This window comes from Hibiscus syriacus, unplaced genomic scaffold (assembly GCF_006381635.1).
Source record: "Hibiscus syriacus cultivar Baekdansim isolate YM2019G1 unplaced genomic scaffold, ASM638163v2 tig00110187_pilon, whole genome shotgun sequence".
NCBI classification, from domain to species: Eukaryota; Viridiplantae; Streptophyta; class Magnoliopsida; order Malvales; family Malvaceae; genus Hibiscus; species Hibiscus syriacus.
In genome coordinates, this window is record NW_024062618.1 from 92,312 (window position 1) to 150,413 (window position 58,102).

Below are 58,102 nucleotides of genomic sequence, written 5' to 3' on the forward strand. Positions count from 1 at the left end.
TAAAACATTATCGTTTGGATTTTAATGTTGTTAAATCTTTTGGAAATAAAAATAACGGAACTAAATTTAAAATTTTTGAAGATTACAGGGACTGAAGGATAATTAAATCGTTACTTTTTACTTTAAAAAACTAGAAAAAAAATATCATTGTAAAACTTTAAGAAAAGGGAGAAAAATATAATTAAACAGTTATTTTGTACCAAGAAAACAGAGGATAAAAAGATAATATCCAAACGCTAGAAGGAGGGCTTGAACCTCCGACCTTGTGGTTAACAGCCACACGCTCTAACCAACTGAGCTACTCCAGCTTGTTGATTAAGTGTTAACCAACAATAGAATTGATACTAACAAAGTAAATTATAGACTTAAAGCTGAATAATTTACATTTCGAATCATTAAACTTAATTTCGCACTAACCAAACAAATTCATTAGTTAAGAGATCGTTATTATCTCTTGAGGTCTTATATTCGAATATGAAGTTTACAGAAGTGTATGAATATTCATTATCAAATGTTTGAAAATCTTTCAAAATATATCACACTATATTTACCCTATACCAATAAAAAATAACACTTAAAGTGGTAACGTTTGTAATGTTAGACACTTGGACGACCCAAAAAAAATTTACACACTACTTTAAGAAAAAGTACATAGTTTAAACACTTATTTTTATATTAAATCTAAAAAAATTAATTTCAACTCTCATTTAAATTACTAAACCTTTAATTTATATTTTAGATGACTAAAGTCAACTTCAACCTTCATTTATAAACTCGGGTTGGGGATGTTGCTCGTTTCCTACTAGCTTCAGACATGTTATACAGCTGTTGGATTGCAGTTGGTATGCTATATATATTAATTTATTAATTTTTCGTGTTTAATCTTCCTCAATCAATCTATGTATTCTCTGTCAATTTTCTGCTAATAAGATGGTGACATGTCACATCTTATTAGTGTCTATTAATTTATCAATAAAAATGACATATAGAAACATTATATCAGTTGTCGTTAAAACCTCTACTGTCCACTAATTTAAATGATAATTTTTCTTAACCTTATTTTTTAATAAAAGCTTTTTTCGATTTTAATGATTAAAGTGAAAGCATTCTAAAAATTTAGTTACCACTAATATAATTTACCCTAAATTATAATATGATATTTATTTTCTTCCATAAAAATTACATGATATACATTATTATATTAATTGAAAAAATGGATCAAATTTGATTCGAAACTTAAGTATTAAAGTCGAGACCCAATTTTTTTTTCAACGTTTTGCTCAAATTCATGCTTTAAGCGCATTACATTTATCAGAATCTAATCAAATATCAAACAAAATTTTTAAATTCATCAACTACCAAATGATTTAATAAGATATTAAGATTAGATGTTGATGATGTTATGATGGAAAAAATTAAGTTGAAATAATCATTTATATTATAAACCTCTATGATATAAATCTAAATTAATCAATAAATAGATTAAATATAAGTAAATATGAATTTTTTTACTATTTATTTGAAAAAAAACAGGAATATTCCATATTAATAGGTATTAATTGAATAAAAAATAAATTTTAATTTGTTCAACATTAGGCTACAAACATGATTTTCTTAAGGGGTAGATGATATATTATATTTATATAATGGTATAATAACCAAAATACTCTTATTGTTTAACTAAATAATTACTGCGATTCCTTTTTTTATGAGAATTTTGATCCTAATGTTTTATTTTGGGGCAAACATGTCCATTTATAGATGTAAACTGTTAGTTAACAAACAATCAATATTCTAAAATACATATCTTTTCCTCTATAAAGAAATATTAGGGGGCAAAATGATCTAAAAAAATAATAAGGGTTAAAGTGACTATTTAGTCAAATGCTAGAGATTTTTTTAGTCTAAAATAAAAAGCTAAGAGGCCAAAATACTCTAAAAAAAGAATTGAGACCAAAATAATTATTTTTTAATAGAAGTCGTTGGTCTTATTAAAAAAAATGAAAATATATAAAATTACAATAAGAGTTTACGATTATCGTCGTAAACTAAATACATAATTTAAACATTTCTTATAACATTGAAACTAGTCACTTTAGTTTATATAAAGATAAAACATGGAAAAAAGGTTAAAAAAGCCAACTAAAAGACTCGAACAAAAAATAGATACGAACAAATCTGACTACATCGATAAACGAATCACAAAAGAGTTAAACTATTGAAAGACCACTGAGAACCGCAAATCATAGCTGAGCGTCATGAGAAACTATTCACGAATATAAAATCATGTATCCAAATTCAATCTGCTGGTTCATAGCAAGGAATATCAATGGGATTACAAATAAGCGTCATCTTAATCAATCGTGTCATCGTTAAATCCAACACTGAGAAAACATTAAAAAAAAAAGAATTGCCAAACAACCGAGAAAGAAGACAAAAAACGTGTCATAAAGACAAAAAAACGTGTCACAAAGGCAAAGAAAAACATGTCAAAATGGTAAAATTATTCTTATTAAAAAAACTAAAAAAAGAAACAAATAGAGAAGAAAACTGACGGTCGGTAATTAACATCAAAATCGATGTCGTCGCCGGCTAAACAAAATCAAAGAATAAAAAATTGATCTAATATATAGAAAACGATACAAATTCTAAAGAAAAAGAGGGGTGGAAGAATAACGACTAAGGTTTTCTCATTACTCAAGATTAGGTTTTCTCACGGATACTAAAATAACTATTTAATCAAATATTAAGAGTATTTTTGACATTATACCTTATATAATCATATGAATAGATATAACAATTCTTTAATAGGAAAACATTAGAGTTTGTTCAGAAATCGAACACCTAAGACTTATTGTGACCTAAAATCTTATTCGAACGAATTTTTTTACTATAACACTAATTATCTTAAAGTAATATAAAATAAAATTATTTAATTCCAATCAAATCGAATACAAATTTGATATTAGACCAAGTGGTATGCTTTGTGTGTGGCCTATAATAATTCCAATACATGCAAAAAGGAGAGGCGACCCAAATATCACATTCTAGAAGCCTTTTGACCCTTCCACTAAGGAATATATAATGTGAACTTGGTGAGGCTCTACTATTTTTTTTAATTAATTTTTGGTTCGAAATTATTTATTATTAAAATTATTATTTTATATATTAAAAATAGGAAATATTTTATAAATAAAATTATAAAATTATTGTTATCCATTAATTACATTTAACACATAAAAATAGTGAATATTAATAAGAAATTTTGTAGATATTAATTATAAATATGATACCAATAACTAATTAGCCTAGTGTGATGAAACATTAGATTCTTTAAGTAAAATTAAAGATTTAAACTCTAGCATTTATAAATGGAACAAAGTGAGTTAAGAGGATCGCTCTGACATATTTTATTTATTGAAATAAAATAATGAGAGGAACGTTTTAAAGAATTTATTATTATTAGCACTTTTTTCTTTCATGGCTTTTTCCTGTTATTTTCTCTATTAGCCGCAGGAAGCCGCCCACGGACCTTTCCTTGTCACATTAGTAGTTCTCACTGTCTCTCGTTTTGGCAATTTTTCCAATAAATCACTGATGATCGATATATTTATTGATCTAACACCGGTTAGATTATATTTTTTTGATCTAACACCCGTAGCAGTAAAGCACGCCCCTTGAACCGCGTTATACGTTGATTTGGCATCACGTGGGTATAGTGCGCCCCCTGCCCCGCGACATACGGTGATTTGACGCCACGTGGGTATAGCGCGTCCCCTGATTCGCATTATACCTGCGTATCTGACACGTGAGGTATAGCGCGGTGCAGGGGGCGCGCTATACCCCTAAATACCCGACCCCTCACATTTCAATCCTCTCTATAAATACCCCCATCGTGTCAAATGGAAACTGCACAGATGGTTGCGTCGATGACATCTCCATATGGTCAAAGAAATTTACAGATGAATGCCTTCCCCTTAAACTGGACGCGGTGTTGCCATATGGATTGTTCGTAGACCCACCTCGGTACATATCGTAAGGAGTTGCGAATGAATGTCTCCTCATTATGGCATTAAAATCATTACACATTATTGTAGTCGGACTGTCAACTTGATCAACTTGTTCAGCCAGCCCATAGTGTGAGCTTAAAGATTGACCTCGAACAACACGCACTTGAACAAAATGTGCATACATCTCAATAGCGGCGTCTGAATAATTACTTTGAGCTTCAACCATCATTTGAACATCATCATTGTTCGAAAGTTCGAACGCTGTATAAGTTAATGGCAACAATGATGTTGGAAATCTGTACTGCAACGACGATATTCTTCTATTACTTCCAACATGAACATTTCTCGAAATCTTCGTTATCAGCTCGTCAAGAGTTATGTTTCTCTTGAATGATATTTTAACACGTTCATTTGATATGAAAACAACGACGGTTTCATCTTCTCGAATTTCACTATCATAATAAACAATAGCTGAAAGTCGCGCCATTCTTTGAGTTTAAAAGTGCGGCAATATTATATCTGCAAAAAAAATAACTTAAACAAACCTGATTAAATAAATTATATATAAACAAAAATTTAACACAATTTTTTTTTACATATCAACGTAAATAATTTAAATAATATAATTTTATATTATTACCTGTATCGCAAAACTATTTCGACGTATTCTCCCGCTTTTCAATTTTACAAACATAAAAATTAATTGAAAATAATTAGTATAATATTTTTTCAAATAATAATGATAATAAACAATAAGTATAATTGAAAAATTATAACAAAATTACCTTATAACGAAAAATCGCACGAACTTCTAAATTAAATATGAGAAGATTGCCAGAATTATTACTCGTTGACATAATTATTGTATTAATTTATAAGAGATGAGAGATGCAAGAGATGTGAGGAGAGATGCGGTATTTATAAACATATAAGGCGAGGTACCAGCACCGCGTAATATGTAATTATTATATAGCGCGAATCAGGGACCGCGTTAAATATAATTTTGGTACGGCGTAAGCGTGACCCCTGATCCGCGCTATACCCCTACGTGGCGTATAGCGCGGAGCAGGGGGCGCGCTATACCCCACGTGTAACCCAGTTAGCGTATAGCGCGGTACAGAGGGCGCGCTATACTCCACGTGACGTCAAATCAACATATAACGTGGTTCAGAGGGCGCGCTTTACTACTACGAGTGTTAGATCAAGAAATATAATCTGACCGGTGTTAAATCGATAAATATACCAATCACCGGTGATTTTTGAAGAAAATCGCCTCTCGTTTTCCTTGTCTATTTGCCGCTTTCTTTCATTTTTATTTTTTCCATCCAACCCACAAATTAAATTAAAAGGTTTATTGATTCAATTCAATTCGATCGAATTCGATTTGATTTGATTTAAATAAAATATTAATATTTTTTAAAAGAATAAAATTTTATGTAATTTCAATCCAATGTATCGATGATTTTCTTTATTCTTCCAAGAGAAGTCTACACATGTACAATGTTATGTGTTACTCGTGGAGCGTAATTATTGAAGTTTGACAAATTAAATTTTGTCCATCTAATTTTGAAATTGGACAAATTAAATTTTGATCTATTATTAGATTTAAATATTTTTAAAACTCCTTTTAATTTTAATTTTAAAATTAAATCTTAACCTCCCCTTCTTAACCTCTTTTTTTTTAATTTTAAATTGATGGTTTAATATAATTAGACATCAATCATCATTTTATTCTTATTTATATATTAAACTTGAAAAAAAAATCCTGAAGGCTACAAAATGTTGTTTTCCAAGTAACCGATCACAAATCTCTTAATAGTTTTAGTATTGTATTCTAGAGGTATCTATGTTTGGTTTATGTCTTAAAATTTTATCTTTCGTACATTCTGAGTGTGTAAGAAAATTTTTGTATCTTTTCATATCTTACAATAATAAATATGTCTTTTAAAGAAAAAGAATTCGAGTTAAATTTGAGTTTAATGTAAATATATTCACCAAAGTTGGATTCAATACTTAGTAACGTTTATTGATACTTCTAAGAAAAGAAGAATAAAAGGTTGTTGGTCTATATATTATAGTTTATACATATAACGTTTGTTGATGAAAACTTCTCCTAAGGGCATGTTTGATTTAAGTAATCTAGGATTACCAGGAGAATGGAATGTCATTCCCCCGTTTGTTTGGCAAACATTCTCAGTCTCCCGTTTGGTTGGCAAACATTCTCAGTCCCCTGTAATATTTTATTTCCAACAGTGGTTTTCTTGGAGTATATTGCCAGTAATGTGATTACCCTTATTTCCTTAGGTATTGTTAGACTACCGACGTTTTGGACTAATATGCCCTTAATTTTTTTTTCAAATTTACCCTTCTTCTGTCGTTGAATAATTTTTTTACGAAGGTTAAATTACAAATTCCTTAAACTATTTTAGATTTACAAAATAATCCATAATTAAAATTTTATATGAAGTGCAAGGGTTAAAATAAAATTTTACCATTTCATTAAACCTATTTATCTTTTCAATTTGTAAAAAAAATTATATAAATTTTATAAATTTAAAATTTTTAAAGAAAATATATAAATTCATTATAGTAGAATTCAACTTGTTAAAAAACAAATATATAATAAGGATAATTTGGTAAAATATACATTCTAATAATCTTTTATTCCTTTAACCAAACATTGTAATCTTACATTCATACTAAAAAAATTAAACATAAAATATAATATTCTCAGTAATTTTATTCCTACTGGTAATCTTATTCCTACTGATAATTTTATATTTTGTGAACTATACGCAAAAGTTTTACATCCACCTAATTTCCTTTACCTATATTACACGTTTCAGTCATAAGAACGTAACCTCTCAAAGTATGGAAAGGTCAAAAAGTAAGTCAACTGTATATAGAGAGGTATATATTGAAGGGTTAGATTTTAGATTGGAAAATGTGTTTTAAAAATTATATTAAAATTATAAAGGTTCAGAGGTTTATTAATTAATTGAGTGGTCAAGAATATTATATAATTTTAGATTTATTAAATATCGTGGAAATTTATTGTTTCCATCTATATAAAGGGCACCCAAGTTCATCCTTGACTCAACACTTCCGAGTCTTTAACTCAGTTTCTTAAACAACAACCCCAACCCAAGAACCATGGTTCAAGAAAAGAAGCTAGTCGATGAAGTATCCGGTTGGCTAAGAGTTTATGATGTTGGCTCCGTCGACCGGACCTGGACAGGTCCCCCTTCCACCCCATGAACAATTCATCGATGGTGTAGCCACTCGAGATGTGACCATTGACCCCAGCTCAAAACTCAGGGTTCGAATCTACTTGCCGGAGGAAAATCAAAATCCCACACCGGAAACCAAGTTGCCTGTCATACTTCACTTCCACGGCGGTGGCTTTTGCATCAGCCAACCTGATTGGTTGATGTATTACGAGGTGTACACCAGGCTGGTCAAATCTGCTCGAGCCATCGCCATCTCGGTCTACCTAAGACTCGCACTGGAGAACAAGCTCCCGGCTGCTTGCGACGATGGCTACGCCACCCTCCTCTGGCTTAAATCATTGGCTAAAGGTGAATCAAACGAACCCTGGCTCAACAATCATGGTGATTTCACCCGAGTCTTCCTCATTGGTGATAGCTCCGGAGGGAACATAGTGCATCAAGCCCGTTGAGCCTATCCGGTGCAATCCCGATCCACCCGGGGTTCGTTCGGGCTCAAAGGAGCAAGTCGGAGTTAGAGCAACCGGAGTCACCATTCTTGACCTTGAACATGGCCGACAAGTCCTTAGCCCTAGCATTGCCCGATGGGTGCACCAAGGACCATCCCATAAGTTGCCCCATGGGGTCAGCTGCCCCACCCATTGAGACCCTAAATTTGCCATTGATACTGTTTTGTGTGGCCGAGAAAGACCTGATGCTAGACACCGAGATGGAGTATTATGAATGTTTGAAAAAAGCTAACAAAGATGTGGAGTTGTTTATTAGCCCTGAAATGGGTCATAGTTTCTACCTCAACAAGATTGCTGTTGATAACGATCCGGTCACCGGTGCAAGAACTAGTGAGCTTATCGAACGGATCAAAGAGTTCATCAACAAGCATTGAGATAAAAAAAAACACTAGTTTATCCTATGCGTACTATTAAATTATGGTTACGATGCTTGTTGACGGTGCATGTTTAATTCAGGGTAAACAAGTTTTGACTATAAAATCTAAATTTACTTTGAGATTTTATTTATGCCCTATATAGACAATTTACAAACAAAATCTAACTAAAGATGCCTATAAGTCTATCCAACTTCAAAAATATTTGTGGATCCGTCATTGAACCAATGACGAATGCATATTTAGATTATAATAAGTAATTTATAATATAAGTATTAAAGATGAATTACATTGATATCATGTAATTAATTGATAAGCTTCAAACATCAAAAGTAATTTCAATAACATTATATTTTTTTCAGAATTTATTTTTTCTTTTGCCCCAAGAGTTTTCAAGTTTGCAAGAAGATCATCTACCAAAATAGGAACAAAAATTGATTACCATAATATTCTTACGTTGATCTAAATTTCATGGGTGCCCTGTTGCTTTTATGATAATTCCAACTTTCAATTATTTACAAATTTGTCCCTAGACAATTAGTACACCCTTTTTGCTTTCATGATATGGAAAAAATCTATGGGGTGCAGAGATACTCAGCCATATAATGTTTGATATAGTGAATTTTTTAGGGTTTGCTCAAGTGATGATGTTCAATTTTATAATTCTCTTTTACAATTTTTGATATAATAATCTCTCTCTTTTGTACGTGACTTTTGTCGTCTAAAATTTCATATAAAATATTTGCGTTTATTTAAGTTTTATTTATGATTTATTGTCATTATATCGTCGAATTTTGTAATAGATATAATATTTAATTCATGTTATATAACTTTGTATGTGTTTATTTACTTGTGTTTGTATATTTTTTCGTATCATATCATATTTTAATTATTTTTATATATGTAACTAAATAATAAAGTATATAATTATATAATATAATATAAAAATAAAATTATAAAAATTAAATATTTTATTATTTATAACATTAAATCAAGCTTCGTACAAAATTTGTAAACTGTTCATGTCAGGACAGCATTCTCGGTCAAATATTTGCAAGTGGCTTACAGATAAAGACAAGCAAGCCGACCACAAAATGAATATCTTTGTTTGGTATTGGGAGTTATAAAAGGGATTGTCTAATTACGATAGAATTAATATACGATAAAGATAAGTATTATCGGAAATATTAATATTTTTTTAATATTTTTGTTGAAATATTATTTAAAATATTAATTTTTTCTACCGAAAATGTTAATATTAGACACTATCTAAAATATTTAACATTTTCGATAAAATAGTATCTGAAATATTATTTTTTTTCTATTAAAAATGTTAATATTGGGTGTTACTTAAAATTTTTTATCAAAAATTAAGTAGCGAAATTAATATATTCGGTAAAATATTTTAGGTAACATTTTATCAAAAATATTAAAAAATATTAATATTTTATATAAGATATTTCTTTAGTAATATATTAAGGTTATCGTATAAAAAACTATCCGTTATAAAATGTGGCCAGGAATTGATCGTATTTACATTTTCTACCAACAATAAGAATAATTAGACTTGTTAAATGATTATATTTTTAATATAAAAGTAATGAAGCGTAACTAGAGATGTTAATGGGGGCGGAATCCAATAAATGTATTAAGCGACAAAATAGAATATTAATTTTTATAAAACTTAAATTTGAATAATTATGTTTGTAATAAGTGTGTTTTGTTAATATATAATTTTTTTGAATAAATGTTATTAAAAAAAGATGGGACCAGATATAATGATTTTTTAAATCTTTATGTCTAAAGATTTTTAATAATTTATCATTAAACGCTCTTACCTTTATTTACATGGTGTTTGAATCCAAAACCTTAATAAATAATAATAATTTCTTAACTATTGAAGTATATTGATACATATAATTTATTACGATCTTAAACCTTAAATATATTATATAAAATAAAATAATATTTTATAATTTTAATAGATATAATAGGGTGATACTAGGCATGTTTAACTTGGATTTGATTTTGAAATTTTAATAAAAAAATATTGATGTTAATTTAGAAATAATAATTTTAATGAAATTGAATCAAGTGAAAATATGTTGAGATTAAAGAAAATATGGAACACCGAACTTATGGTGACATGTTATTGGACCCACGTCCACTCAAGTAACACATGCGTTGCCAAAAGTTACAATCTTTTTTTAATTGGGTAAACTACACCATTCATCATTGAACTTTACTCACTCTCCTATTTATTTATTTATTTATTATACTTTTACTTTTTTTCACTTTACTCACTAACCTTTCAAATTACTTTTACTTTGGTCATTTTGTTTATTATTATTATTATTATTATTATTATTATTATTCTATGATGTATATTTTTTATTATTTAATATAAAAATAATTGATAATATAAAACTATACGGTGGTTATCCACTGTTCGTCGTCATTAGATGTCACTATCGACGATCGTAGATGGTGACCCTTCGATCCCAAAATTTATCGACTGCTTTGTCTCGACCCCTAGGTCCAAATTTGATCTCTACTTTTTCGGAACATACTTCAAATCCAATCAAAAGTGAGGAACCAGAAACACCAACCACCGTAGATGGTGGTCGTTCGGCCCCAGACTTCGTGGGGAGCTTCACCTAGACCCCTGAGATCGACTCCAACCTTATTTTATCGAAACATGCTTTGTAGTCCACAAATATGAGATTGAAAGTGAGGAAACACAAATATTTTAATCGAGATTCATGAGTCTTGAGACATTTTCCTATGTAACAACCATTAGATTCGGGTAAAATGTGTCAAAGTGAGTCTCTCGGTATAATTTGAGACCAAATGACTATTGGTTTCAAAGGTCGACGGTGATGAGAAGGGGTATAAGGGGTGGTGATTATTTTAAATCTTTTTAAATTTAATAATAAAAAATATTATTTTATTATTTATTTTAAATTATTTTACATTTTAATAATGATAAAAAATGTACATCATAGAATAATAATAATAAAATAATTTCGAGTGACCAAATAAGAGTAATTCAAAAATTCAATCAATAAATTAAAAGAATTGAAAGTATAACGAGTGAAATAGAAAAAAATATAAAATTTAGTGATGAACGGAACGTGTAGTTTACGCTTTTTTATTTTCTTTACATGAACTGAAAGCACACATTCCAGCCGATTCCTTTCAGCACAAAATCCCATCAGAGAATCCAAACTTTTCGGGGTTTTTACATAACTGACATCGTTTGATTTTAATTTTACTTTTCTGACACCGTTTGATCAATATTTCCAGAACTAGCACCCTTTCTGCTGAGTTGACAAAGGCGCGTCTCCGGGGGCGCGCTTTACCCGTATTTTTCGCTGAGTTGGATGCCACGTGTGAAAGGCGCGTCCCCGGGGACGCGCCTTTGCCAACTCAGCAGACACATATTTTGTTTTATAATAAATAGTTTATTTTTATTATTATTATAAATTAATAATATATTATGTAAAATGTTTCTATTATAATGTAAGAATTATCAAGTTTCGAGTATTTTTTATTTTGATTATCGATCTATTAATTTTATCAGTTAATTATTTAAATGTTATCAATCTAGTCAATATTTAACGAAAATATTGATGCATAAGTTAATAAATTAGTATGATTACATATTTAATCATCAAGACTTACATATTTTATAAAATTAGTCTTATTGAAAATTTAATTTAATAAATTTAAAAGTTATAACGAAAAAATTATAACTAATAAGGGGAATACGTATGGTTCATTCACGATCGGGCATAAGAAAGGCATGCGGAACCACGCCCATGATTGTAGAAGCAGAAGACATCCACCGATAGCAGTTTTCTTATAATTCGTCGCCCAACACATTTCTCTAAAGAGAAATGCCAAAACTGCAGCACCCCAACTATATCTTCCAGTTTCATCAAAATCGATCAAATGCCGCAACCACATACAATGCACCTGGTTGCGAGATTTGTCGGGCATCAATATTCCTCCAATTATTCGTAGAATATATGCCTGAGCACATGCCTTTGCTTGATCCTCTGAAGCATTTTCATTTAAAACCTCAAAATTAGCTTTCAACCAAGATAAAGCTATTCTACCTCCATTAAACTCTGGCGGAGCAACTCCAAGATAATCAATGCACATTGATTGCCAATCACCATCCGCCATACCACACATCATATTTCCGTCGACGGGAAGCCCTAGATGCATAGACACATCCTCCAATGTAATTGTTGCCTCTCCACATGGAAGGTGAAAAGTGTGTGTCTCGGGCCTCCACCTCTCAATCAGTGCAGAAATTAGGACAGGTTCGAGTTTGCAACCGCCTATAATTGTTGCAATATACCCGAACCCAGCAGAAGCCAAATATGGCAAAATACGTTCCGGTGTCGGTATACGTGGATTTTTAATAAAAGTTTCTAAAATACGATCAGCATCCTAAATAATATATATTATAAAAAGTAAAAATTAATATAAATTCATAATAACTTTAAAATAAAAATAAATTTAAATATTAACATTAATTATAAAAAATATTACCATATCGCTAAAATGTCTGGAGATATGATCAATATCCAATCGCAACAGCATTTCGTTTTCTATTATAACTGTAGACAAAACAATATAATTAGCAAAAAAATTAATAATTCTAAATAAATAATAATTATATAAATATTATTTTAATAAAAAAATAATATTTACATAAATATATTAATATAAAAAATAATAACTATTTAAAAAAATAAACATAAAAATAAATTTCTTACCACTAATAACAAATTTAAAACTCAAATAGTTGGAGAATTTGAGTTATATAAGAGAGGAGAAGATGATTTTGGTGTGAAGAATGAGTGAGGGTTGAGGGGGTTTATATAGGGGAGGAGGAGGGGTAGTTAGGAAAAACGGATGGGGGTATTTATGACATTTAATGGAAGGCGCGTCCCCGGGGATGCGCCTTCCACACGTGTCTGCTGATATGGCAAAGGCGCGTCCCCGGGGACGCGCCTTTCACACGTGGCATCCAACTCAGCGAAAACACGGGTAAAGCGCGTCCCCGGGAACGCGCCTTTGCCAACTCAGCAGAAAGGATGCTAGTTTTGGAAATATTGGTCGAACGGTGTTAGAAAAGTAAAATTAAAAACAAAAAGTGTCAGTTATGTAATTTAGCCAAACTTTTCCCCTACTTATGAAACAGTGTAAAGAAGAATGAATAAGCAGAAGAAAAATGAACCCTCTTCTTTGTTTTGTTTTACAAGCGTGGAATCTTCCGGGTTCCTGTGAATTTTCCCGGAACACTTCTCGTTTTCTCAGAGACTATGCTGTTTGGGAAATCAACGCTTTTCTTTGGATTTCTCTTATATCCATCACTTATTTTCTTACTCACAGGTCGTTTAAGCTCTTTAAGTTATGGGATCAGGGTTCCAAAATTCCAGGCCCTCCTTCTCCTTCCTTTTATGGCCATTTCAGTACTCTCTCCAAACAAAATCTCACAGGTATTAAAACTACATTCTTTTCTTGTTCATGATTTTTAATGTAAAAGATGAATCTCTGTGCCTTTTGGATTCTGGGTTGTTCTTGTATTTTCCAGAATCAGTGTTTTGACTTTTCAACCATGTACTCTAACCAGTAAAGCTTCATCTTTTGTATGAAGAAGAATGATCAGTACCTAAATTTTGAATTTTTAGAATCTGGATTTACTTTGTTTGTTTAAATCTGTTATTTTTCTTGGTATTTATGTATGTATCTATATATTTGTGCAGAGGTATTGTCAGATTCACATGGTGAATATGGTTCAATAGTGAAGCTATGGTTGGTTCCAAATCAGCTTTTGGTTTCAATAAAAGAACCAGAAGTCATCAAAAAGATGTTTTGGAAGGCTAAGGATAAACTGCCATTGACCGGAAAGGCTTTTCATTTGACCTTTGGATCATCCACCCTCTTTGCTTCCTCTTTTGATAAGCTACTTCAGAGCTACAAATTCTTTTAGCTGCTATTGCTTTTGTTAAACTTGTGGAGAAGATGGTTGCTGGTTATCCGAGTCGATAGATAGGGACGTAATCGAACAGAGTGGAGCTCAATATGTTAGAAGTTTAAGCTCGAGCTCCCCCTTGAAGTCTGAGGATCACAGTTCAATTTGAGCTCTAGTGGTATTGGTTGCCTGCTCAAATCCAATCAAATCTCTCAAAATTTAGGGTTTAAATGAAAATAAAATTAGGTAATAATAATATGGTTTAAGGGCCAACTTGACTTAGGTTTTAATTTGGCCTTTTGAGTCTTTGTAATTAGACATGAACTATTAGCTGAAACTTTTGATGATTTTGGCGTTGCGGTCACCATATGGATAATATGTTGTGTTTGATCTTCAAATTGTTCCAACAGAATGTTTTCTTGCATATTCAATTTTACTTCAATGGCATGATCGAACAACCTTCTGATAATCTACGGATTTTTTTTCCATTTATCATCTGAAGGTAGAAAAGAGAAGAGAGTCATTGGCATCTGAATTGAATGTAAAGTTGCTTGATAGAGCAAATTTAATCCCGACCACGGCTGTCAATCTTATCATGCCTGAATTTCACCAGAATAAGGCCAAAGGACTTGTCGATTGTAAAATGACTTCTCAGCATATGGCTTTCACTCTGCTCGGCGCTACAATCTTTGGTGACAGTTACTATTTACGAGGAGCTCTTGATGATGGTTGCTAAAGATACATGCTTTTGGGCCTCGTATAGTGTTACTCCCTTCTAGGAACGAGGATTCTGGAGGTATCGACGATTATGTACAAGGTTGAAATGCCTAACTAGAGACCTTGTTCGGGAGTGCGGTAAAAATTACAAGTTTAATGGCCATCTTAATGTAAGAGATGAACCTTATGGCAATATTATGGGCATGCTGTTTCATGGATGCTTAACGACAGGAGGTTTGATTAGTAACATGTTGATGAGGCTTGTTACACATCCCGAAATACAGCATAAGGTAGATTTCATCTCTTCCGAGTCATCAATTACTTTGCTAGTCTTGGGAAGTACTTGGAGACTTCTTCTGAACTTAAATGATCCTTCATCACTCGGCATATGTGTGTGTTTTTACATTTGAGTTTGGAGTTGATGGTCCCAGATTGCAGTTGATTTATGTCTTCGGAATTGAACTTCTGCAGATCAGCTCAGAGATAATCATGGCATGGAAAGGTTCAGAGGACAAAGATCAACCTATTGTAGAGAAGATAACTTTATTGTTGGCAGCTATCTATGAGCCTGCTCGTGTTATGCCAGCTGGACCGTTGCTACTGAGGTGTTCCCTCAACATGGTGAGCAATTTTTTAAGATTGAAATTGGAAAATTTTGACATTAGATATACTTTTTAATGTCTTCCTTGATCATTAAACGAGAATTACATTGAATATGGACATCGAACTTGCAAAAAAAACTTTTCAGCACTTTGTCAAAACCTCGAATTTCTATACATTTTGGACCATTCAGAGTCCGCTAACCACCTTACTTTTCGGACATTTTATTACCTAATTTATGCTTTAAAAATGAATTTCTTTTTTTGTAAAACCGAGAGGTTTTATTTCTCATTTGAAATCATATTATCCTTTTGAGATTTAGAACCCGTGATGGTTGCGGTTTCATAAGTTATAACACTAATTGTATGGTCACTGATACAAATGTTTTCAATCTGTGTTTTGAAGATTTGAGGGTTAAGTCTGGCGTAATTGTACCGGCTGGAGCAATAGTTGTTGTACTTGTGCAGTTGGTGCAGACGAATGATTCCAGTTGGGGAAATGATGCTGGTAAATTTAGTCCGTATCATTTTCTGTGTAAGACGGAAAAATTATCCGCTTTCACTGAATATGGATACATCCGTTGCAGGTTTCACTCTACTTTCCAATTTAGCACAAAGCTATGATACTTCTCGATTTCGTTTTTCCCTTTCATATTCAGTGTCATGTTTTGAATTATGATCGTTAGTTCATTAATACTCAACGTGTCATGATCATGTCGGTCCTTCCGGATATGGGGCTTAACCTTCTTTTGGATTTAGTTTGCATTCAGTGTCACAGTGTGATAATATAGATAATTATCCAATTGCTTTTCTTCACTTCAGGACAAGCTGAAGAACTGAACGATCAAATGAAGGATTCTTTTGTTTTGAATGATCTGAATGAGAACGCAGCTTTTCTTCCCTTCGGTGCTGGTTACCAGAAATTTTTCATTCAAGGAAAAGCAACATTGTTTGCTTCCTTGCTCGAACAGTACGAGGTTTGTCCTACTAACCAGTAATTTGTACAATTTTAGTTTCAACTCAGTTGTTACAAGCAAGCAGTCTGGCATATTTTGAGCATTCAATCGCGAAATAAAACCGTTTCCAACACACATCCGAGTCAAAGTAACATAACTACTACGTACTAGATGTTTGAGAGATTGATTTCTCTTCATGAAATTCTTATTTCTGATGCACTGAAAGTTTGACATATGATTTGGTTTTTGAATCGATACGACAGGTGATGCTTAATCCATGATCGAAGATAAATTCAAAACCATCGTCAACCGTATTAGTTTTCGTGAGGACTAATGAAAGTCATAACATATGCTTACATACATACTATCATCCTTAGACCTTAGTTATGTTTCCGGTTATGTTTTTCATCATACATCTTTTTGATGGAGAAGACATCCTGATTCTCGTCTTCTTTTTCACTGCTTCGGGAACCCGAGGATGAATCTCACATGAGCATTTTTCAAAACTCATGTTTTTTTTCGCTTTTTTTAAGAAAAATAAAATCCTCCATGGTTTCAAAGTATCTCAAACGTGCAGTGTCTGATTCCAAGCAGTTTAGTATTTGTTTTTGGAGCAGTTTGAGATGCTATTTGCAGTGAAAAGACTGTACCTTTTGTCTTCCCCATCTCTTGAACTTTTATCATTTTCTGTGTTTTCCCTCCGCAATGGAGCTCGTGCTGTACCGAATGTTGTAATAATGATTTGGAAACTTGTGATGATATATATATATGTGTGTGTGTGTTAAATAAATGGAACTTTTTAGCTATGGTTATAATAAAATCATGTTGATGAATAATGGGAGAGATGGTGGTTAAAGGTGGTCGGACATGTCAAAGATGGTAGCGGGTCTGTTCCTTTAGATTTGGAAGTCATTGATTTGGTCGGTTTAATTTTTATATATCAATAATTGAATAAATTTTGTAATCATCAGAACCGAATTAACATGGTCATTTTTTGTCAAAATCAAAATAACCAAAGTAATATTTTCTTATTTTTAGGATTTATTTATAAAATAAAATAAAAACATTTGTTAAACTAAACATATATGTGCAATAAATTAAATAATCAGATTCCTTTTTATTTTTAATTTCATGACTTGGTCGTATGGGGGAGACGAGAAATTCAAGGTGGGGTGCACTACAAGTGCCAAGGAAATTTCAATCTGAACAGCATGGAACTTTCAATTACTCTTGAAGCTAATGTTAGATCCTTGTTGTCATAATTCACGCGCATGAAAAGAGAGCTTGCAATTCATCCATACATCTTTCACTAAAACTTTCTTGGTTTCCGGCAATGGGGAGGGACCGGAATCAATCCGTTCTGCAACTCAGCAGGCAAACATGTTCTTTGCAGTGCAGAACTTGGTTAATGCAATTGAAGAAATGGACGAGTAATGAATTTGACAATCATGAAAGTAAAGTTAATGAGCTAAGTCGAAATGGAGAGCATGCAATAAGATCATAGTTACACAAGGAGCCACAAATTTCTCAATGCATAACGAGCAGGTTCCCGAACTAGTGTCTTTCAGTTGTGAGAATCTACCATTTTTAAAGTTATGTTAGTGAATGCTATAACAGAAAGTAAACGATGATGGGTAAACAAAGACAGAAGAGACATGAATTTGAGCCATTGAGACCTGCATAGGATAGTTTACCATACTCCAACGAGATCATCTTGACTATTTTCGCATTTTCTCAATCTTATCCACTAGGGGTGCTAAACTGATCTTGACCACTAACGTTTCCTAGGAGTCCAACTTCGTAGCTACTCACCCTTCCTCGTCATAGTCTTCTTCATCCTCGTCTAACCTTCCGCCAAGCTGAGCAAGTTGAAGAGGATCGATAGCCATCTTGTCCATATCCGAAAGAGACCAGCCAGGGTATTCTTCGTGTTTAGCCTCTGTTGTAGGCCCTGGCAAAGAAGGCTGAGTTGCTGCCACTGCTGCAGTGGCCGCTGGTGCAGCAGCACTAGCAGCACTGGCAGAGGCTGCAGGTGCAGCAACTTTAGCAGCAGCTGCTAAGGCCTTTGCATCCACATTCTCATCTACCTCAGCATTCAGATCGAAATTCCGGACGGATTGATTGACATCTTCACCGGTAGTGTTCTCTTTCACTGTTTCCTTCAACCCGGAATCATCATCTATTGCCATTCCTGTGGTTGAATGACTTTTGTTGTTTTGCTGATGTGTTGAGCAATGTTCTGGTTCTATTTCACGATGAGCATCTCTTTCCACATGTCGAGCTCCTCTTCCACGACCCCTGCCTCGTCCCCGGCCTCTCCCTCGGCCACTGGTCCCAGTGTGACCCACATCGTGCTGCTGAATACATGTAAGAAGGAAGTAATTCAGTGAAAGTACCTAAATTCATATAAATGGCATGCTCCGAATAGTGACATTCGAGTGAAAACTTAAACAAAAAATGCAGTTGAGTTTACAATTCATGTAAAATAACATGCACTGCAGTGAACAAGCCCAGTAATTCTTATACTGAAGTTTTTGAAATAGTACACCAAAATTCAGAAATTAACTTTAAACCAGATACTTTTTCATCGCCGAAGAAAAAAGTAAAGCATCATTCATTCCTATAGAGTTGTGCACACACTCATACCATGTTTTATATGTTTATAGCAGGCGCGTGTATATATATGTGTGTGTGTACAGACAGACACGAGTTGAATCAAAAACCATCTTACCATTCTGCTTCTCTTAGATTCTTCATCACTGTCATTGGCATCATCTCCGGCAGCTTTTCTGGCAGAATGATACGGGAAAATATCACCAAATAAGTGTCTCGTTCACAAATTCAAAAGTAAGAAACAAGGGGGAAGCCTGGGTTTCTCTAACCTTCTGCGGGAAATAGTTCGATCATCAGTAGCAGCAGCCTCAGAATGGCCATGACCATAGTCGGGAACCCGGCTAACAATGTCCCTCAGAAAGTCAAATACATTGTAGCTCTGTACACAATGCTTTCTGCAATTTAGTTAGGTGCTTTTGTTAGAAAAATGGTCAATACATAGAAAATACACAACACTATGGGTAACAAAGAACGAGATCCAAAGACACATAATACGATACCATGATGATCACAAGGCTTGTTAATCTAAAAATGTAGCATGATCGAGAAAGGTTGAAGAAATAGATTCCTTTCTCCCCAAATAGTGATTCACCATTTCTGGTAATCTTCGTAGTGAATCTATAATACTTTTGGACCCAACAGGAGGAATTCCGGACCAAGTCCGACATAAAATTAAAGTCTTCCCTGTCCTTACAGGTCAACACATGATTTAGGACAATCTTCTGTGTCCATCTGTCTATCTATCTATCTACACTATCTTTTCCCCTTCTCACCTTTTCTTCTTTATATTTTTTATTTCCGTTTTTACGCCAAATCTATTAAAGAGGAACCTTTTATTAAAGCCAAATAAGTTAAAAGAAATCGAGAAAAGTTTAAAAAAGAAAAAAACTATGGTACTCAACTACTACCAAACCTTTAAAGTAAACTCCAAAAAACTACGGTAGTAAACTACTACCAAACCTTTAAAGTAAACTCCGAAACCTTCTAAGGCATTTAACGTGCGAGACATATTTATATTGTAGCTATCTACATTATTAATGCACATGCATGTGATCAAACATTTATATGTATGAAAACGTGTATAAATGCAGAAAATAACGTCAAATCCTAAAGCAGACGACAGATATCGCATGCTACAAAAAGATTAATGCTAATTCTTCACTTACAAATGCAATGAATTCATTGTCTTTGCTCCTTTCTGAAGAGTAATCTCATATGTACGATCACAAAGATCTTGTAGAAACAATTCCAATGCTTTCGCTGAAAAGTAATACAAAGTAGCATGAGCATGTACCATACACGCATGGAGGAATTATTTTGGTAAATCATGAAAGTTATAGCCACTCACAAACTAAAACAGGCACTGCTAATGCAATCTTCCCGACATCTTCATCTGCTTGCATAATCTTTTTAATGCGAGCCTGAAAAACGAATATGCTCTAAAGTTTCAGCATTAATCATAGCTAAGATTGGTAAAAATCATATGAAAACCATTGTCAAGGGAATATCATTCCAAGAAGATGACTCATAACCAAGGATGACAATGCAACCCACGGTCCTAAAGCATATGCAAAAAATCAAGAAAAAATTTGCATATTCTCCAGGCAGAAAATGGCTTGAAAGATACAACATTAAATGAAGTTGTGGAACCACAAACATGTATATCTTAATTATAAGAGATTAACATTACCTATTAATATCGGGATACCCTGATATAAACAGCAACCCCCAAAATCAGTAACAAACAAGACACAGATTGTTAACTACATACAGAATATCAGGACAAGAAGATGGGATCTTCAATGCATAGATGTCCCTATAGTTCCATCAAGTCAGAGCATCATCAAACAGGCGTCCTTGTAAGTTGCTGGTTTATTACCGTCAACTGAGCAACATAACAAAAGTTCTAAGTGTGGTGTGAGAAGATAGGACATGGCTAAGCTATGTTACTCAAAACTTAGGTGTGAGTGTCGGATAGGGGCAGTGTTTGACATAGGTATGTTCAACTTTTTCCCATGTCTAAGGTCGGAGTAAGGGTACTTCCAAAAAAATGAGTCAGAGTAACGCAAATGCCAATGATGTCAAGACCGAATTAGGACATGATAATTAACAAGAAACTAAAGTTGTAGAAGTCAGTAAGCTAAACATTCTGCAGACGAAGAACCATCAAACAATACTTGGGAAATTGAACATCCATATATTTCTAATGTTCGACTGACTTCAAAGAAACAATCAAAAACATTATCAAACCAACATGAAATTTTCATAGAACGTCGAAAAACAAAGAATCCTCACTAAACTAACTTTGAAAAACACAAATACAACAGCACAGTCCATGAAATTCCATATTATTGAAACAATCATAAACTGAATATCCAAAAACCCTAAACATTGAACACAGAGTCAGTCAACTAATATATGGAAAATTAATGATGACCCAGGTCACGAAAAATATCGTATAAATCAGAATCGCAGCAACAAAAATAATCACAGAATCAAAAACTAAAAAAGAAAAAACATATTTCATTTTCCATCAAATCAACCAAAAATCAAACACTCAAATCAAACTAGCATCTGATTAAAGAGGGGAAAAAACAAATTCAGAGAAACGCAAAAGGGAAATAAGAAAAGGATAGAAGCTTACAGCTGGGAAACGGGTATCGAGCTTCTTTTTCATGATTTGGGTGTCAGATTTGGATCATTGAATTATTAAAAAAAAACAAAACGAAATCGGAATATATATATGTAATTTAATAAAATCTAAACCCAAAAAGAAAACATTTTCAGTTCCTAAGATTGCCTCTGTATCTTCTTCAGTTCTAAAAGAACCAAAACATAAACAAATAAGTCTTTGTTTCAAAACCCAACATACGTTTCGAGTTGGACAAAAATTAAAACTCAAGAAGAAGAAGAAACAAAAACAATAATAAAGTAGATATTGGTTGATAAATTCACAGCTAGGTAAGTTTTGATGGTTGACTTTATTAGTTGATTTGAGGGACAGAACTATTTGTGACACGCGTAATTATTTAATTTGGTTGTTTTGTTGTTTCCATAACCGACAAAGAGTTTTTCAGATATTCCTTTTATTTTTTGCTTTTATTAAGAATTTTATAATATTTTATATTTGATTCGACAAGTACGGTTTATTTTTAATTAAATAATATTTAAAAAAAAGATAAATAAGAAAGTGATTTTATTTTATATATAGGTAAATTATAAAATTCATTACTCAACTTTAATTTCATTTTATTTTTGGTCATTAAACTTTACTAATTTTGAATTTGATCACTGGATTATTGAATTATTCTTGTTTTGATTTATAAAGTTATAATTGGACATTCCACCTTTTAAAAATTATGATATGGTCCCAAAACCTTTTTTCTTTTGAAAAAATTATTTTAAATTCTCTTTGATTTTGAAACAATGTAGTATCTTTTTTCAATATCCGAATAGTGGAGAGGTAGAAAAGAAAGAGACGAGCTATATACTATGATCCATGCTAATCGAATAATGGAGATTGTAGATTGAAGTGGTTGGAGTTTTGTGAGTTTAAGGTTTAGGATTGAATTTTAAAGAGATTTTAGAAAAATATAAATTGATAGAGTGATAGGGGATGATGAGATTGAAAATAAAAACACATGTCACTCTATTATATTTGATTTAATACTTTAGCAATCGAAAATGGAGTAATTAGAAAATTTGATGATAAAATTGTAAGTTTTTAAAGTTTATATCCAAAATAGGAGTAAAATTAAAGTCGAGGGATGAAACACATAGTTTATAAATTCACTCAAACTTTGATCATCCATAAAGAATAAAATTTCTTTTAACCATTGAGACCTCTGCAATTGTTCTAATTCAAATATATTTATATTATTTATTTATTTTGTAAATTTGTAATGGTTGATTTTATTTATTGTATGTGATAATTACTAATTATAAAGATATGTTGATTGTATTTATATTTCGAGTAAATTATACTTATGATCACATAACTACGAGAGGAATTTAATTTGATAGTTGTTGTTTTTATTTTACCAATCAATTCGCTTAATTATTTAAATGATATTAATCAAGATATATGTTGAAGACACTAGTTTTTGGTTTCATTTTATTATTATTACTATTATATTATTATTTATTTTTATTATTATTATTATTATTATTACAAACAGACCCATTTACAATTACAAATCCCGGAGCCCAATTACCATCAGAGGCCCAGACCCCGATCCAGTCTAGAACCAGCCCAACAAACAACCCAAACCCTCTAGGGTTTGTATCATGTCCGTTGGGGTTTCTTACCCTAGCACCGTCGTCGCTCCAAGCTTCCAGACGTTTCAACCTTTGCTGCCAAGTGCTCCAACCGCCACTGCCGACGATGCCACTGCCAGGTGCCACAACCAGCTTCTGCCACCCTCTTCGAAGTCTCCAGAAGACCCAGATGGCCACCCATGTTGAAGCTCTATGGTGAGTCAATGCCATAGCTTGGTGACTCACCGAAGACCGCTCCATTATCCGGTCCGAAGAGAATACATGGTGGCCTATAAATATGGCCACCGAACCTGCATAAAAGGATGGGCATAAACAAACGGAGAGCAACCCAAAAACACAAAGACAAAGAGCATACAACAACCACGACAGCAACCCAAGAGAAAAACAGAAAGTAAAAGAAAGAGAGAGAGACTTACCGAGGAGATTATTGTCATCAGAGCCGTCCTACGCCGTTAAAAAACCAAAATACCGAAGGTAACAAGCTTAGATCTAGGTCGGGTTAAGGATTTTTAGGCTAAACGGTCCTCGATTTTGGCTTTAGGGTATTTAGGGCTTCGTTTTGGTATATTTTAGAATTTTCCAGCCACCGTTAACGGTGGCCGACGGCGGTGGTCAACGTTGGAGCGCGACTGCCGGCCAGAGCTCATTTTCCTCCGATGAGGGAATTATAGAGAGATGAAAGAGAGAGAGCTTCATCTATCTTTAATAGAGAGAGAAGAAATGAGAAATGAAGGAAGCATGGCCCAAGAAGGCCGGTTAAAGGGTTTATATACCCTCTCCCAAACGACACCGTTTTGGGGAGGGCATTTCTGTAATTTCTATTATGGGCAAACCCTTTCTGCCATACCTGTAGTTTTGTAATTTTATGAGTTGGTCACTGAAATTGAATTATGAACCTGTTAATTTGGTCTTATAATTTTTATTTTATTTTATTTTAGTCACTGTTAATATTTATTATATATTTATCGTAAATACTTTATTTAGTCCCTCGTAATTTTAATAAATTTTATTTTTAACCCTTAAATAATTAATTAAGGCTAAATTCGAATTAGGTCCTTGAATTTTAATATTTTACATTTAAATTATATTGTTTTAGTTATGTTTATTTTAGTCACTAAATTAATAATAGGGTAAAATGGCATGTTTAGCCCCTATAATTTTAAATGATTAATTACTAATTAGGGTATCTAAGTATTTTAATATTTATTTATTTTTTAATATTAAGAAATAGCAGTCTTAAAGCAACTGGATGTTCATTTTTTGTTATTTTTAAATAAATAAATATTTTATTTTTGTAAATTATAATTATTTTTAGATAAATGTTTTATTAATATTTATTTATTTTTAATATTAAGAAAGGACAGTCTTAAAGCAACTGAATGTCCATTTTTCTGATATTTTTAAATAAATAAATATTTTACATTTGTAAATTATATCTATTTTTAAATAAATGTTTTAATATTTATTTACTTTTTAATATTAAGAAAATAGCTATTTTAAAGCACCTAGAAGTCATTTTATGATATTTTTAAATAAATAAATATCTTATTTATATATATAAATTAATAAAGTTTCCTAAAATTATAATTTGAAATAAACAGGATTATGAATAAAATATATTTTGAATATTTAAATTTCTAATAATAGAGACAATTTATAATTAATGAGTACTAATTTTGGGTGTTGTGGGGTGCTAATCATTCCTCAAACGTAATCGATCATGAATCCTTTTTTATTATTAAAAAGAACGAATTTTTGGTTAAAACGCAGACCAATTTATCTTTTAACTGATGTCTTCTTAAAAACTCTTTTTAAAGATAATTTTTAGATATTCGACCTACCTGACCCAAAAGGCCGATGGCGATTCCCAAAATATTTTAAAAACCATTTATTCATATTATTTTTCCCACCAAGTAAAAAAAATTTTGTAGCCGGGCGAAAATCGGTTACGAGACATGTAGTCAACATTTAATGGAGGAACTGACACGACATTAACAAAATTAATATAATTATACTTTAATCTTTATTACTTATAAATTTTATCAATTCAATTATAATTTTAGTTTAAGTAAAAAATAAATTTATTAAAATATTTTCTCATGATAACATGAATATTCTCCTAATTTGACTCAATAGCTCATCGACAAATTAAAAAAAAAAAGATATAAAAGAAAACAAAAAATAAGTTGGGAAGTTATTCTTATTTTTATGGTCATAAAATTAATGCGAGGAAAATGATGAAAAACAGGTTAAATTTTCAAGATATTGAATTAGGAGTCACTGTGGTAGTCAACACTGCTTTATTAATGATATGATATAAGTTTATTAACTTGACAATTTCTATCATCTTACATTGTCATATTGTCACGTGATTATATATATTAATTTCATCAAAAAAATTAAAGGTTTAATCGTCGTTCTATTAAAATTATATCGATTCGATCGAAAGGAAAACATCGAAGGTTAGGTTTAGTTAAACAAAATATAGTTCCTATGGATATTTAATGAGATAAATGGTTTTATGAACTTCAAGTTTATAGAGTTACCAATTTTAAAGTCATGCATAGGTGGCTAAATTTGTATTTTTACCATAATAAGTAAATATCCAGAATATATATGTAACCATTAATATAATTACAGTTGATGCATGGATTTGCACCATATACTCTTTTATTTACCTATGGTAAAAAGATGTAAATTGACAACTAGGAAATGAAATACCTTGCCATAATTGAAGCAACGTTACTAACTCACTCGTATAAATTAAAAAACATCCCTGATAGTTTGTACACCAAAAACCTTAGTCAGTGAAGCTGCCAAAGCATCTGAAAATGGAGCCGATCACTGGTGTTTTGTCTGGTTTGGAGCTCTCCAACAACGACAATCCGGGATCCGAATCGAGGGTGGACCTCGATCTTGTCACCCTTACGAGCCCTATGACTCCTTTGTCCTTGATTTTGATTTGCAGCTACTGCAGGAAAGTGTTCCCTAGCCCTCAAGCCTTAGGGGGGCACCAAAATGCACATAGACAAGAACGTGCGTCGATCAAGAGGGCTCAAGGGACCGGACGGAATGGTATTCTCCGTCCAATCTTGTTCGACCTTTTATTTGAACCCTATTTGTGGATGTTTGAATAGATCTCCCTTTGGGGTTAGACCAGGATCCATGATCCACAAACCTTTGTATCCATGGATGCCATACAGTTCGGCGGACATCGTTTCGCTCAAGGTTATCCTACGCAAGCCATGATGAACCATCCCCAGCCAAGTTCCAATGGGAGATCCGGCATCAACGATGGCGGATTTGCGGTCTCGGGGCCTTCTAACTCTTGGAGAATCAATGGAATCGGTTCACCGGCGAGGTTTGCTAATACTTCTCAAGCAAATTTTGCAGTGAATAGGTCTGTTGCAGGAAGTGATGAACACAAAGAAATTAAGATAAAATTTAAATAATGGTTTTGAATGGGGAAGGAGATTCATTGATAGTTGATAAAAAATGGGTTTTCTTCAAATGTCTTTGCAATGACTGTTGTTAATTTATAAGCGAAATATAGAGAAATTGAGGAAGCTTATAAGATGTTTGATGGATTGCCTCACAGAGATTTGGTTTCGTGGAATACCATCGGTTCTGGCTTTGCGTAGAATGGTTTAGCTAAGCTTGCATTTAGGTCAAGTTGTTATGATGGAAAGATGAAGGGCAAGCGGATAATTTTCTTCTATTATTTCTACTATCCTTGTTTCTTCCAACTTATAAAAATTGTAGGGCAAAATATACAAATGATCCCTTTATTATAGGACACTTCTTTATTGAGTCTTCTAATTATTAAAAATTATAAAATAATCCCTAACTATAGGGTTTTATTTTGTTGAGTCCTACTGATATAAAAAGTTACACAATAGTCATCAAACTATTCATATGTTCCAAACTCATTCCTCTCCGTTAAGCTGGATGTTAATATGTTGATTGAATATAATAAAATAATATTTTAATGATGTTTACTGACGCACTCGTTAATTTGAAGCGCGAGCTCGACGGCAAAATATTACAGCACTAGCTTGACGACATAATATAAATGAAGAGTCAATCCACAAAATACAGTTCAAACGGTTCTAGGATAAGGTTTTATCATATATCAGTCAACGAGTTAACTTTTAATTCAGACAATCATCAATCTTTTCAACGGAAAATAACGAGTTTGGAATATATGAATAGTCGGATGTTCATTTTGTAACTTTTAATAATTGAGGTACTCGATAAAGTAATGTCCTATATTCAGGGATCATCAGTGTACTTTGCCTAAAATTTTAAAAGTGAAAATAAATTATTTAATAAAAATTATAAAAATATTTAAATTTATATGACAACTTATTTCAATTTTTTTTGTTATTGATATGAGATTGGTTAAGAGTTGGAAGTCGGTTCATAGTCACTACGGATCTATGACTTGTTTAGGATAAGTATGTGTGCATTCTAAAATTTAAATATTCTTGTATTAGTTCTCTATTTTATTAGTTATGCTTACTTTAAAATTTTATTTATATTTATTTTATAATAAAATTTTATATTTATTAATATATATATATATATTCATTCTTAAAGGTACTTTTGGATCCATAATTGTTTATAGTTATGTCTTCGAAGCTGGATTGTGAATACCACATTGGTTGATATATATTCAAAATGTGGGTATACTGAAATTGGGAGGTTGATGAATATAGAATGAATGTTATAGATTGATGATGAATTTGAAATATTTAAAAGTTTAAAGATTAATATACAATGAGTTGTTTGTTTTATATATAAAAATTTAAGAATTAATTTAAAATGATAGTATAATTTGAGGATGTATAATATAATTAACTCAACCGTTTTTTTAATTACATGCATAATTATTTAATTTTCACCTCTCGAAGAATTAAGAAATGTAATTGAAATATTCAACGCAACAAGAACTATTAATTATGACGGTTACCCAAATATATCACGCACTTAAAATTATAAGTAATTACACTTTAAACTCAATGGGGGTTGTGATTGACCAAACACATTATAAGTCTGTGTTTAAAAAAGTCATTCCATAATTGGATTCGAGTATGACCGTATATAAGCACGACCCAATGAACTCGCTGGTAAAAGAATTATTGTTATTAGATATCGGGTTCGAGTACTAATAATTTCAAAGGTACGAACATTCAATGTTAAATAATTGAAAGTTATTTTTAAACATATATTATTTTATACTTATTCCATATTAATAAATATATAATTACACATTTGATTTTTTTATCAATCATTATACTTTATAAGTTCCGTTGAATTGAATGAAATATGGAAACTCTAATTATATTCTTGAATTCTTAAGGAGGACAAGAATTAGAGTTACTTGTACCATATGTCCTCAAACTATAATCTTAATTTTAAATTGGTCATTAAATTATTTAATATTATAATTCCATCCTCAAATTATAAATATTATTCTATATTAATCCTTAAACTTTTGAAATTTCAACCCTAAACTATGACCCTCTTTCTATATTAGTCCCCAAACTTTTGAATATTCCAATTTTATCCTCAAATTCATCCAAATATATAATTAGTTTGAACTATAGTTTAACCTAATTTTTTTTAAAACATATAATAATATAACTTGGCCTAATGAATTTATTTACAAGGAATTTGATTAGTGTGTACATATAGTTTGTGATGAAATTGGAATATTTAAAAAATTTAGAAACCAATTTAGAATAAAAGTAATAGTCTAGGATGAAATTGAAATATTCAAAAGTTTAATGACTAATTTAGAATGAGAGTCTTATTTTATAGATGAAATTAAAATATTTAAAAGTTTAGACACCAATTTAAAATGAAATACATACTTGAAGACATGTGATGTAATTAACTCAAAGAATTAATGTAATTTGTGAGTTATGTTGAATTGATTGTAATATTTTATTTATGTATAATCAACTATATCCGATCCTATATCCGATTTATTAATAAACTAATTTGGATCGGATATATCAGAGGCAAGAGCGACTCTCTCAACCTAATTTACTCAATTCATAGAGTTCAAAATTCAAACATTGATCTTACTTAAAGAATTTATTACCTCATCTCACTATATCAACAGTTTATTTGTAATTGATTATAATTTATCAGTATGAATTTATGAGTTATTTTATTATTTTTATTAGATAAATATTTAAAATATATAATTTCATATAAAATTAATGAATTAAATAACATTATATTATCGAGAATAATTTTAAATAAATTATCTATAAAAATACAAGTGATTCATCCTTGAGAAAGAAGAAAAAGATTTCCCCATCGCTAAGCTAATAGCAAATCTCAAAATACAATATCTCCTCCTCCACCGCCCAACTCTACCAATGGTTCCTCCGTCGTCTACTCCGCCGCCAAACCCTCAACAAACTCAACAATTCCTGTCCTCCGTCCTCTCTCAACGCGGCCCTTCCCCCCTCCCTTACACCGAAGACACCAAATGGCTTATTCGTCAACACCTCCTTTCTCTCGTCTCCAATTATCCTTCCCTTGAACCCAAAACCGCTACTTTCACTCACAACGACGGCCGTTCCGTCAACCTCCTTCAAGCGGACGGCACCATCCCCATGCCTTTCCAAGGCGTCACTTACAACATCCCCATCATCATCTGGCTCATGGAATCTTACCCACGTTACGCTCCCGCCGTCTATGTCAATCCCACGCGCGACATGATCATCAAACGACCCCACCCCCACGTTTCTCCTTCTGGGTTAGTTTCGATCCCTTATTTGCATAATTGGATTTACCCAAGTTCCAATCTTGTCGATTTGGTCGTTAATTTGAGCTCCGCGTTTTCGCGTGATCCGCCTCTTTATTCGCAACGACGTCCCCATCCTAGTCCTAGTCCTAGTCCAAGCCCTTCTATTAATTCCTCCATGTCGTCTAGTTACGGGCACCATACGCAGCCGCCAGGGCCTAGGGTGGCTCACTCGGCGGCTGGAGTGTATCCTCCATCTCCGTATGGGAGGGTACAACCTCCACAACACTCACAACCTCGTCCTACTTCGACGGATGCTGCTGCCGAGGTTTATAAGAGGAATGCGACAAATAAACTGGTGGAATTTGTTCATAGTGATCTAATTAGGATGCGAAAAGCTAGGGAAGTTGAAATGGAAGGGTTGTTTTCGGCTCAAGCGGTGTTGAGAAGAAGAGAGGAGGAGATTAATAAAGGGTTGAGAGAGATGCAAGATGAAAAGGAAGCTTTAGAGCGGCAATTACAGGTTGTTTTGATGAATACAGATGTTTTGGATAGTTGGATTAGAGATAACGAAGGGAAAACAAAGGACTTAGAGAAGAATAATGTGAATGTTGACGAGGCGATTCATTGCGTCGATGTTCTCTCTAAACAAATGTTGGACTGCACAGCTACTGATTTAGCTATCGAGGATGTGGTTTATTCGTTGGATAAGGCAGTGCAAGACGGGGCTGTATCATTCGATCAGTATCTGAGGAATGTGAGGTTGTTGTCAAGGGAGCAGTTCTTTCATAGGGCTACTGCTGCAAAAATTAAGGAAGCTCAAATGCAGGCTCAGGTGGCAAATGTGGCTACTAGACTATCACATTTTGTCTCGTGACTGGTTATTGTTTTGTATCGGATTTGTCCATATAATGGACCATGTTATTCGAGGTTAGATTCTTGTCAAGATTTGATATAATAATATGATATAGCAGCATTACATTTAGTGTTATCCATATGCATTATTCATATATTTAATTTATATGTTGACACTCATTTTTGGGTTTTCTCTTGTTATGATGAACCCGGGTTCGCATCTGTGAGAACCTGAAATAGAGCTAGCTATTGTAACTGTTGATATTGTTTTATCTGTTTCATTTGTGTTCGTAGTATCGAATATAAATGCCTGTCAATGCTTTCTGCTGGAATGCCCTGCAAGGCTTTGCTCTTGATAGATGGCCCCGTGCTTTTAGCATTTATCTGTTTTTTTCTTATGCTTTCTCATGCTTTGACATGATTGTTTTCTGTTGTAATATCTTGTCTCTAGCTTGCTTGTGATGGCAGCGTTTGAAAAATGTACAAAAGAAATAGAAATTCCACATAGCTCTCAAACTAATAAACCCTCGAAAATTCCCTTTAGCTCTTAAGATGGAGAGGATGATTCTTACTTTTGTCCATCTTGGGTGAACGGTTAACTCTACAATTAAGAACAATGAACTCCCTCTCAAATATTTATCCCTAATTTAAACAAAGTTCCGAATCATTCATGCAGCGTTTCCTTGGTTGATACCATAAGATTAAACTTGGAACGTACTTGGGAGATGATCTTTCGACCAGTCAGGAGAGGCGCGAACTGCATGGAGGGACCCTTTTTGTTGAAGCTCCGTCTGCGGTGTTGAACCTTATTACTCAAGAGACTATGCCAAATCTCCAAGTATTATTTATGTTCTATATTAGCCAAAAAAAAAAATCAAATAAATGAAATGTAACCATCATTTTAAAACATGACCAAATAGCACATTCTTTCTCTTTATTTCTCAATTCTAAAAGCACTTTTTATATCTAATTGGGTTTAATTTTAAATGTCCTAATTAACTAATTCCTCAGTTTGGATCAATGTTCAAATATTGACTTAACAATTTAAATCATTACAAAGAAGATATATGTTTGATATATTATAGGAATCAGAAAATTAGATGTTAAACTATGTAGTATTCTAATGTCTCTCAATATACAATTAACTATAGAAAGTGAATTATTTGTATAGCTTGAAAGTTAATCATTAGAAGACACTAAAACAAATGTTGTATTATTATTTTTTAAAAAAGGTCATACTGGGATTGAATATTTTTAGATTGAGAATGGAAATGATTTTAGGAAGACAAGATATTTACTTTAAGATAGTGTTTTTTGTCGGAGAAATTTTGATTTCAAGAGATATAACAAGGTCTTGCCGATTAGTACAAAAGTCGAATACAAAGCTATGATTAAGTCAATGTGTAAAATCATACGAGTATATTAACTCCTTAATGAAATAGAAATTAAGGTTTCAATACTTGAGAAGCTATGATGTGATTTGTGCTTCACAATACTTGTAATCGAATCCTTCACAAATGAAAGAAATATATTGAAGTTGATTGTTATTTTATTTGTGAAATGATTCAATAATGTTTGATTACTATCGACTATGAGAAATCTAGATCAACTAAGAGATATTTTCATATAAGTTTTTAAAGAGTTTAAATTGATTATCTATGTAATAAATTGGATATAATTAATATATGTACTCTAATTTGAGGAGAGGTTTTGTCACATATTTATAGACCAAGTATTATAATCGGTATATATTGTATTAATGTGTGATTTTATAATTAATGAAAAATATTATTTTGTATATTATATGACCTTTATACTTACATATATACACATAATGTTATTAAGGTTATGAGAAAATATTTTATCTTGCCAACAATCTCTAAAGCGTATGGTTAAAAATTCTTAATTACGCTTCTCTTATTCCTTAGATTGTAAGTTCAACATTAATTAGGAGTAAAATTCTCCTTCTCCTCTCCCAAAATAAAAATGGTTAAAAATATTTTAATTTAAAATTCTACGATTATAATTATATATATATTTTAAATAGAGAAGTAAGACATGATTTATAAATTAATAAATAAATTAACAATTACCACCCAAGTCTCAATGTGATTGGTATCTTGAAATCTATGTATAAAGAAACTTAAAATTTTATCTTTAATTAAAGTGGCAATACTTCATCAAGTTAAATTTGCTTATGAAATGTTGAAAAATGCTCGAGGGAAATGGAATATTTTATTTTAAAATTCTACGATTATAATTATATATATATTTTAAATAGAGAAGTAAGACATGATTTATAAATTAATAAATAAATTAACAATTACCACCCAAGTCTCAATGTGATTGGTATCTTTGAAATCTATGTATAAAGAAACTTAAAATATTTTATCTTTAATTAAAGTGGCAATACTTCATCAAGTTAAATTTGCTTATGAAATGTTGGAAAAATGCTCGAGGGAAATGGAACAACCGCGTACCAGCAGTGTACAAGTCGATGATTTCGGGGAGGTTTCCTGCATTTTCTCATTGTATATTTAACCAAAAGCGTTAACTTTCAAGCTAAAAAGCCAGAGTGATTTTCTTAAAGGGAATCTTAGCTTCAATCATTGGATTATATGAGCTTCAATGGCTGACCAAACTCCCAACCCAATGATTCCCGGCCGCCGCATAAAGCTCAACGTTGGCGGCAGGTTCTTCGAAACCACCGTTTCCACCCTCCACTCCGCCGGTCCTGATTCCCTCCTCGCTGCTCTCTCCAACCGTCCTTTTCTTCCCCGTTCTAACCCTATCTTCATCGACCGCGACCCAGAAATCTTCTCTGTTCTTCTCTCCCTCCTCCGCTCTAACCGCCTCCCTTCCACCTCTCTCCGCCGGTTTTCTATCCAGGAACTCGCCGAGGAGGCTCTCTATTACGGTGTTGAGTCTCGCCTCCGCTCTGCCTCTTTGCCATCGTCGCTTCGGGGCATAGACGCTTCCATCGTCGATACTATACGTCCGGCTTCAGACGCTGTTCCTTCCACTTTCTCCGCCGGAGAAGATGGTTCACTCTGGATCGCTCACGGTGGTCAGATTTCAATATACGATCCCTACTTATCTTACACCGCCGCCGTGCGCACGCATCTCGATGATATCACCTCGATTTGCCGGGTATGGCCCGAGATAGCTGCTATCGGATCCGAATCCACATCGGGTCTCCATATCTACGACCTCTTCAGCGGGCACTATACCGGTTCAGTCCATTGGACCGACCAGGACGATCCACGGATATACAAGGCTCGAGTCAGCGCCATCGCTAACTCACCTGACTCGATCTTCGTATCATTCGATTGTCCCCATAGAGAAAACAGCGTCCTCGTGATTGATAAATTAACGCTCCGGGTTACATCAGAGTTGACTCGCCAATCGGGAAGCGCCGCCAAGAACACAGTCCCCGGGAAGTTGTCATGGCTTCCGGAAACTGGTTTGATTATCGGGAGTGCCGTCACTTGTGGGGCATTTGGTTACTCCGGTTACATTAGGATATGGGACCCGAGAAGCAAGGAGGTGGTTTGGGAAACGAACGAGCCGGGTTCAGGCAGGAGCAGTAGGTTTGGAGACTCGTTCGCCGACATCGATGTTGACACCGATGATTCGATCCTCTTCAAGATATGTTCAAAATCTGGAGACTTGGCAATGGCAGATGTTCGAAAATTAGGGGATGATCCCTGGGTGTATATGGAAGATACAAATCCTAGCATGAGAGAAACCAGCTATAGTGGAAATGACGTCCATTTGCATTGCTATAAGAGGCAGGTTTTCGTGGGGAAGGATGGAGGACTCGAGGTTTGGTCGAGACAGAATGGATCGTATGAAACTATTATGCCTCTGGAAATATCGGATACCGAAAACCGAAGACCTGAGGTGTGCTTCAAGAGGAATTATGTGGATAAGGCAGAGGATGCTGAGAGAGGGATGATAAAGAGAATTGAAGGAGGTGGAGAGAGATTGTTTGTAAGCAGAGAAAATGTAGAAGGGATTGAGGTTTGGGAGAGTTCCAATCATTCTGGAATCATTCCTGTGTCTCCCTGAACACAAAAATCGAGATCGATCGACATCAATCAAACCAGTCTATCTTGTGGATATGCTTCGAGTCCGCTTGTAATCGGGTCTCTGAAGAGAGGCATTGTTCTTTCAATACATTAGATTTTGGTTATCCTCTTGTGCTTGCAATGAGCTTAGTTCGTAAATCATGTTCAGCAATAATATCCCAAGTTCAAGTTTTACCAGTTAAGATGTTATAACAATGTTCTCGGCACAGATGCAGATGTGAGTACGATCTCGGCATACACAGATTTGATCGAGTGTTTGTGAGTTTCAAATACGAGTATCTGTAAACATAATTGATAAATAGATTGCGGTTGCCAAAACTTCTGTTGCAAATATAATCGATACAATCATAGTCCAATTGAATCATAAAATTATGATCGTAACAAACACGGATAGAATCAAAAATTATAAAACCGAGATCATTCTTGTAACAGAAATGTACTCCAAACACGGTTTTAATAGTACAACAGTAACACGAAAATAGAAAATATAACATCGGTAAAATAAGGGACATTTGACCTGAGCCAGACAACTCTCAGAAACCAAAGAACAACATGATTAGGTTGTAAGCTCCATTATAGCAGAAACAATGTCACCATCAGCAGCCTTGAGTGCCTTGACAGCCCTTGACCTGGAAACTTCTGCTTGTGTCATGACCAATTCGATGTCCTTGGGCTCGACACCGGTCTCATCCACTTCTTCGTCATCCTGGACATTGGTCGATGTCTCGGGCTTTGATATCACATTGCTTAGATCCGGAGCCTTGAATTGCTCAGCAGCTTGAGTCTGTAGTTGTGAGCTTAGGTCCTCAATCTTGGCCTCTCCGAATATGACGTACGTATCTGATGCTGGGCTCTTGAACACATCTGGTTTTGAGATGACGAATAAGATCTGAATTCATCACGGAAAATTAGTTATCAAATTTAAAACAAAAACAAAATATAATCCAGACATCAGTTTTGTTCAAATTTAGAATCAGAATCTCAATGACTAAGGTCCCTTTTACATCAAAAGAATTCCGACTGTGTTGCATGTATCGTGATTGCAGATATAATGGATGCCACTATTATGGTTAGACTAGACAGTGGAAAGAATCAAAATCGCAAAACATGAACCTAATGCCAAACAAGGATCGCCGATTAAAAACTGTATGAAAAGAGGACTTACATTCTTGCTCTTCTTGACAGTGACCCGGCTAACACCAGGAATAGGTTTCATCCCAAGCTTCAACATAGCTTTGCGACTCTTCTTCTCACTTCTGCTTTGCTTTGACCTACCAGCTCCATCACCTTCTCCATCATGATGTCCTAGGACATAACATAATAAAAAATTATTCGTTTGCGGATAACTCATCAACGTGTTATTTTCCCTGAATGTGAAATTCTAAACACAGTGATCCATAGACACAGTTCAATAACTAAGGTGCGCTTTTTGCAAGGCGCAGGTAAAAAAGAAAACTCATATGATTGCAGTTTACCTAAAACTTCATGCAAGGCAATATCAAACATTCAGACCTTTCAGTATTTTGAGAATTCAATGGAAAGCGTTAAACAATACGAAAAGGGCGAATGTTGGTCATATATAAAAATTTACACACAAATATACGTCTCAGTATTCGAGTAAATATTAGGTTCACGTGCTACTTAGGTCAAGGATTAAGATATTCAAGCTCGAGCCAACAATATTGAGCAATTTTGAGCCTGAATGGCTTGGTTACACACAAGTACTATAAAACACAGCTCAAAAGTAAGACATTTCTGGAACGATCAAAATTGCCAGGGTATCTCGGGAGTAGGGACTAAGAGTCCAACATTCTACCAACAAATCAAATGGCTGTTAAAGTAATACCATGTAGGAGCAAAATCGAGTAGATCCAAGTCAAAAGAGTACAAAGTTTGCTTTCTTAAGTTGTTCAACAAGCTCAAATCGACGTGTATTCGGCTAGATCGACTGGTTTAACAATTTGCGCTCGACTTACTTGGTGTGTCAAGTTGGAGATTAGAATATTTAGAAATCAAACTCAGAAACAAATGAATCCTAATAGACGATTTAAGCATATTTCCTAATATAAATCGAAGATCAAATAAAAATCCACGCACTATATTATCAGCATCGTTCATAATATTTTAACCCAAGTTTTTGAAAAAGTTCAAAAAAATGATTTAGAGAATCATAGAAAATGGATATTCACCTTCGGCATCATCTTCATCGTCGTCTTCTTCGTCCTCTTCCTCATCGTCATCTTCAACAACAAGTTGTTCAGGTTGCTCCGACTGTAAATCAGAAGAAAATAATAAAAATAGAAAAAAAATAGAAAAAGAACAAATATTAATTTTAGGAATATATACATCGATTTTTTGTTGGTCGAGATGAGCAGCGAGGACCTCCTCGATCTCTTTGTCGGCTTGAGCAGTCATTTTTGGTTGAGAGAAAGAAGCACAAGCACAAACCTAAAACACCAAAAATAAAGCGGCGGCATATGTTAATTAAGCTTTTGAGCTGCCATTGGACCGACTCCATTTCACCTATAAGGCTATAAGCCCAAAACATTAATATATTATATGGTTGATTTCAACAAACATGCCCAAACTATAGAGCCTTAAAATATAGCCCTAAACTTTAATTCAATAATACGAACACATTGAGTGGTTTTAGTAGTTAAATGAAATGTTTCTCTCCTTTGAAGTTTTAAGTTCGAGTATCTGTGTCTACAGGATATATGTGCGAGACAATAGCTAAAAGAAATTATAAACAAATACTATCTTGCAATCATCTCATATTATAAAAAAAACTCGATACTATTATGAGTAATATTAAAAGATTTTTTTATTAAAATGATATTCAAACAATATTATTTACTAATAAAATATTTTATTAATTAAATATATCACATCAAATGAATTTTATTAAGAAATTATATAATTTAAGTATATAATGTGTTTTATTTCTTTTTAATAAACTTCATATATTTTTTTTTAAAAAATATTATTCTCATTTCTTTTAATTTAATTTTAGGTGTTAGTGTGAGAAAAAATATTAAAAAAACGTAACATTTTATATGTAAACAAGATATTATTTAAGAATTAATTTTAGATAGATGTTGAATAAATGAATCTGATTAGAGGGTTCGTTTCCTTCCGATGTTAAACATCTTCCAAATTGATTGGATTAAAAATTTATTAAATTAAATTAGAAAAAATTCTTTAATCAAGCGGGGACATGTTTCACAATTTGATTGAAGAATTAAATTTATTGAAATAAATTAAAATTAAGATCAAATTGAGATAATGTATAAGTATTAATGATCAAATGTATAAATATATTAATTTTGTTAACTGCCACATCTATACTTCCGTTAAATATTAACGACATTTGGATTTGATTGAAACCACTGGAATAGTTATATGGTCATATTGTCAAAATTAAAAGTATGATGGTCATATCAACACCAATCTCATAGTTAAGTGATCATTTGTGTAATTTTCCCTTTTAAAAAATATTTCAGGAATCTTAACTTTTGGAAAAAATGTTTCCTTAAAAGTATAATATTCAAATAATTATATAGTTTCGGAGTTCATTAGAGCCTTCAAATACATCATTCAAGTTTCATCGGCAGATTCAGTCTAGAATATTGTTGAATTTCTTGAAAATTCTACATATATATTGTCAATAGTTAAAAGATATTCTAAATAGATTATAATCATTCTATACTATTTAAAAAAAAAATTAGACGTTGAGTTCAATTATTACTCATAATTTATGAGTTTAAGGACGTGAGTGCACATGGTAACTTTAAAGTAAACTAGTGTGTATTTGTGTTGCATGTGCAACAATGGCAGCCAAGAATAGCAAGTATTAACCAAGCTCATGGTGTTTGATATCCCTCAAGCCGAAGAAATCAAGATCTACGGCGAAGGTTACCAACTGGGATGATTGTTCCATGGCCACTAAAGTGAAAAAACAGCACATCTCCGGCTTCAGCTTCGTTTACCATCTTCTTGAGGGCAGCCTTAATGTTTACATGAGTAGGCAATTCCTCAGGCGATGCGCTTGGTTCATCAGTCAGGACTGTAATATTCTTTGCATCAAACCCAAAGCTGGTCCGAATCAGATTTTCCATTAGAAGCACATCATTGATGCATCCATGCAACCTGTATTGGGTGTTGGGGTAATTGCATCCCACCAGAACAGCTCTCTTTTTGCCCTCCGCTGCCATCTTGCTTGTCTTGTGCTTCCCATGTTGCACCAAATATATATACTAATTTACTGCATACTCACCGACCATAAATTCGCACTTGGCAACCGGACTTGTAACACCCCAATTTAGGGGTTAAATTTAAGAAATTATATAGTGGTGAATTTAATTGGAATTTTGGAAGAAAATTGAGGATTAAATTAAAAAATTCAAAGTTGACAGACTGTTTTATAAAGTGTAAGAAATTCAGTGACTAAACTCAGGATTTGAACTTTTTCTTTTGGGATGAATTATAACACCTATTTCTGCAGATTAATTTCTTAGTTTCCCTCCCCCTTCAACCCTCTTTTCAACTCTGATCTACTCGTCGTCCGACTTCCGATCGACGAACCGAAAACACCATCGTGTTCGTTGTCGACCGAGGAACAAAACCCCTCAAACCTTTCGTCATGAATCGTCACCGTTCGTCATTAATTTTAGTCGGAAGTATTGTCGGTAATAACTCGATTTCAATTGGTTTTTCGTCGATTCACGACGATCCGGTCATCCGTTTACGACACCTCCCACACCATCGTGTTCCTTGCATCGTTCCGAGTCCACCGGTGTTCTCTGTTTCTCCGTCGTCACTGGCGCATGGAGGTGTGAGACCGTCAAAGTTTTCGACGTTTCGGAATCGAGCTCTCCGCCGTTTAAAATTGTGAACCGAGCTTTGTAAGTGCCTCAAAATCGCTTAAAATAATTTTCAGGAATTTTTGCGACGTCATATCACTGTTCATGCGCTTCACGCGCCACTCCCGAGAGTGGGCATCGTCTGGTTGTAATTAATTTTAGTTTAGGTGCTATTTGTGTAAAATTCGGGTGTTAGTTTTATAAATATTTACAGAAAGTGGCTAATTTTGTAATTAATATATGTTAGGGTGATATTTGTGTAAAATAGTCGAATGTTGATTGTTGACCAGAGTTGACTAGAACTTTGACCGACTTTGACCGGGAATTAAACGACCTTTGACTTTGACCGAGTATATCTATCCTGACGTTTTTCGATGTTCTGAATCCGATTCCACAGTTCGTTTTTCAAAATTCGGACCCGAAGATCTCGAAATTGCCAATCAAACCCGTTGACTTTGATTTTAACCGAAAATTCCAAATTTTTGAAAAGTCATATTTTATGCTTTCGACGTCCTTAATCCGTATTCGAAGTCCGTTTCGCAAGATTCGAACCCGGTAAGCTATTTTTCACTGATTTATCATCTGATTCGATCCGTTTTTCAGAATTAAGCTCCGTTTTTATGTAATTTCTGTTGATATGGATCAGAGGAAATATTAGAAGTTGAATTAAAGATCAAAGGCATTCGAATGGAATTTATATGGTCGATTAGTATGGCACAGAAATCGAGGTAATACTTTATTACCTCTTTATGCTTTATGGAACATGTTAATATTAGTAAATGCATTAATAAGATAATGTTGATCACTTTTGTGGACTTGAATAATTTATACACTCGATATGAATGTGGTAGAAACTCTGTAACTGAATACGGATCGAATGACTAATATAAGAGATTGATGAATTGTTAGAATTAAATTATAAGTTTGTGATTGGTGATAAAGAAATCAGCCATAGATTTGTAACTTATATTTTATATCATCAAAGGTTAAATGTTAAAGGTACTTGGATGGAAAATTATGAGAATACTCCTGTAGGGTAAAATTATGAAAATACCCTTATATTGTATGATGACAAGAATTGTCCCTGAAGTTGGTTAATAATTCTGAAAAGATATATTGATCCGATATAATTACAGATGTGCATAAGAAATGCTAGTTTTGCTTGGAAAATTTGGATAACTGATTTTTAATGCCAAAAAGGGTTTGCGCAAGATGCTATAAGTTTGTTAAGGAATAATTTCAAGATCAAAGAATGTTCGGCAAAGCAACTGACCATATGATCTTTAAATTATAATTATTTTCGTTAAGAGCTAATATCGAAATTATCTAGTTAGAAAATTACGAAAATGGCCCTGAGAGGTAAAATAGTCTGAGTTGACCCTGAATGAGAAAGTACTTTTAGGATTTGTACTTAACTCAATTAAGTACGAATTTGATTGTTAAGATCCTGACTTAGTGCAGAAAATTCTTGATATTCCGTTGGTAAAAATCTAAGAAGGCACTGAAAATATCTGAGTTACGAGTAAATACCTGAAGAACAATTTATTGGGGTGTTCTTTTATCATAATTGTTCGAATGGACTGAAATAAACGATAAATTGGAATTAAATAATAAGACATGATGAAAGAAAATGATTGAAATACATTGGATCTGTAGAATGACCAGAATACCCATGTAATAGAAATGACCCAAGAATATCACCAAACTTAGGAATAATTGGATATCATCGAGCTCTGAAATGAATGGAATAAAACTGAACACCAAAATTACCAAAATTACCTTATGGCCTAAACTAAGTAAATGTCTTGGATTAATTAAGGAATCCAAATAAGCATTGGTGTTGGACTACCTTTAAAAGTAATGGAACACAATTTAAGTGAGTAGATCAACCCTAAAGCTATGTCAATTCCTGGATGACATAGATATTACTTGAATGCGTGTTCGTCTTCTCAACTTTGGCTCGATGATAAATTTTGGAAGTATTCAGCTCAGCTCAACTCTAGATCGCATTCAGTACTAAGAATTGGGCGTTTGTTCGACAAATCAACCACGAAGACCAAATTGAATGGAACGAAAGTGCATGTATCTAAAATTCAGGAACGTTTGAATTACTCTGGAAAATCCCGAAGTAACTGGAATGGACATAATTGCTAAATGAACTAGGTAACCTCAATGACTAAGGATTTAGTAAGTGATTTGGATAAGTCTGGAAACTCTGATGAGTTTACATAGTGTACAATTACAATGGGTTATGAACAAAATAATCAAATACGCCAACATTACATGATATTGTGGAAGCGTGGAAATGAAATAAAGACATTGGAAGATCTATTTAGCGATGATTAAAAAAAAAATGATATTTGGACAAGAATTTGTGGTATTAAAGAGTAAATACCCTGGAAGAACAATGAATTGACCAATCGACAAGCATTAGTTCTGGGAACTATTCATCTAAGAGTTGTCCGATAATCCGATCAATCGACATAGAATGTAAATGTCCTGAACCTTCATTTCTTCTGTATCAGCTCAAGTCACATTCTGAATAACTGATCATTCTGTCAGTTATTGAACTCTTCCAATAGTGATTCTGAATTCCGATATTCTATCGGTAGACTGAAGATCCGTGTTCCTTTACTTATTAAGATTATCCAATATCTTTGAATACTATATGTAAATTCTGGTGTGTTCCCTACTCACATGAATATTTTACCTGATTTTTCATTTGATTTCTGATCTGATACTTGACATAAATTCTGATATGATATATGACATAGATTCTGATCTGATACTTGACCTGGATTTTGATATGATACTTGACGTGAATTATGATTTGATTTTTGATATACCCGTTTATGGACGGAACATGTTTTATTTGGGGGTAATGTTGGAGGAAGAATACCTTGAGGCTCCTCGGCTATGTGCTCAGGGCCTTACTTACCGGATCCTCAGCTGTGTGCTCAGGGCCTTACTGGACTTGAAGGTGGGTGTATGGTTCTGGGGAACTTACACATTTTGGACTTGATGGATGGGGGTATATATATATATATATATATATGTTTTAAAAAGATCCGAAAAGTTACATGATTTTTGGGAACACACTAGATAACCTATTCTGATCTCCTGAACATAGATATCTGAAATATTTCCATTTGAACTGAATATTATCTGTTACTACCTGAAATATCAATGTGACCTCAGCTCAACCTAAAAAATCTATAGATATCTGAACCAATAAGGAAATATATGTTTATTTGTATCTGCACGTTCTTCAGCATCATCTGGTAGTTCTGTATTACTGAGCTTTCCGAAGCTCACTCTATTACTCACCATTGCAGGTTAAAAGGATTGAACTAGTGTATCTATCGACATTAGTAAAGGAATTCTTCCTGCGTTGTTTGCAGAGTATGGTACATATGATTAGGGGGCATGTAATTGTATTTTGTTTTATATACGAGTCTGAAAATTTATTTTATTTTTTAATACTGATAAATGATTTTATAAGTTTACGTTTTGATAAAAAGTTTTAAATTTTCCGCTATTTTTACAGTGTGTCGCTCCGGTGGCCCTAATGTGACATTCCAGATCGGATCGGGTTACCCGTATCGGTCTGAGGGGGTTACAGGACCATACAACCATACTTGGGGTGAGTATACGATTGAGTAGAATCGAGTTAAAAAATGTTGAATTATTCGAATTAAAGAGTGCTATATTATAACTCAAACTTTATTTTATAATTATAATAAATCTAATAGATAATTTATAATTGAATATATTTAGTATATAGTTTAAAATTTTAGAAAAATAGGACTACTATAAATTCATTAGCCAAATAAAGCATCTTGAACATTTTGCCATATGCGTACATGACAGTAATGAGCAAAATAAAAAGATGAACCCGCAGAAAGTGTAGATGCCGTAAGAGAATGTGCCGCCTTGTTAGCCGAGCGACGAACAAAGACCACTTTGACAGTCGGATGCATGCGCAGCAGGCGACGTGCCTCCTCAAGATGAAACCCGACAACTCATAAATCAAGGCCATTGGTAAGAAGCTGGTTGACAACGTTAGCTGCATCGCTCTCAGCAATGGCATGAGGCAATTGAAATCCAATGGCCAGCCGAATCCCATCGATAATAGAGATCACCAAGCCAGTAGAATCGAGTGCTAGCACTCTGATGGACCCAAGCCGATCACTCTCCATGAAAGCACTGTCGACATTAATCTTGAGCACATCTGGTGGAGGTTTACACCACAATTCAATTGAAGAGAGGGGAAATGAGGTTGAGGTAGGATTCGCGTTAGCATCATGATATTGTCACGGGCTAGGAACTTGGGTCCGAGACACTGGTGCAAGTGTCCGACAGAGAGGTTCAAGATAGAGGATCGGGCTTGCTAAGACATTGGTGCAAGAGTCCGAAAGGGAATCTCAAGATAGTTATCGGGCTTGCCAAAGCCACCAGACTTGGCCCATCGCTTGGAGAATGCTATGGAGCCTGTTCACATTGGCCGTGCAGAAAAGGAAAGTGGCATCATATCTGAAGATGATCACAGAAGCTCGATAAATATGGCAAGAGACAACAAAATCAAGAAGATATTGTGGGAAAATCTTACCATATCCAGTGGGAACACCTATCCAAGGAAAGAATCCTACTAATAGATGTAATTAGGAAGGATTTGGTTGTAATTCCTTGATTTAGGGGATTTGTCATTAATTGGGCAAATCTTAGCCGTTGATGTAAAATGATCTAGGCCATTGATTGAGAGGGAGCTCAACTATAAATAGAGAGCTCTCATCCTCATTTGTAATCACCCAATTCCATTCTTCTCTTTGTGAGAGAGTAATAAAGCTCTGAGGCATTTGCTCTATTCTTTCTGAGTTCTTTAGTTTATTTGTTCTTGTTGCCTAGCTCGGTGGCCAGGAGTAGCCACCTTCGTATTAGCACTTCCACACGATAGTCCGACCTTGTGGCTCCGAGTAGCCACGTTGGTGTTTAAAAGCTTCCGCAATCCGAAGCCTTGAGGGCTTGGTTCCAACCTTTGTGAGTTTGCACACTCACTTAGCTTGGGTAAGGCTTACTTAGTCGCCGAGAAGACCGAGGAGCATCTAAAGCGTCTAAGGCCGCACGACCCGTCAGACCTTGACTCTGATATTCCGACGGTGTGAGGCGTCGAAGTTCTGGGGGCGTGACAATATGCAGATTGTAGCGCTCGTCCACTATTAAGCAAGTGCCATCTCGGGAGTAAGCGTCCCTCATGGTAGAAGATGTTTCGACGATTCCATAAACTCCATAGCAGTACAAGAAGTTCAATGAACTGGGAGCCACTCAGTAGTCAGCGAACTGCATCTAAGCAATCACCACACGAAGTAGAGGATGCATTGAGTACCCGATCAGTAAAACCAGCAGATCGAAGGATGGAGCGAGCGTCATTACTATCCCATAGTGCATGTAAAACAGTCTCATCGGGCATTTCCACAAAGACAATCACCGTCATCTAAACCAGCAAGAGCGAGAAGACGTCCGACTGGAATAGCTTCATGGGCAATTCTCCATCCAAACAGTTGTATTTTCGGCAAGGTAGATAGTCTCGATAAATAAAGCCAAAGTGCCGAAACAAAGCGAGGCATAGAAGCAAGGCGTTGAACCCAAAGGTACCCCGAACGAACTGAGTATGCACCAGTAGAATGCGAGCTCCAAATCAATTCATCATTAGTAGTTAGGGAAATAGAACAACTAAGGATAGCAGCTGTATCATTTGACGAAAAACTGCGTGGACTCGTGCTTCATTTATGTATATAGTTTAAACTTTAAATTGTAATTAATGTAAGATTTAAAATAAAAATGAGTTTCAGATTTTTATATTTATAAATTAACTTTATTATTTTTTTTCTTTTCCCTGTTTTTTTTTCTAGATTATATTTATTATACTAAATTTAACATATATTAAATGTACCCACAATTATAAATTATATCTTAAATTTATTTTAGAGATTTAGGTACTCGAATACTCTCCTTATTGACCTAAGTTTAATTCATCGCTTGGCCACTTTGGCTTTTTTTTCATTAACTAAAACATAGGATATATATATATAATATTATAATTGAATCTTTTTGTGATGAAAATTACATTTTATAATATATATATACTAGAAAAAAAATTGAACCTACCAAATTTTAATCAGACCTTATTTCTTTAAATGAATTTATATTTCTAGTCTAATCAGACATACCTTATATCAACTTGATAACATACATACACAGAAACCACATAATATGGATTACTAGAAGATTTTCATTTAATTAACAAGAGCAGATCCGTGGCATAACAGCCAAAGCTAAAGATTCCGCTTAAAAACTAAACCCTAAAACATAAGCTCGAATAAGGGGTTAAAAAAATTTCCAAGGATTTTACCAACCACCAGAAATATTGCCCTTGGGAGCAGGTCCCCAGCCAGAACCCCCATTGTTAGTACCACCACCCCAACCACTGCCGCCTCCGCCATTGTCACTTCCACTTTCAGTTCCAGAAGCACCCCATCCACCCCCACCACCCTTGCCACTTCCACTTTCAGTTCCAGAAGCACCCCATCCGCCGCCACCGCCACCCCAACCACTGCCGCTACTCTTTCCACTTCCACTATCAATTCTAGAAGCACCCCATCCACCACCACCACCCTTGCCACTTCCACTTTCAGAAGCACCCCATCCGCCGCCGCCACCCTTGCCACTTCCACTTTCAGAAGCATCCCATCCGCCGCCGCCGCCGCCCCCCTTGCCAGTTCCACTTTTAGTTCCATAAGCACCCCATCCCCCACCACCACCCTTCCCATTTCCACTTTCAGTTCCAGAAGCACCCCATCCACCACCACCACCATAAACACTGCCACTTTCAGTTCCCGAAGCACCCCATCCACCAGTACCACCGCCACTTTCAGTTCCAGAAGCACCCCATCCACCAGGGAAAGCTTCCCTACCAGGAGAGTTTTGGACTTTAGCACCTGGGAAACTGCCCCAACCATCATCATCCCCTTTCTTAGAGCTACCTGAATCCCATTTGGGAGTATCACCATAAGAGGAATCTTGCCTCTCATTACGTCCTCGACCACCCCTACCCCGACCACGTCCTTGTCCACCATACGGTCGTGGAGCACCACTCGGATGCCCATCTCGGCCACGACCTACAACAAATAGACCACAAATTAGGGGGGGACTTTGAAAGAACAAAAAAAGAGGGTTCAACATTCGAGGTAGCTTAATTCAATGTTTTCCCGTACAAGCAAAATTTTAGAATTATTCCTAATTTTCTCACTCAAAGAATTAACTCCATTTATTTACTACAAGGAAATGATAAAAAGTTCAACAAAACTATACAAGAAGTCAAAACTGAAAAGATGTATTCACTGAAACATATCAAATGATTCAGAGTCAGGCCAGCTTTTCCAACGACAAACAAACTTCGGAAGTTCACATTCAGAAAAAACTAATAGAAGAACAAGCGAAGATTTAGAAAATGGCAGGATGTTGAACTCAACTTATCGACAAACCGGTATGCCAAGATGCATTTAATAGATATTTTACAGACAAATAATAATTGGTTATTTCACTGTTTACCTGATCTAGAACCTGGAGTGGAAGATTGACCATCGTCTCTCCAACCACCTTCATTTGTTGAACCACCCCAATCACTAGATGCCCCAGAAGAGCCTCCACCAGCAGGGCTCCGCATTGGTACCATCGCTGCAACGGATCTAATTGATGGAGCTGACTCATGCTGTGGATCATCAATATGCTTCTGGAAATATGCAACCAGACGGTCAACGTCCTCAAACATCCTTTTTCTGAACTTGAATCCCTTGGGATATAAGCCAATATACTCATGGTGTGGATTTGAACTCCGTATATAAGTAAGAATGAAAGTTCCAGGATGTTCATGAGAAATGCCAAAGCAATACACGATTCTCATAGGATGCTCTGATTTCTCAACCCTTAGAAGCTCATCAACCTCAGCTTTAGTTCCCTTCCTGAACTTGCGATAACTCAGCATCACCTTTAGATGAGACACAAGGGGATCAACATATCTATCCATTACCTGCAATTTAAATACAATCAAAAGACATCTATTACATGCATTTTTATGCCTCGCAATATATTATTTATACTAACTTCTATAAGATGAAAATTACAACAATTTATTAAAATTAAAAAAGATTTTGAATGTTATAGTTTCTTCCAAATTTCTACTAAATTGGGAGGCTTAGGCATTCAAAGATGATAAATAAGTATTAATTAGTTCATTTTTATCAAGATGATCCATACAGGCAATATTGAAACTTTGCAACCTACAAAATTTCTCAATTTGCCAGTTAGTCAAAACTCAAAACAAATGGGAAACCGAGAGTTCTAAATTTTAAAACAAAGACTAACCGTATTACCAAAAATGACGGATACATGAATTTCACTGATGAGAGCTTTAAAGTAAAACATATCAATTTGTTTGTCAAAGGGAGTAACCATTACTCTTGCCCATGCAAGAAAAACAATCGGTTAGAAGTTCAGGATCCTTCAGTTAAGTGCTCAAGGTTTTAGACATTGACAAAAACAATCAACATTCAATTTTTCCGCATCTATGGTCTAATACTGAAATCCATCCTCCATTTTATGATCAACCATTGTTGCCACAAGTGCAAAAGATTCCTACTGTAACCCAATTCTCCATTCAGCACTATACCTATTTGGTTATTTGCACTCAATTTACATCCCTTACAAAGTTTGAGGCATATATAGGGAAAACAAGAGCTAAGAGAAAGACTTGCCTCATCCAAATCCTCAAAAGTGTCTTCCCCGATTTTCAATATCTTCCCAATGCGGAGCAAGGTGGTGATGTCCTTGTGTTCTTTTCCACCTTCAACTATATCTTTGTGAGCATAAACTCCATCAAAAACTTTTAGAGTTAAAGTTAGAAAAGAAGGTCCACGAGAACTGGGACGGAAGATGCTTTCTCCAGGATCCTTGTCAGATAAATACTGTCCAACACAACAAAAGAAAAACATAAGTAAAGCCAGAATACAGTCAGCCATTAGTTTAAAGTGGCAAAACAAAATGTGGTTGCGGAAATTTGAGAAGGAAATAATAAAGTGTAATGGAATTGAAGCAAACAAAAGCTTCCTTCGAAGATTAATGCATCCAAAAGCTGCCCCATGCAGAACAAAATCACAATTGATCAAGTCTTCTTTTGTCAATTTTGTATATTCTATCCTATGGGATGTTTTGGGTACCCTCAGGTTACGGCTACTAGTCATTCATATGATGCATATTCATCAAACGCTGGGTTATAGTCACCCCTGTTTTTCCCCTTTACCCTTCCCTTTTCCTTTCCGTATATATTGTGCTACATCAATCTCATGTTATTTTCAGTTTCAGTAGTTTCAGCAGACGATTAATTGATAACTGTTTCCGCTTCGTCCTCAGGTTCATCAATCCCTCGCTTTTCACATCTGTATGATTGCTCTCTATTTTCTATTCTCTTTACCTTACCTGTGATACATCACATTGCCATATGAAAGGCAAACTTCTCACATCTGATCATCTGATGTGCATATTAAGAAAGAAAAAACTATCTTCTAAAAAGGATGCAGTTATATTAAGCATGGCCATTAATGGTTGATCAACTTCTATTTACACAATTAAGATACATTCAGGTTGAAATAACATTATTGCCAGATTAGAAGTTGGAACAAGGAAATTGAAAAGAGCCAATATTTGTTCCTTTGAACTCATAAAACAAAATATATGACCATTGAACAAAGAAAGGCTGGACTTAATTTAACTTGATTGAAGACAAATTTCAAAAGCTCATTACTTGCAACATACCTCCATAGCTTCATCAGCAGTAATATTTTGGAAGCGCGGATGAACAATCATCCTCGGCTTAAAATGTTTTTTGGCCATCTCCCTCTCTTTACGAGCTTTCTCTTGGTCACTCTGTATGTTGCTTCGTTCCTCATGGTAGTAAGGGTCAAGATTCTGGACCTGCTGGTGTCGATTGTTTCTCATCTCGCTATCTTTACAAACCAGGAACACCTGATACCTATTCTTTTGAATTGATTTGATCTTGCAGGTCAGAATGTCACCTTCATGCATCCTATCGGACAACTCGGCAATATCTCCCCAATCATCCGCATAGTCTTCTTTCATAATCATCCCGGTCAATCCAGATTCAAGAGCACAGATAGCTCTTCCACCTTGCACTCTGCGAACTGTTGCTTGCAAAATTCGGCCTTCTGCCAGGGTATCCTCAGTTTCACCCGAAATCAGGTAGAACTCCTCATCTTGGCTTGGTTCCTCGTATGGTTTACGCCAATCCTGAAAACCCTGAATTAATTCCCTTCTTATATCAAAGAAGGTTTCCCTCTTATTCTCGAGCTTCTTGATTTCCAAGTACTTCTTCTTGCTTTCTAGATAGTTATCAATACGGAGGCTTTTCAACAAACTAGGTCGGTCCCTAACATGTTCTATTGCCATCTCCAATGCATCATCATCATCATTATCACCTTTAAAATCCTCATCATATACATCTTTGGCCAATTCCTGGGCAACAAGATAACATTCTGGATGTATTCTAGTGTCATCCAACAAATCAATGAACTGGCTGCTGTTGGCAGCAAGTCCACTCCGACGAACGCGTAGAAAGGCTGCTGCATTGACAAATACCTTCTTACCAAGACCATGGACTTGCACAAAGTCTTTTCGACTGAAAATTGTTCCAACTCTTAACAATGACCTCTGCAGTGATGCTGCCTTTCTACTCCCAAGACCAGAAATGAATTGCAGAGGAGCAAATAACCATTCATGGCTTGCAGCCAAATTAACATCAAGGCCAACCTGGTTTGTGACATCAATCAAAACCTGGTCAATCATAGAATACTTCTCATCTGCTGTTAGAAAGTTCTCCAATGGATTAAGTTTCCAAGATAATATTTCCTTCTCGGGCCCACACAAAGTTGCAACCATTGCCAGGGGATTTTGAAGATAACGCCCAAGGGCAACAGCCCGCTTAACAATGACTGACAACATTGATAATGAATGAAAGGAATCTTCATCAATAGACAAATATGGATAGAAACTTGCATAGCCAACGACAATTCAAAAAATACAGGAAGAATTTTGTGAAATGAAAATTCACCTGATGTGCCAGGTAACTGATCCGCTGAAATCCGTGAATTTTCGTAAAGACGAGGTAGAGACTCATCCCCATATACAATGCTTAGCTCATCCATTTCATGCCCAACATCTCTAGGATTTTCCTCCACCATCTTAAAAATAATCTGGTTGAGAATAAATGAATTAGATAAGCAGCAGAAGGATAAAGCTAAAGGCCAACATTTTAGATAAGAAGAAAAGAATTCTACATCTCAACAATGATAAGCCTACCTCATAAATATCATCTTTCAACCGGGACAAGACAAATTCAGAGCTCCAAGAACAACAACATGTGGTTGATGATCGGTCATAAACTTCAAAACACGCTGCTGATCATTTTTCTTGCATTGCTGGTCATTAACATTCTGAGATCGTAATGTAAGAGAACCAGTGTAAAGCACATCAAGCACCTCTCCATATGAATCTAGCATCACAAAAGTAGTTGCAGGCTTCCCAGGGCCCCAACAGCATGCCATGACACGTGGTGCGGCTTCCTCATCAGAATTACTATCATTTTCCTTCCTTTGATAGGGCCCCACAGAAACTTTATTCCACAAACACTTGCCATATTCCAAAAGTAACCAGGTCTTAGCTCTACTAGCCAACAACGATCTTGCTTCTTTCTCCATTGAAGGCAAAAGAAAACCAAAAAGAGCATCATTCAGTATCTGCTTTCTCTGTTCATTCCATTGTTGGGCAGATTTACTAACACCATTACTGAGATATCTCTCATTACATTCTTTAATCAAGTCATCCAAAAAAATTTCAAGCAGCTTAAAAGTTACTTGAAGAAGCTTCTCCTCTTCAGCCTTCTGGATAAGGAGCCATTGTGCATCCTCAAATTTACTCACCGGTTTCTCTCGCAACCACTTCACACCGGCAAACTGATGGAATGGGTCTATGGCTATTTTTCCATCAGAAGTTGGGCAGGTTGATACTACAGCATTTTTCATATAGATTTTACGAACATATTTCTTGACAGATGGCTCACAATTTATCTCAAGTGCAGCCTAAGAGAAAAAAAAACATAAATAAGCCTGGTAAAACATGGTCATTATGGTCAACAATAGTACCTATTTGCTCATAAGAACAATGTATACCATATGTCTGGATCCTTTGAGGACAGATTGTGCAGTCTCAAACATTGCACATGTAAAATTTGAAGCCATCTCTTCAGGTGTCTCCTTAGGATCTTCCAACTCGTCCTTAGGCTACATGAAAGGACAAAAGAGCATTAGATCTCAATAGAATAAAACAGAGATAACCATAGCACACTTACCAACTTTTCCAGAGATAGTTGAGATCCAAGTTGTTGTGCACTATATCCAAAATTGCTTGCAACCTCCCACAAACCTGCCTTATAGCAACTACTATATTGTGATCTCCTCTTGGGCCTCTTATATTGACCTTCATCCACACCAACCTCCCCTGGTGGGAAATGCAAGTTGAACTTGGCATCAACATCATCAACTTCCCTTTCAGATTCAGCATCCTCGAGATCCTTAAGAATTGACTCAAAATGTTGTTGATTCAAGTTAAGTCTTGTCTCATCATATATCCGACGAGATTCTTCTTCAAACCGCTTATTATAATGCGACTGAAGGCCACTCTTCCTCTTTTGAAGAAGCAACCATTTTCGGTCCAGGCCCCGAATTGCCCAAAGTATCTAAATAAAAGTACGGTAACCATTATTAACAAGAATAAACTTCTGAACTTCATTAGATACACAACAAACAAAATTCACAGTTCCAAGATAAGTCCAGTTACCCTGTGCCACTTTATGGTAGGTGTTTTATCAAATTTATCTTGATCAACATCATTGACCTCATGTGGCTCAGGATCTTGTAGCAGACTTGGGCATAACTCCTTGCGATACATCGCAATAAAGGGAATCTGAAAGTAAGGACGTAAAAATACTAAGAAAAAACAAACAAACCCAACAGTAGTCATTTAACAGTCAAATCAGTAAGTACTAACATCTAACTTCTGCACATGTGTAAGGTCCAAAAACCTCATGATGTCATCCTTGTTTATAGAAATATCCGTCCTTTCTGCACCAAATAAAGGTACTGCACCACCTGTAAGCTGTTTATGCACCCAGTTACCCTCTTCTATTATGCTCTCTTCATCTGTTGGAGGACTGCCAGTGCTTTCCTCAGAATTCTACAAAAAGAAATGTAATGCCAATCTTGACTTAAGAGATCAAGAAAATAAATAAATATTAAGAACTTTACGATCTATGTCAGCAAACCTGCATTCTTTCTGGAAAATCAATCATCCGAATTTCATCATCCTTTTATGTCATATACTTTTCAGAAAGAACAGTCGGTTCAAATTGATCTTCAAGTCTCCTTTCTTTCTGATCATTATAATCTAATCCCTGTTTGCGTAGTAGGAGTAGTTCATCAACATCACCAAATATATCCTGAGCTTCCTTTAAAGCAGATGATGAAACATCAAATGCATGCCTCGACTTTTTATTCTTCATCTTCTTCCGTCTACAAAACAAGTCATGTCAATAAGGGAACTCCAAAATTAAAGTATAAAAGTGCTGGGCATATTCATGCAGTGCACAATTTTGTACCTAACAGAATCTCCAGGCACATCATCTTCTTCTACGATAAAGTCTGCCATTTCATCTTCTTCACCCATATCTCCATCCTCTTCCTCTTCTATTTGCCCTTCATCTTCAGGTATATCTTCAATAGGTTGTCCTAAGACATTACATATATCAATCAGTTATTAAAAAATTGATTCAAATGATAGTGAACATGAATAATATGCTCAATATACGAACCATCGTCGTCACCAAATAAGGTACGCTTAAGCTTTTCCTCGGCAGTTCTTCCACCCTTCATGCTCCCATCAAACTCATTATCAAAGAGCCCAAATCGTTCTTCATCTAAATCCCTCTGCGCCTTCTTTAGCCGCTTAAATTTCTTGCTACCCTGGAAAATTTGTGAAGCAGAAACCTTAAATATTTAGGTAAAAGAGCCATGCAAGAAAAAAAAAACAAAACCAATCATTATCTTCAGTTTGATATTTAATTTTATAAATAAATCTCAATTCAACAATAAAAAAATAATTTGTATAATTAATCTAACATTAACTCAACAAAATAAAAAAAAATAACTTAAATTATAGAAAAATTCACTTAGGAAAGTAACCTTTGGTACATTAACATCATTTTCCCGGAGGAGCTCATAATCATCTTCATCAAGGTCCTCGGCTTCCCTGAAAATATTGATATAAACATCGTCAGAAATTAGTTAAACTACACTATCTGACTAATACCATCGATGTAGAGAAAATATTAACTTCTTCTTTCTTTTCTTCTTTCTTTTCCGCCTCTCCTCATCACTATCTTCCCTGTCTTCATCTACCTCTTCATCCTCCACATCATCAACTATGAATCCATCAATCTCATACTCATCTTGTCCCTCATCTGTTCAAACCAGAAAATAATAATTAAAAAACTACAACAAATTCATGAACACTAACATAACTAACGGAAAAACACTACAAATGAGGGGGAAAAAGACCCATCAAGGGACTTAGCCCTACCCATCATGGCATTTAGACCTTATTATTTCATAATAAATTCATGAACCACTAACGAAACAGGATAAAAACAATGGCATTTAGCCCTAAGTTTATTTTTCATTGTTTCTCTAAAAAAAAATCAAGCGAAACAAAAAAGAAACAGGAACTCAAAAAAATATCGTTTGTTAATGAGTCTCAGAAACAAGTTTTACCGTCTTCTTCATCGTCTTCTTCGTCTGGGTCGCGGCCATTGAGTGTGTCTCCCTCAATGGGCTCTCCATCCTCGTCTGCATGAATTCAACAATCAAAACAAGAGGAAAAGGTAAGAAAACCGAAGAAACCGTTAGACAAAAAACCGAAATTGGGGTTTGATTTCAGCTCAAAAATAAACAACAAAAAACAATTGGCATTACCTTCTTCGTCGGAAGCAACATTTTTGCCCATGTTTCAGAAAAAGAAAAACAATGCAAACAACAACAGAGAAAACGATAGATAGATACTTCAATTTACCAAAGGAAGTGAAACAAAAAATCCTTCTGTTTTCTTCTGATAGAAAAACCCTAATCGTTAAACAAATTGACAAACTTTTGCTCATCCGTTTTGAGTTTTTGAAGAAAAATATAGGTGAATTATTAATTATTTTTTATTAAAATACTTAAATGGAGTTTTAATTATAAAATAATTGCTCAAATTATACATTTTTCATAAATAGGTGTTTAAGGTTTTTTTTAATGATTTTGGTGTCTAACGTTATAAATGTTACTACTCGTAATTTTAAATTTTTTCATTAAAAATATTATTATATTTATAAATAAAAATAATTTCTTTTAAATTAAAAAAAAAAACTCAAATTCATAAAAATTCTAAATCCTAAACCTGAACCATTATCGCCACCCTTTTTGGCCACGATCATCACCATCAACTTATTCCATGTTCATACTGCTAGTCATAAACCGTCGTAGTTGTCACCGATTGACCGTTGGAATCGCATGGGATCACAATTTTCATCATAGGGTTTACAGGGTACAAACCATCGATCGTCGCAATTTCATAGGGATATCAATCGTCAGGGGTATATGAGGTCGGGTGAAACTTTGTCGAATGTAAAGAGCGACGGTCGACGTGCGTTTAGAAGTTGAATTTTTTGTGTACTTTTTTAAATTTATGTAATTTTATTTTTTAATTTTTTTTTTAAAATTATCATAATGTGACATATGTCACTTAACGAATAAAATTAACGGTGTTTACAGGTCGGCACCTAAAGTGGTAACATTTATAACGTTAGGCACCGAAATCATTCAAAAAAGATTGTAAGTACCTATTTGTGAAAAACATTATAGTTTGGGCACTTATTTTATAATTAGGCCTTGAATGAATTGTTACATATATATTTTTTATTAACATTTTGAATTATAATTACTAAAAATCATATAGTCGGAAAAACACTAAAAAAATAAATATTTAACTTTTGGGTAAAATATAAAAATGGTCCCTCAATTATAGGTTATTACTTTATTGATCTCCTGACTATTAAAAGTTATAAAATGATCCTTAAACTATAAGTTGTTATTTTGTTAGGTCCCTTATTATTAAAAGTTACAAAGTATCATCCGACTATTCATATATTCCAAAATCGTCATTTTTCGTTAAAAATTTGATGTCCTTTTGAGCTAAACGTTAACCTATTGATTGAGATATGATAAAATTATATTTTAATTATATTTATTGACACCGTCGTTGCTTTCAAGCACTGATTCGTCAGCATAATATTTCAAGCACCGACTTGACGAAATAATATGAATAGAGTTTAAATCCAAAAAAGACATTTAAAATGGTTATGGTATCATATTTTATCATATTTCAATCAACATGTTAACGTACATCTCATATGGCCATTAATTTTTTTAACGAAAAAATACGAGCTTAGAACACATGAATAGTTCTGTGACCATCTTATAACTTTTAATAGTCGGATGACTCATTAAAGCAACATCCTATAATCAAAGGGTCATTTTGTAACTTTTAATAGTTAGGTACTCAATAAAACAATACTCTATAATTATGAAACCATTTGGGTACTTTACCTTTAACCTTTTAAGTTGATTTTTGGATAAAGTAATATTTAGTTCTTACATTTGCTAATTATTCCAATTTGGCCACTAAGTTTTTTTTTTTTGTTGATTTGTGTTGTTATTTTTTTATTAGTCTGAGTTGATTACAAGGTAGTCTTCGTTGGAGAGATTCTCAACTATTTGACACTAAACGCTCTTTGTTAGAAAGACTCTCAACTATTTAACACTAAACGCTTAAACACCACTGTAAACATCGTGTTTAAACCCGAAACCTTTAAAATTAATAAATGTCATTTTTAACTATTTATATCGTTTGATTCATGCTTGTGTTGGTCCCTAGACTTAAATTTTTAGGCCATTTAAATTATGCTGACCGAGAATGCGTCAAATACGCAATATATGTTCAATTTGATTGTATGAAACACGGATACATTGAATCTTTTTTCAAGATTTTTCATATATTTGAAGAGTCCTTGAGGATATTATCTTTATATTTATTTATAGTACATTTATCGAAATAAATGCTTTTAAAAAAATGAAGGATCAAAGCTACATAGATTTGTCTTACTACTTTCTCTATTTTTTTTAGGGAAGACCGATCTGTTAATTGTTTGTGTAATTTTCGTTTATGTTTTTAGTAAATTGAATAAATGAGTATGAATATTTTTTGTCTATTTAATAAACGAATAAACACAAATAGAGGTGTATTTAATTCATTCATGCTTACGAACAAACTCGTTTATTAGCTCATTTATTTTGTTCTCTTTTTTTCTTAATTATTTTTCATTTTAAATATCGGTGAATGTATAGGCTATATTGGATTTAAAGTTTAATTTGATATTATTTTTTGACCTTTTGATTTAAATTGGAACATGAATTTATCTTATTAGTTTAAATTATTTAAAATTGTAAGTATTTCTTTGGGTTGAATAATTAAGTTCAAGTATTAGTTTAAACAAAGAAGTCACTTTCAGGTATATAATTGGACAATAAAAGTTTAAATACCAAATTAATTAGATTTATGTACCTAAATGAACTAAATAACTTCAAATATCAAATTTAATATTGAAGTTAAGTTCAAGTATATATATATACGCAAAATTAACTCTACAATTCAAGTAAAATAATTATTTGGGTTTATAAGGTAGTCTAAATATTGACAATTTATGACAACACGGTGGATTTTAATAAAAAAATTTTTATTAGAACTTTTCACTCTCTCGTGACAAATTTTAATAAAAAAATTATATTTTTTCGAAATTTATCACTTTCACATGACGAATTTCAATAAAAATATTTTATTTTAAAACTCGTCACGTCACCTTCTCGTGACGAGTTTGTCTTCCATTGTAATAAATGTTGTAAATCATAAAATAAATTTTAGACTACCCTATTGAACTAAATAATTTACTCGCATGAATTATTGCCCTGATTTTGTATATATA

The 58,102-nt window shown here is 34.0% G+C and overlaps 4 protein-coding genes, 1 non-coding gene and 3 pseudogenes across 6 annotated transcripts; 4 read left to right on the forward strand and 4 right to left on the reverse strand.

Annotated features, from left to right (window-relative positions):
• Positions 1 to 234: 234 nt before the first annotated feature.
• On the reverse strand, positions 235 to 308 carry TRNAN-GUU. Its single transcript has one exon. It is a non-coding gene; the product is annotated as a tRNA-Asn (tRNA).
• Positions 309 to 6,050: 5,742 nt separating this feature from the next.
• Positions 6,051 to 16,441, forward strand: LOC120217485 (annotated as a pseudogene).
• Positions 7,121 to 16,098, forward strand: LOC120217484 (annotated as a pseudogene).
• A 1,447-nt stretch (positions 16,442 to 17,888) lies between the features above and the next one.
• Positions 17,889 to 25,433, reverse strand: LOC120217488 (dr1-associated corepressor homolog). Of its 2 annotated transcripts, none has more exons than XM_039214572.1 (8): positions 25,421 to 25,433; positions 25,300 to 25,304; positions 21,642 to 21,712; positions 20,346 to 20,418; positions 20,164 to 20,257; positions 19,267 to 19,392; positions 19,116 to 19,173; positions 17,889 to 18,738 (listed from the first exon to the last, which is right to left on the reverse strand). In XM_039214572.1, exons 3-8 carry the CDS (start codon positions 21,672 to 21,674, stop codon positions 18,193 to 18,195), a joined length of 930 nt encoding a protein of 309 aa, XP_039070503.1. In that variant the 5' UTR covers positions 21,675 to 21,712; positions 25,300 to 25,304; positions 25,421 to 25,433; the 3' UTR covers positions 17,889 to 18,192. The 2 variants fall into 2 exon arrangements, with proteins under 2 accessions (XP_039070503.1, XP_039070502.1); XM_039214571.1 differs by having other exon boundaries at positions 17,889 to 18,741.
• A 4,168-nt stretch (positions 25,434 to 29,601) lies between these two features.
• LOC120217486 (protein ELC-like) lies at positions 29,602 to 31,073 on the forward strand. The gene has a single exon (XM_039214570.1). The coding sequence runs from the start codon at positions 29,668 to 29,670 to the stop codon at positions 30,913 to 30,915; it is 1,248 nt and encodes a 415-aa protein (XP_039070501.1). The 5' UTR covers positions 29,602 to 29,667; the 3' UTR covers positions 30,916 to 31,073.
• Positions 31,074 to 33,427: 2,354 nt separating this feature from the next.
• Positions 33,428 to 35,161, forward strand: LOC120217489 (protein ENDOPLASMIC RETICULUM-ARRESTED PEN3-like). Its single transcript, XM_039214573.1, has one exon. It carries the CDS (start codon positions 33,522 to 33,524, stop codon positions 34,962 to 34,964), a length of 1,443 nt encoding a protein of 480 aa, XP_039070504.1. The 5' UTR covers positions 33,428 to 33,521; the 3' UTR covers positions 34,965 to 35,161.
• A 228-nt stretch (positions 35,162 to 35,389) lies between these two features.
• LOC120217490 (nascent polypeptide-associated complex subunit alpha-like protein 1) lies at positions 35,390 to 37,441 on the reverse strand. Its single transcript, XM_039214574.1, has 4 exons — positions 37,331 to 37,441; positions 37,174 to 37,255; positions 36,150 to 36,289; positions 35,390 to 35,873 (listed from the first exon to the last, which is right to left on the reverse strand). The coding sequence occupies exons 1-4, from the start codon at positions 37,397 to 37,399 to the stop codon at positions 35,541 to 35,543; spliced, it is 624 nt and encodes a 207-aa protein (XP_039070505.1). The 5' UTR covers positions 37,400 to 37,441; the 3' UTR covers positions 35,390 to 35,540.
• Positions 37,442 to 46,236: 8,795 nt separating this feature from the next.
• Positions 46,237 to 55,156, reverse strand: LOC120217491 (annotated as a pseudogene).
• Positions 55,157 to 58,102: the final 2,946 nt, after the last annotated feature.

What these genes read in the sequence shown, in the direction of transcription:
- LOC120217488 (XM_039214571.1), bottom strand. Translation starts at nt 21,674, where the DNA reads ATGAAAAAGAAGCTCGATACCCGTTTCCCAGCT. An exon ending in TCGATACCCGTTTCCCAGCT is followed by an intron (nt 20,419 to 21,641) that starts GTAAGCTTCTAT and finishes TTCGTTTTTCAG; the next exon opens with GCTCGCATTAAAAAGATTAT. An exon ending in AATCTAAGAGAAGCAGAATG is followed by an intron (nt 18,742 to 19,115) that starts GTAAGATGGTTT and finishes ACATGTATTCAG; the next exon opens with CAGCACGATGTGGGTCACAC.
- LOC120217486 (XM_039214570.1), top strand. Translation starts at nt 29,668, where the DNA reads ATGGTTCCTCCGTCGTCTACTCCGCCGCCAAACCCTCAACAAACTCAA.
- LOC120217489 (XM_039214573.1), top strand. Translation starts at nt 33,522, where the DNA reads ATGGCTGACCAAACTCCCAACCCAATGATTCCCGGCCGCCGCATAAAG.
- LOC120217490 (XM_039214574.1), bottom strand. Translation starts at nt 37,399, where the DNA reads ATGACTGCTCAAGCCGACAAAGAGATCGAGGAGGTCCTCGCTGCTCAT. An exon ending in CGATGAAGATGATGCCGAAG is followed by an intron (nt 36,290 to 37,173) that starts GTGAATATCCAT and finishes GTTATGTCCTAG; the next exon opens with GACATCATGATGGAGAAGGT. An exon ending in CTGTCAAGAAGAGCAAGAAT is followed by an intron (nt 35,874 to 36,149) that starts GTAAGTCCTCTT and finishes TGATGAATTCAG; the next exon opens with ATCTTATTCGTCATCTCAAA.